Here is a 72,089-nt window from a genome sequence, read left to right on the forward strand (position 1 = left end):
GCACCTAGGCCTGCTACCAACAGAATCCATAAACTTGTCAAGCATAACTGCAGCATCCTCAATCTGCACCAAGGGAAAAGCCCAAACACAATGGGTAGCATGATCAACAAAGGTCACAAAGTACGACACTCCACCAACAAGTGACTGGAAAGGCATAGGTCCATATACTGCACAATCGACAAGATCTAGAGGAGCATGCCTCATACGATCACCATAATCCAAGGGGGCTCTACAAGGACCAAGAGTACAATCAGGGCAAGCATAAAGATCTGTAAGTGACATAGGAGCCAGCAAGTTTGAATGAGACAAGATCTCCAACTCTCTGTGGTGCATATTGGCCTAGGCAATAATGCCATAACAATGCATGTGGTATCCGGATAACTGCAACCATAGAATCTCCCACGTGAGAGACATGCACTGGGTAATGAGAACCAACTCGAGAACCTCTGGCCAAAACCAAGCAACCATGACAGATCTTTCATGGCCTATCCTGAAGAGAAACAAAGTAACCTACATCATGCAACTGACTGACAGAAATTAGGCTCTTATTGAGCATGGGAACATGTAGAACATCCTTGAGCATAAGAAAAGTTCCATTAGGCAAAGCTAGGTGTATGTTCCCTGTACTAACAATAGCATAAGTTTGCTCAAGGCCCAGATCAATACATCCATCAACCTCCCTATAAGAAGAGAACCATGCTCTATGAGGGGTAACATGACAAGATGCCATAGAGTCCAAAAGCCAATCAAAGGCATGGGCCTAATCATTGAGCAAGTAAGTTGTAGGGAAACTAGATGACAAGAGGACATGCTCAACTGCATCATCATGGGTAATTGCATGTACCTCACCACTAGAAAGAGTGGTAATACCTGCTGCATCACTAACTCTCTGCTCATGTCGAGTCCATCTATCTCTGCTGCTCTCTAATCCGTCTAAAGCATCTTTTTTAAACATGCCCAAGCTTCCCACAATGGAAGCAAACAACATCTGAAGTAGAAGAACCTGTAGAAGATGACAAGGAATCCAAGTCATCATGAATAGGGCTATCCATAGCATCCACGGAGCTCAAGCAGTCGAGGGTTGTCGCAACATAGGGAACCTGCTCATAAAGACAATCATTTGCTAGTACATCAGTGGTAGAAGCATGCTGCAAATGCTCATGAAACCTCAACGGATGGGAGGACATAAAGGTGTCAATCAAGGATGCAAAAGCTCCCACATGAAGAAGAGTTGTAGCCAACTACATGACATAACCAACCACAGTACAGTAAATCATAAGATATCTGTCATAAGAGCATATGATATTCAGCCATGAAATCAGCCCATAACCATATGCATACGCATAGCTCTGTAGTACATCGTGCCACCAAGGAACATCCAAGTCAAGTAAAAACCGACAAGTGGAAAAGCATCCTGCAAGAGTCAAGCTCTAGGTGAAGCCCAAACATCTATACAACAACATCCAAATAAGTGGCTCTGTAAGGTATACAATAGTAGACCATGTGCATAGACAGGTAAGCATACATAGCATCTGCTCTCTAACATGGACGGGCAACAGGAGCCCAACTAGCATAGAAGTTAGACAACAGAGGAGCAAGAAAGCCATAACTGTAAATCCCAAGCACTATCCAAGTCCACTGATCAATAAGTATCCCACATATCAAATGCAAACGAGCAATCACAGCTCAATAGGCAACTGCCAAAACAAGGGAGCAGTTCATTGCTCAATACCTGTAAGTGCATCCAAGTAATAGCCAAGATCCATAATCGGAGCATCAAATCCCATATAGCATCCAAGGTCGTAACGGAAAAAGCCAAGTTGTAACAGAAAAAGCCAATTCAATGTCCAACTGCTCAAGGGAATACTCAAATGAATGTCGAGACGAGCTGAAACAACTGCCATCCACAGCCAAAGCATAAAGCATTCACCAAGACATCATAACCCGTATTGGGTAGCCTAGGCATAAACCATATCATAGATGAAATGCTAGCTGCAAAGAAGTGACATTCAAACCCAAATCGAGCTCTAATCTCAGCTCAAAAGCATTCCGGAGCATAAACAAGACATGTGGCATAGTCCAAATACATCATGACATCATACCGAGTAGTCGAGAGCACCCCATGACCAATAGACATAACCCAACTGCAGCATAAATAGCTTCAGCCCTGAAGTTTCCAGCAGCATATAACCTCTGTAAATTGAGCAAATCAGTGCTCAATCCAAGCTCAAATCCATAGGCAAACTATAGGCATACATTCCCGTACACCAACCGAGCATAATCGTGCATCAAATGCCAAGACTTGTAAGCATAACATTGAAGTAACAGGTGGCTGCCCTGTTTTGGACACATCTAGGATTATTCAAAATAGTCAATGGCTGAGCTAAATCAGCTCCAAATGCGTCTCACATAAGAGGCATAACATCCACAAGTGATTCAGTATCAATAGACATCAGTAGAAGCATCACATAAGCCATATGCTTACAAATACATGTTGTCTCAGACCTGAAATCTATTGCAGAATATTCTATCATCAAAATTTGGCAAATTTGACATCACCATCACGTGTAAAGCATGCCAAAACCCCAACTTAGACTCTTACCTTGCCTGAATCGGGTTCCGAATGCTCGAGATATGACAAAAAGAGTGATTTTTGGGCCAGATTTTGAAACATGCGCAAAAAAAACATGAGCTAGCTGGGGGGTCTGCTATCCCACGTGTCAACAATGGGGCCCAAATGGGGCACAAATGGGGGCCAAAGAAGGCCTGCACCAAGCCTCAGCAAGCCTTGATAGGCTGGAAGCAAGATCTAGGTGAAGGAAGCTCCAAGAGGTGTGAGCTATGGCTGCCCACAACCTGTGAAAACCTTGTTGAGCTAAAAACTAAGTGAGAATGAAGATCTCATACGTCGTGTGGAAGGCCGGGATGAGCTCTTGAAGACCTTCTCTGATACCAATTGAAGGGGATGCAATGGCAGTGGAGAAGGAGAAGAGGAAGATGCGGGAGAGAAGAGCACACACAATGTAGGTGCTGTCCAACTGAACTAACAACCTTATTGCACTATCATATTATATATGAATAAAGAATGGGCGGTCACAGTATACACGGGTAGGCCCAGAGGCCTTTTACCCCAACAATAATAAGCCTTCAAGTCGGTAAATGGAGAACCATTGAAGCACATAGCCATGGCAAGTATGCAACCATCGAAGCTAAAATCCAAAGCCTAGAAATCAACATAAGCATATATGGGCATAATAATGAATATCAAGCATCAATGCATCAATGCATCAATGTAACATCCCTAAAGCATCTATAAGCATTCAAAACATAAGCCTTCACAGTGAATGCTTACTGCCCACAAGGTATAACAAGAAAGAACCCTTCAAATATAGAGCTAAACAAGCTCTTATTGGTCCAAAAGCCTTTCTTGAGTATCAATAAATCATTCATGCATAACAACGGACCCCATAAGCATCAATAGAGCATAAATCAAGTGATGCCAAGCAAATAACCAATGTTGGAATAAGTTTGGAGCTAGAGGAAGCTGGAACTAATGGAGGAGAACTGAGTGTGGACAACTGAGATAGCTGGTCCAAATCACGTAGTTGTCCTAGATTCTTCTCCTATTGCCCTAACCTCAATGGTTGCTTGTTGGAGCTCAAATCAATATTGGAAGGCCTTGAGCAATGTTAAAAAGGGTGGAAGGTATCAAGGAAGCAACGAGACTAATGCATACCTCATTGAGTGGCTGCCATGGAAGCTATGAGTGAAGCTCTCTTCTTGGGCTAAAGTGAATGTTGGTGAAGCTCCTCGAATGCTCACTCTAATACTAGTTGAAAGATGGAGCAAGAGGTGAGGGCATAAATCGATATGGAGGTTCAAGCAAGAGAGAGAATAAGACGGTATGTGGGAACTCTAATATTCACAATGAGTGACCTACCTTTTTTTATTCTATTGCCATAGAAAGAATAAAAAATAAAGTAATAGTGATAGGCAGCCGCCACATACATTGTATAGTTGTGCGGGCAATAAGTACAAGTAAATGTAGGCGGCTAGGCACGTGTGGCCTTTAACCCCCAACAGAAATAATACTTTGACTATATTATATTGTAATCTAGTAGTTAATGATAGAATAACATTTAGAATGAATGATCCAAAAAGTATGAAATTAATAAATTTTATGTTAGTTAATAAACCTTTTGTAAGGTGACATTTTGTTACAAAGTACATTATGATATGTACTTTTAGAATTAAAAAGTAGAATGTATTAGAAATTTAGTAATAATAAAAATAATTATGTATGTATATATATATAAATATATAAATATATATAAAATTAAAATCTATAAAGTAATGTTTATCATATATAATAAATTATATACTATATATCTTAATATAGTATTGATACATACTATACACAATACATATTATTATATTATTAACACATTTTATCATATAATACATTTATACATATATTAGCCATATATTAATAAAATAGTTTTATTTTAGTGTATATCAAAATATTAATGTAATAATTTTATAATGTCTACACATCATATATAATATATAACATGTATTATATGATATATTAATGTTTTATTATATATTATAGGTAATGTATTGAAAATATGAATAAGAATACATTTGTGTGTGTGTGTGTGTGTGTGTGTGTGTGTGAATGATATAATACATATAGTATTATTATTATTATATAAAATCATATATATTATAAAATACTCTTATGTTATTATATATGTTCTATGTTCTTTTATATGTGTATTATCCACAACCATTGTAGGCCACATACGCACACACGCACGCACGTGCGCGCAACACAACTAGTCACAATCTGATAAAAAACAACACAATTTTTGACAGAGAGACACAAGTAGAAAGAGAGAGAGAGATTTGTAATATAGTTTGAAGGAAATAGAGGACAAAACTCACATATTTCTCATTTGGCATATAGCTTATGTTGCCGCAGCTTCTCAAAAACTAAGCGTAAGTGATGTTTGTGTTCTTCTAGGGCTTTGCTAAAGACTAGGAGATCATCAATGTAGATAATGACAAAGACATCCATCTCAAGTCTAAAGACTCCATCCATGAGGCCACAAAATGTGCTTGGCCCATTGCTTAGTCTGAATCCTAAGGCTAACCATTCAAAACTACCATATTGGGTAAGGAAAGCCGTTTTGGGGATATCTTCTTCTATTATGCGAATCTGGTGGTATCTTGACCTAATGTCTATGTAGCTAAAGTAATTGGCTCTGTGTAGCCTATCTAAGAGGTCCTCCACTAGGGGCATGGGATATTTGTTTTTGATGGTGATTTTATTAAGGGCCCTATAATCTACACATAGTCTAAGCCCCCCATCCTTCTTCTTAACAAACAACTTTGGGGCACCAAAGGGGGATTTGTTGGGGCATATGAAACCTTGTTATTCTATTTCATGCAAATACTTCTTCAATTCCATGATTTTTGTGTGATTCATATGATAAGGGGCTCTAGCTGGTCGGGCAGATCCTGGAATGAGTTCGATTTTGTGGCATTACATCTTTGAACTCCGCAAGTATTTCTGCCACTTCTATGCTGCTGGTTTGGGGTTTGGGCTTCTTGGTGACCTCATGCTTGATGGAACGAATCATACATAGGTAAACCATGTCTCCTTGCTTTACTGATTTCTCCACTTACTTGGGAATGCACGTCATGATGCATGGCCTAATAAGATTCACTTGACACGATGTTTTGGGTTGGTACTCTTGGTTGGTTTGGGCTTGACTTCACTATTTGGCATGAAACTCCAAGCTTGTTCTCCTTCATTTGCACTTTGATTGGTCTCCTGCCTAGCAACTGCATTCTTTCACAGGGTACTTTGACGCCTTCTCCTTGCATATCCAACATCATCTCATTAACTCCCTTTCCAAACATTGCAATGACATATTTATCATAGAAGCCTAAGATAACTTCAAAATCATCCATGGGAATTACTAAGAAGTTGAGTTTTGCTTTCCATTTCCTGGCTTCTACTTGTACTGCAAAGACCTATTTCACTTCCTTGGCCTCTCCTTGTGCGAATGTTACTATTAATCCTTCTAGGGCCTTAGAAAATTTCAATCCATGTTTGGCTGCGCACTCTAGTGTGATAAAGTTGTGGGTGGCCCCTGTGTCCACCATAATAGCTTGATTCCCTTCGCTCACTCTACCTTTGATGTATAGGTGGTGGAATGTTGCTACCTGGGCAGCCATGCATTGGGGTTACGCATTGACTGTCCCCACTCTTGGGTGGTCCATACTTTCATCACTTCCACTTGGGATTTCTTAGATGTGCAGGGGTTGCAGTTTCTCTCCTCCATAGGCACTAGTGGCGGTCACCCTCGACCTGCTCGATGAGGTTGTGTCTTCCATGAAGTATCTGTTTTGATAGTGTGGTCCCCCGCATTTGAAATATCTGATCCCCATGGTTGGGCCTGGGGGTCTCCACCATGATATGTTTGATCCCGTGGGACCATATGACGTGCTTGGAGTCGACATGTAGTGGTTGTTCCCCCATCTTCCAATTGCTCCTTTTGGTACTAATGTAGATTGTGGCACAACTGGTGTTATGTTGGAGGTTTGGCTCCGCATCTCCATGAATGGGCCTCTAGGAGCATTAGGTCTCGGGGTCAATGAATTGTTATTGAGGTTGGTGTTGAATCTGTTCTGGTTCCCCTGGGGTGTCCTCCTGCTGCCTTCCAGATCCACTAGTCTTTCAGTCATTCTCATGGCCTCGGCTAAGCTTGTTGGCTCCTACCTCTCTATGTCTCTTCTAGTCCATTCTTGCATTCCAAACAAGAATCCATGCAGTTTGGTGTCAATATCCATGTTGGATAGTTGCTACATGAGTTGCCTGTATTTGCTAATGTACTGTTTCATCTTCCCTTGCATTTGCTTGAGGTTTCTCCATTCATCTTTGACTTTGAATTTTTCCATCTTTGAAATGAAGTAATCTCTGAGTTCCTCTTGGAGTTCTTCCCATGAAAAGATGGTGTGCCCCTACTCCTGTTCTAGCAAGTACTAGCAATGTCCTCCTCCAAGTAGATGGCTGTCACCTGTGCATTCCTATCTTCAGTGGATCGTGGCATATTTCAAGTATCTGTCCACTTCTGCAATCCACTTCTTCAGAACAACAAACCCTTCTCTCTCTCCTTTCTACTTGGTGGGTTGGGGCATCTTGAACTTGTCGTAGTCATCTTCTGAGCTGTCACTATCCTACTCTTCTCTATGGTTGTGTTTCTTGTCCTTCTTCTTACTTTCGGCTTCTACTACCTTCTCCTTGTCTTTTCTTGTATCTTGCGCCCTCCTAAAAGTCTCCTCTCTCCCTAATCTATCCATCTCCTCTTGCATTTTCTTCCTTTTATCATGTTCTTCTTCTTGTAACACCCATTCTCTATAGCCCTGCTCCACTTCTAATTTTCTTCTCCTTTCCTCTTCCTCTTCCTTCATCCTGCATATTCCTCCAAATTGACTCCAACATGCCTAACATGCCCTCCAACTGCCTCTCCAATCCAACTACCTTCTCCTATTGGGCTACTCTCCATTCTTGCCCTTTACTCTTCTTCCTCTCTTCCATTGTTGGGATGGGTACATTCTCTCTATCATCCTCCATGTGGTCAGGAGGGGGGGGGGGGGGGGGGGGGGGTTGTCGACGCGGGGAAGCCATGTTTCACCTTTGGGTAGTGGTTGTGCCGTGGGAAATCCGCATCACGTCTTCAAATGGTGGGTGGTGTCAGGGTCTCCATGTTAGGGGTGTTACACTGGGGTCGTCGCGATGTGAGGCGACACGATGTGAGTCGTTTTGGCACGTTCTCTTTGGGGCACTGGATCTTCTCTCCTGCTTTCGTGAGTACTCCATCACTCCGAGTAAGAGTTGCTTTGATACCAAGTGTGATGCACTTGTACTCGTTACTCACTCAACATGGCATAGAAAGGTAACATGATATGTGAGAGCAAGGTATACTCTTGTATTATTCAATCAAAGAAATGGCACAACATAGGCACATCCTAGGACCACACCCTCGAATGCTGCACATAAGAGGGTTCACCACTGGGTATAATAGGGAATCACATGTAAAATGAAAACCAAGCAAGCTCAGAGTCACTACTACTCCCTATATAGGTATTTCCGGTGATAACGCCATGGTATAGCTACAAAGTCCTTTGCACCCCCCCCCCCCCCCCCCCCCAAACAACCACCATGTCCTTGCCATGTTGGTTGTGCATGATCCCTATCCCTTTGAAAAAGGGCCCCTTGCACCCATCCATCACGTGTTATATAATTATATATTATGTAGTATATATACCTACATATATGTAGTATATTGTATTTTATGGTATACTTATAGTACACTAATTATTAATAATTATGTAAAATATATAATATATATTTTATCTATTATATAATATATATATTATATTTACATAATTCTATATTATATAATATCTATGATATACTTATTATATGCTATAATTATATATATTATACAATATAATGTATGACATATAATATATAATAAATATGATATCTATTTCATAATAAAATACCCACACAATTAACAAACATTAGCATAATACATGGTGCACAAATGTGTAAGTTTTAGTTATATAAGGCTTGCATGTAATGTGTTTAAAAAAAGTAAGAGAAAATTATTGAGGGAGTCAAATTTGTTAGAAAACAGTGAAGATTTTGGTTTAGTGAGTTAGACAAAGTATTTTGGACTAACCAATATGAGTCATATTGGTCCAAAATCAAGGGAGTCAAATTTGTTAGAAATTTTGAAGATTTTGGATTAGTGAGTTAGATAAAGTATTTTGGACTAATCAATATGAGTCATATTGGTCCAAAATACCTAGTCTTGATCTTGTTGACATGGTCTTTTGCTCCCTCTACATTAGTGTGAGTGCCACATCCCCATATATTGTGTTATCATGCATTCAACATTATATTAGTTTAAGTTGCCAAAGCTTTCAAAGTTTGGATTATGTTCATTATATGAAGCACCTACAAACCCTCCTACTACATGAAATGTCCTTTCAAACCTTGATACAAAGCCCACTATCAAACACACACACACACACACTCTCTCTCTCTCTCTCACTTTATGGGAGAGAGAGAGAGAGAGAGGTATATATATTTATATACATATATAACACATATATTATATTGTGTATCAATAAAGTATTAATGATTAATAAATATTCTTATCAATAATTATAATATATAACTTATAAAACGTAATATACATGAATATGTTAATTAATTAATAATTTATTGATTATTAATATTATATATATATAACTATTATATTTATTTTATTAATAAAATATCAATTATTAATACTATATATTACGTTAAACTAATATATATACACAATATAATAATACATCATATACAAAACATATACTATATTCATATATACTATGGACATGTATGATATATATATATTGTGTGTGTGTGGGTGCGCGCACACACACACGTACATGAAAAATGGACAATATATATAATATGTGTGTATGTGTGTTTCTATATATACACACAATATATAGGATATATACTTACATTGATATAATAATAGAATTTTAGCAATAGTATTACATACATTGATAATTACATAACATTATTAAGGTTAATATGATATACATGATATATAAAAAATATAATTTGAAGAGATAATTCAATTTTTACAAGTACAGCTATGTGATGTTTTGTAATTATCTTTTTTGTTATATTTTTTGGGGTTAAAGAAAGAAAATATAAGTGTACACCCAAAATTGAAGAAAAGATTTTAAAGAAAAGCTTAAACGTTTGAAAGCTTTTAGGATTTTTAAGTTTGTAGACTACAAAAGCTTAAAGGAAAGCTTTGAACATTGGGAAGCCTTAAGCCTATATAAAGCGTGCTGCGGCGAGGGGAGGGGGGTGGGGGGGGAAGACAGGAATTTGTCTCTTATTTGAGGAGACAGGAAGGTCATACACAAGTGTGTGGAGACGCATACGTTAGTTTCTCGATCATCGCATTTGCAAGCTAAAAGATTAGATTCAAATCTTCGTCATTCATTCTTTTTAGGATTAGTTTAAACAATTTTATCCTTTGTCTTTTTAGTTTATTAAGATTAGATTCAAATCTTTGCTATTCATTTTTTTAAGGATTGATAAATAGTAGTGAAATGAAAATGAAAGAAAATGGTCTTTTGAACGTATGGTGAAAACGAAAGCGTAACAAACTTTTAAACATACTAAAAAAAACAAAAACATAAAACTTCAACAAATCGGATATTTTAAATGAACGAAAAAATGACACATTCTCCCATAATTATTTAATTACGAAGAGATTTGTGCCAACTCTTCGCCATGCTATATAGCATGCTTTTTTATTTCATGTCCTTCATCTTTTTAGTTTATTAAGGTTAGATTCAAATCTTTGTCATTCGTTCTTTTTAGGATTAGTAAATAGTAGTGAAACAAAAATGAAAGAAAATGGTCTTTTGAATGTATGGCAAAAACGAAAGCATAACAAACTTTTGAACGTATTGAAAAAAACAAAAATATAAAACTTCCACTATAAGATATAGGCCTTATACCGACGTTAAAAGCGACGAAAATACAAATAATAAAATTTGCCCCCGTCGTCGCAAAAAGCGTCGTTATTGGCAACACCATAGAACAGTTGATATCAGCATCACATTTGACGCTGATAGCGACGGTTTGCGATGAAAATAACGACGCAAGCAGTAAAATTTGCGACGCTAATAGCGACGATAACAGGGGGAAAAAAATTGTGGGCAGGGCAGCTGTGTGCTTTATTAGAGCTATACAAAATAGTTTATGCACTATGTACAATGCGCTTGCAAACAAAAACAAAGTATACTGAAATCATAACACTGATACATAAAATAAATACATGATCCATAATAAGCGATTGGTACAATCATGACAAGATATCACTAATACATAGAAAATGTCTACATAGATCAGGCGACCCAAAAATAAAGGTGTGTGAGCTCCAGGGATCCAAGGGCGAGCTACATATCCTCGCCCTTCGAAAGCTCGTCCCGCCGCCGCAAAGGAGCATCGAACGGACTCTGCAAAAAAAGAAACAACACATCAATCCACCATACAATAATGCATTCTAATTAAACATGGTAACTACGGACAAGAAAGATGAGTGACTTACAGAGCTGCCGTGTCTATACAATCGGTCGATCAATGAAGTGAGACCGTGCCTCTCTGCATATCGAGTCTCAAGGCCGGTCGGATCGCGATTTGTAATGGAGTACTGCAAAGAAAACAAAATGCTAACTGTTAAAAACATGATTGTCAGTACAAAGGATATTACAAAAAAATAAACAAGCAAAACAAAAGAAAAACTTACAAAGTCCTCCAAATATGTCTTGTGGCCGCCACTCCCAAGATGATGGACCACTCCCGCCTCGAGTCGTGCCCTCGCCGCCTCACGCTGCTGACTCCAACGTCCTGGAGAATTTGTAGCCTCCTCCCTCAGTCGGCGCCAGTCGTCTGCATCTAACCACTCGGGCTTTGCAGCCCCACTCTTGATTGCCTTGCGTGCGTTGGATCGTCTGTGTGACATATATGCACGCATGCAATCCATCATCCAGCCCATAGAAAATCTATCTACTGAGGTTGGAACCAGAAACTCCTCATGCAAGGATGCTACTATGTAGTCCTTGCTCCCCTCCGGTATGTTCTTCCAATGATCTAAGACATAGTGCCGAAAAACTTATTGGCACAACTCTCTCATGCGAGCCATTACCCTCCTCCCCTCATCATTCATGATGATGGCTCCTGGCCTATCATCGACTAGATATCCATATCCCCCTAGAGTCTGCCTAAGATGCGTCCTCTCCCATCTGCATCCGCGCTCCTGGGCATATCCAAGAGACCCCTATGCATCCGGTGTACCGACCGGGGTAATATCTCTCGGAGTGGCACCCATAGGGGTGCCACCTGACGGTTGAGCAAAAGCTGAAGTAACTGAAGTAGACGTCCCCACAGGTGTGACAAATCCCTGAGGTGACGCAACTCCAGCTAAACGACGAGACGGAGATACCGCGTTTGTGCCTCCACAACATCCACTTGAGCCTGAGCCACGCTCCCTGGAAGGGCCATGAGAGCAAGGAGTCGCACATGTATCCCATGTCGACCGCGGGCTCATTGCATCCGTATCTCTGCAGTATCCCCCTGACCCTGAAACACTCCCTTCCTTTGGCCCAAGTCTGGAGCGTCAAGCTCGTCTGCTCGAAGCTGAAGCATCCGATCACATTGAAGTAGATCTAGCAGAGCGCCCTGACGAAGACCGAGACAGCTCCTGGTCTGCCATATCTTTGAATCTCGCGATCTGGTCTCGAGACATGCGTGTGAAGATATCATGTAACTCCTCATCGCTCATCCCTCGACTCATCTTGAAAATGTCACCTGCATAGACAAAAAATGATGTTAGAATAATCAATTTAAATCATACAAAACACAGTAATATAAATCCTAAAAAAAAGATCTCACTTAAAATTAATATCGTATGTACCCTTATAAGCGATTGGTCAACAAATTGAGTAAGTGGATACTCCAAGTATGAAGTATTCTATGGTCCCATGTCAATCTCCTGACACAACTCCGCATACACTGGAAGGTCGATAGACATGTCACCACAAAAGGATGAGCCCACCTCGTTCTCAAAGAATTCTTGGACTCCTGTATTTCCATTATTGTTAGCGGATGCTGGCTCTAAGCTTTCGGTGGCCTCCACCCCTTGCAATATCGACCCCTCTATTTGCATATTATCTTCATCTATGCTCGAAACATAGCTTTGATCATATACTCTCGCACTTCGGGGAGTTGAAGGTATAGCATACCACCATCGAGGTTGTCGGGGGTTTGGATAGAAGATTACGTGTTCACAAACATGTACAAGAGAGTTCAAACCATTGTGACATAAACCATATCGTAATACAATTAGCAAACAAATGAGTCCATGCACCTGTTCACAATGGGCCGGCAACACAAAGGTGTCGCACAAATCCGTCCATTTTTTTTCGGAATCTATTTCGAGAAATCCAAATGGATCTCCTCGAACTGTTGCTCCAGCTCCTCCAAGTACCACTTTGAACCACTGCACATCGAATAGTATCATAGAGAAGCTACAGTAATCCACCGTAACAATAATTTGCAAGTTTCCAAAATACTCCATCTCATCCACAATCGTGTTTGGATCCGTTGCTCATTGCCGGCTCTCTTGCTCGAACCTTGCTATGATACCATAGTCCATTGTGGAGCGCATTTTGTCAATACGCTCCATATTTTATACTGTACATTGAAACACTCAAATTAGATGTCACACATAAAATTTAGATACGACAAATCCTAAACCCCTCATCACCTTTGGACTACATCTCCTTGAGAATTCCCACTCCTCCATTGAGACCTCTATCCCTTCGTGAGACACTACAGTCAAAGCTCCATGCAACCATCACGTTGACATGAACCACGGCATCTCCTCCTCCATGCACTCGGGATATCGAATCGGTCGATGATGCGTACTACGTCGGAACGCTTCCTCTCGATCTTGCCTAGAGATCTGGTACTTGGCAAGCCACGTCTTGATAGAGACATGGTGCAACATACAAAAGTGATTCACCTTCTCCTCCATTGAGGCATCTATTCTTTTTTCTACCCCATTTTCAACCACCGTATCTCCAGTCAGTCTATCATCGTCCTTCAGCAACCATAGCATTTCGTTGTCTGGATCCACCGTTGGTAGCCATTGTGAAATATGCACTAGCACCTCAGACACCAACCAACCTTCAGCCATGCTACCTTCTGGCCGAGCTCGTTGTCGCACAAAGCCTTTCAAGGTTTTCATGAAGCACTCCAAGAAGAACATCCATCGCGTATGGACAGGTCCAGCAATCTCCACTTCATCTAAAGATGCACAAGAAGGTGGATTTGTATCATGAGCATGCTGATGGGCAGGTATTTCTCAAAGAGACAGACTATCTCCACTGCTCCCCGCCTCGCGGATTCAATAGAGGACATCTTAATCTCCTTCTGTGAGATCCATTGCACGAAAGTTGACAACCTGTAAATGGCCCCATGTATTTCTGGAGTAAGACATCCTGCGATCGCGATCGGTAGTACAAATTGCCACAAATGAGAAAGCATTATGAATAATGGCTACACTCCAAATAGCAAAATGCGCACGCCAATTACAATCCATTCGTAGTACAAACCTGACATATCTTATGCCAAGTCATGGGATTTTAGCCCTGATAATTGGTTGTCTTTAGAAAATGTAGACTTGAGAGAACGCATCATACCCATCGGAGTGTAGATAGACTTGACTACTTGTTTCACAATGCGCTCTTCTTTAGTGGACAAAACCCAAGGAGCGCGAGGAAGCTGCACAAGACTATCAGCACTCGACTGCGGCCAAAGTGCCTCCATCTTACCTACCTCCTTCAAATCCATTCGTGCCCCTATAGTATCTCTCTTTCCTGTGATGTGGTCCCATAGCAAGCTGCCCACATTCTTGAAAATATGCATGGGATCTAACAAGTGGTTGACCTGTAAGTGGGTCCAATATGGCAACTTGTAGAAAATTGAGAACCGCCGCATTCCATTTGGATGTGATTCCGCGTGGACCATTTTCAGCTCGTACCAGCTTGCAACGTTCATACGTGTTGGAGATCATTCAAGGAAACCTTCCCTGAGTTCATGATCCTCTGGCAAGAAAGCAACGTGTCCTTGATATACCATCTTCTTCATGGTTCGTGACCTTCGGGAGTCTAACTGTGGCCCACACAATGGACATGCATGATAACCCGAGGTAACCAGACCTGTTCCAACACCGCGACCTAGTGAATACTTGCTTGAACGAGATAAAATATAGATATTACCAACGAGAACGGAGGCTTGTTTACCTGAGCACTCTCCGAATCCCAGAAAGTCATGTATCGTCCATATGAGAATGGCTCAAATATTGGTTGACCGCTGACCATCGCGCCTGCTCATATCTTGCACGGTGACCCCCTCCTCCCACAAAATCTTAAGCTCATCGACTAATGGACAAAGATACACGTCCATATTTTTGACTTTGTAGCGGTTGAGGATGAGTAAGCTAAGGATGAGATGTATTAGGGTTCAATGATACTATGTATTAGGTTAGTAGATTTAGGGTTCTATGATACTATGTATTAGGTACTAGGTGCTAAATAATAGGGTACTATGATAGTATGTAATAGGTACAAGGTAGTACATACTAGGGTACTACGATACTATATAATAGATAGTAAATACTTGGCTAGCATGATATTATGCAATAGATAGTAAATACTTCGCTAGCATGATAATATTGAATAGATAGTAAATATTAGGATACCATCATGTTATGTAATAGGTAGAAGTTACTAGATATTGTACCCACAATTGTTGTTGTACCCACAAAAAGAGTACACTATGTGGGTACAATAGCACCTATGGGTACGGTATATGGGTACAAGAGAAATTGTAGGTATAATATGTGGGTACCCACATATTATACCTACAATTTGCTAGATAGATAAATAATATCTATCTATCTATCTATGTAACTATATTTCTATGTCTCTATCTATCTCTTTATCTATTTATCCATCTATCTATTAATCTATCTATCTATCTATTTTTCTATCTATCTATCTACCTTCATAATACTTGGATACAATAGCAAATATGGGTAGTAAAGAAGAAGAGAAGTTGTAACACTAACTATTATACCCACATATTGTTACATTTGTCTATTTGGCTTCTCTTCTGTCTGTTTTTATTTGTACCCTTTGTACGTAGATGCATACACAAATATAGGGAGGGGGAGGGTGAAATATAATGGTACCCTTGTGCTAATACAAGTGGAAGCTTGTATAATGTAGTTTCTAGGATAATGTATTTGTACCCTTTGTACCTAGATGCATATACAAATATAGAGAGCAGGAGGGTAAAATACGATGGTACCCTTATGCTGACACAAGTGGAAGCTTGATTCTAGGATACTATGAGGCTATGGGGATGATGCTAAGAGGGTACTATGATGGTATGTGCTAGGTATATGGACTCATTCTTAGTACACACTATCATAGTACCCTAAGCTTATTGTAAGGTCCTAAATACTTTTCTCTCTTTCTCTCCCCCTTTCATTTTCTCTCCCTCCCTCACCCTGACCCTCTCTTTCTCTCTTTCCCTATTAGGTTTAATGATTTTTCTCTCTCCTCTCTCTTTCTCTCTCATATTTTTTTCTCTCTCCTCTCCATCTCTCATTTCCCTTTCTCTCTTTCTCCCTCTCTCACCCTCACCCTCTCTTTCTCTATTAGGTTTAATGATTTTTTTTCTATTTTTCTCTCTCCTCTCCCTCTCTCATTTTTTCTCTCTCCTCTCCCTCTCTCATTTCCCTTTCTCTCTTTCTCCCTCTCTCTCATTTCCTCTCCCTCCCTCACCCTAATCCTCTCTTTCTCTCTTTCCCTATTAAGCTTAATGATTTTTTTCTCTCTCCTCTCCCTCTCTCATTTTCCTTTCTCTCTTTCTCTCCCTCTCTCATTTCCTCTCCCTCCCTCACCCTGACCCTCTCTTTCTCTCTTTCCCTATTAGGCTTAATGATTTTTCTCTTTTTCTCTCTCCTCTCTCTCATTTCTTTTTCTCTCTCCTCTCCCTCTCTCATTTCCCTTTCTCTCTTTCTCTCCCTCTCTCATTTTCTCTCCCTCCCTCACCCTGACCCTCTCTTTCTCTCTTTCCCTATTAGGTTTAATGATTTTTCTCTCTTTTTCTCTCTCCTCTCTCTCTCTCATTTTTTCTCTCTCTCCTCTCCCTCTCTCATTTACCTTTCTCTCTTTCTCTCCCTCTCTCATTTTCTCTCCCTCCCTCGCCCTGACCCTCTCTTTCTTATTAGGTTTAATGATTTTTCTCTCTTTTTCTCTCTCATTTTTTCTCTCTCCTCTCCCTCTCTCATTTACCTTTCTCTCTTTCTCTCCCTCTCTCATTTCCTCTCCCTCCCTTGCCCTCACCCTCTCTTTCTCTCTTTCTCTATTAGATTTAATGATTTTTTTCTCTTTTTCTCTCTCCTCTTCCTCTCTCATTTCCTCTCCCTCCCTCACCCTAACCCTCTCTTTCTCTCTTTTCCCATTAGGTTTAATGATTTTTCTATCTTTTTCTCTCTCTTCTCTCTCTCTCTCTCTCATTTCCTTTTCTCTCTTCCTCTCCCTCTCTCATTTCCTTTCCCTCTCTTTCTCTCCTTCTCTCATTTCTTCTCCCTCCCTCTCCCTCTCTCATTTCCCTATTTTGTTTTCGTCTCCCCCCCTCTCCCTCTCCCTCTCCCTCTCCCCCTCTCATTTTCCTATTATGTTTAATGTCTCCCTCCCTCTCTCTCTCCCTCTCCCTCTCCCTCTCCCTCTCCCTTTCCCATTTCCTCCCCCTCCCCCTCTCTTTTTCTCTCTCTCCCTCTCTCATTTCCCCCCTCTCCCTCTCTCTCTCCCTCTCTCATTTCCTCCCCCTCCCTCTCCCATTTCCTCCCTCTCCCTCTTTTTAATTTTCCTCTCTTTCTATCTCTCCCTCTCCCTCTCCTTCTCTCTCATTTCCTCTCCCTTTCTCATTATACACAAATTATACAAAATTTAAATAAAAAAGAGAGAGAATACACTATTTCTCCCTCTCGTTCTCTCATTTCATCCCCCTCCCTCTTCCATTTCCTCCCTCTCCCTCTCCCTCTCCCTCTCCCCCTCTCTCTCTCTTTCTCTCTCTCTTCCTCCCTCCCCCTCTCTCTCCCATTTCCTCCCTCTCCCTTTCTTTCTCTCTCATTTCCTCTCCCTCTCTCAATATATATACACAAATTATATAAAAAAAAGTAAAAGAGAGAGAGAATGCACTCTCCCTCCCTCTCCCTCTCTCATTTCCTCCCCCTCCCTCTCCCTCTCCCTCTCCCTCTCCCTCTCCCTCTCCCTCTCTCTTTCTCTCCCTTCCTCTCCCTCTCCCTCTCTTTCTCTCTCATTTCCTCTCCTTCTCTCAATATACACAAATTAAACCCTAAACAAGCAAAAGAGAGAGAGAATGGACTCACCTCACCGTAAAGATTTGGCGAGGGTTTGGTGGCTTCTCTTCGCGACGGCGGCGGCAAGCCTTCTTCCTCTCCCTCTCTCACCCTCTATGCAAAACGGTTGCTCTCTCTTTCACTCTCCCTCTTGAAATGTCTCACGAATGTGCAAAATGAAATGCGCTCGGGTTTTGGCCCTCTTTTTTTCCCCTGTGGGGCGTCGCTATTTGCGTCCCTATTAACGTCGTTAATAGGGACGCAGATAGTGATTTGCGATGCTAATAGCGACGCAAATAGCGACGCCGCTATTTCTGCGTCGCTACCCGCCGTTGCTATACATGCGTTTCCTTGTAGTGTTCAACAAATTGGATATTTTGAATGGATGGGAGAATGGCACCTTCTCCCATAATTATTTAATTTAGGAAAAAAATTCTGTGACTCTTCGACATGTTATATAGCATGTTTTCTCATTTAATTTAGTTTTTTTTCAATTTTTAAAGTACTGTTATTGTTTATTAATTTTATTCATTAATTTTATTAGAATTAATATTAAGAAGAAAAAAATCATCATCCTTGCACGTCGAAAAAATAAATTATCTTTTAATTTTTTTAAACGAAGTATATCATGTTTTTTCGTGAACAAGTGTACTGCAGTTTTATGATAAAAATATATTGTTCTCATTAGTATCAATGGATGCTATAAAGAAACAAAGTCATAAGGCATCCTTCAAGACTTTTAGAAAAAGAAAAGCCATGGCTTCTAGAAAAACATCACTAGAACCGTTTGCTACAACTTGGTATAACATAGAAAAATTCGAATTATCTTGGGCGACAAAATGTGAAAGCATCATTGGAAGATTAACAATGTGCGCATCTTGTGGTATAGTCACAATGCAACATCATGCTGTCAACTCACAAAAGAACAATCCATTTACAGAAGAAATACAAGTGACAATGGCTTTGTCAAGCACTATTCTCATCCTTGCATGCCAACAACATGGAGTCAACATGATGATAACTAAATGCCGACCATGTCTTGCAAAGAAAGAGAGAAACAAATACATGATGTCACCCTTACCAAACTATACAAAATGAATTTTCAATGCAAAGTTGTTACAACTTCAACTATTGAGCATCATTGATATATCCATCTTGGTCTGCAAAACAACAAGAGCGATTGCAACGGAACCTTGGACTGTTGATCTATTCTTGATAACCCTCTAGTCTCTTGGAATGATGGATTGCTTTCGCAGCCATCTACTAGAATTGACTTGACTATATCTAGTATTGCACATGTGTTTGCTTTCAACATGCTACATAATCCACCGATCCAGAAGTACATGGCTATAGTAGAACATCCTCATCTAAGGATAGGGCTTTGCATCCTCAACAGGAAATCCATCGAAAGGATTATAGAGCTCCATTGTGAAAGCTCTCCATTTGACCCAATACTCCAAGTAGATCACGAGAATGAAAGATGCTATTGTGTCCTTGAAAATGTAGTTGAGCCAAGCCGCCGATAGGCATTCCAAAAAGCCGATCAACATGAGTTCGCATATGTATCATATTATAGAATAATAACCATCTTGTTGAAAAAACGATGACGTTTAGGACGGACAGCTTGCCTACAAGAACCTCACCTTGCCTAGATATCACCTTGGAAAATATAATGTTTTCGTTCTTATTCCCACTTGGCCATGATGCCTACGATTAAAAGAAATGCGAATGTTCAAAATCACGATCGGTGACTCGAACTACATATGCATATATATTCTCCTTTCGACATTCTCCATGTATTTAAACAATGCAAAAACTTATCTACAAATGTACTTCTCTTCGAAATATGACACATGTCTAAACACCATAAGTAAAATGATTACATAACAAATATGCAAGAACTACATATAGAACTTCAAACTCCTTTACTAAGCTGCACATGTCAACCTAGTTTTGGAAAAGATGATAAAAAATATTGAAAAGAGGAGAGGAGAGAGGAAAGAAATACATGAGAGAGAGAGAGAGAGAGAGAGAGAGAGAGAGAGAGAGAGAGAGAGAGAGAGAGAGAGAGAGAGAGAGAGAGAGAGAGAGAGAGAGATTTTTGGAAAGAGAGGAGGGAGAGCAATCCAAATGTGTATTCTCTCTCTCTCTCTCTCTCTCTCTCAAAGCCTATCTATGGGTGGATATGGATTCCCAATCATGCATGTAATGTCCCCCATACTAGGATTGGTCATTTACACCATCTCTTCCAATGGGGGGAAATTGATGTGATCATATTATCATCAAAGATTGAGAGAACTAAAGCTCTTAAAAAAAGTTTGTGGATGATGAGACATGTGATAAGGACTAGATTTCTTGCCAAAAGATAAGGGGATGATCCTATGAGTTGACAAGGGCTCCTTGTAGCATGAGTGTGGGGTGGGTTGGCAATCAATCCATCAATCATAGTAGCGAAGTGGTTCAAAGCATTGGCCTAAAATCAGTGTGAAGTATTGACCTCACACTTGTGCAAAGCACTAGGAAAATAGAAATAAATCCTCAACTCACAAAAAAGCTTTGGGTTCTCTTGCAATTGTTTTTTTGTGACTCAAGCTCCCATAAACTCTCTTGCTATTTAAAACATGCATTTGAATCTTAATACAAAGCATCAATGAATATTAGTGCTTTGAGATTACTGATTCGAAACACCCAAAAAATACCCAAAAAATACGGACGCGAAGCGTCAAATAAATCTAGGTGTGGAATGCCTAGTAATTTCTCAAAATAAATCTAGGTGTGGAATGCCTCGTAATTTCTCAGTAGGACCAATCAGGGAGATGAGCTAGGCCATCTAGGCATCATCGAGAAATTTTCTTCGTAATGGTTGTGAGAGAGGGGCATCCTTCCACAAAAGTAGGTGGAGTTAGGCGAATACACACTTTTTTGTCCGATCCATTCATGTTCGTGTGCTTGCATGCACACAGACACTCGAGATCGAGAGAGAGAGAGAGAGCGAGCATGTGCGTCTCTCTCTCCGTTCAGGTACTAAACAAAATCTAGTCATTGGCCTCATCGCCTCCTGGCCTGCTCTTTTTGACATTGTATATCTCGCTCCCCCCTCCAAGCCTACCACAAGCCAATTCTTAGGGAGCTCTTCAGGGTGTGTCCTATTTGAAATTCAAAGAGGGGAGAGGTGCAGAGAGAGCTGATCTCTCATCTACTTGCAACACAGCTAGCTGCTAAACCCAAGAAAGGATCAGCAATTAAGAATCTCTATCAGAGCCAGCAGGAGAGAGGAAGCAAGCACCCCTGCTTCCCATGGATACCTCTGTCCGTACCTCCCCCTTGCCCTGCGCCCCAGAGCTCCTCCCGCACCCTCACCTGAGAACCGGCTCACCCCGCCTTGCTGCCCCGATCCCCCGTGGGCTCGCCTTCTGTGGCCTGCACCGCCACTCCCTTGCTATCAATGGTTCCTCCTCCTCCGGTATGATTCACAGCCTCGGCTTGGTAGCCCGGAAGCTCGGGTCTCCATCCCTCGCTGGTGGACACCGGGTGCTGATGATGTCTGCAGATAATGGTAGCCCCCAAGCATTTGACTATGATGTCATCATCATTGGAGCTGGTGTTGGTGGACATGGAGCAGCCTTGCATGCAGTTGAAAAGGTAATTGGGTTGTATTTCATCCGAGAATTATTTAATTCGCAAATGTGGGTTACATCATGCAATGAGTTTGAAGCACTACACATAAACTTATATTTTCATGGAAAGAGCGAAGAATAGGGCAATTGAAACTTCACGGTTGTCATTTATCCACTGAGCTGTGCATTGTACCATGAATTTCATAGTAAGCTTTATTCATGTGAAAACTGATAATGTTATGCAATGTGGTATCTAAATCGTTCAAATCCACACATAATCTGTCTCCACTCGCTTGCTGGATAAACAGATCAAGTGTCAAATGGTTTTCTGTCAGTGCCGAAAAAAAGTGTGTAAATTACCAGGCATTGAGCTTTTATTGTTACACAAATAATCTATATGGTTAGCTGCTGCAAGGAATTCATTTTTATGAAGAAATGAAAGGTCAGGATGAAGTTATGAACATTCATTGAAATCAGTAATTGAAGATATAAACAGTAATTGAAATCGGAAAACTGATTTGACAGACGAAGGTATGAATATTACTTGAAATTGGGAGAATTGATTATTTGACTAGTTTTCTGGTCTTACACGTTATCCACTTCTATGCACCACTGCTATGCATGAAGTGTTGTAGTCTAACATGTGATCTGCAACTCTGCCTATGTACAGGGTCTTAAAACTGCTATAATTGAGGGTGATGTTGTTGGAGGCACCTGTGTTAATAGAGGATGTGTGCCATCAAAAGCTTTGTTGGCTGTCAGTGGACGCATGAGGGAACTTCAGGATGAACATCATCTCAAGGCTTTGGGTATCAAGGTAAAAAGATTATTTGAATTTTCTGTTCAAAATCAGTGTCTTCGCTCTGGTACTTGAAATCTTGACATAGATGCTTCACCAAATTTTCACATAAGGTAGCAGATTCCAACCTTCTAAATAAGGTACCTCAAAAGTTCTTAGCAAGTGGAATCTCAAGTTGATCTGCTAATTCTGTGGAAAAGTAAAACTGCCTGAATTCAGTCGTAAGCCTTAAGATTTGCTTGGTGGCAAAGATAGGTTTCGTGCACTTTGCTTGTACTAATTTGGTTGCAACTTCATGTACATGCACTGCAGACCAAAGGACATATATTGCGATCTGGTTGTGAAGTTGTAGATAGTCTGCCTACATGAAAATTGTCCTGATGATCATGGTTAATCATAGGCTTTTGGTCTTTTTACATGCACACACAGACTACTTGATAGATATGAACATGTTAAACTGTGAATGGCTGTGGTTGTTTATCATGATCTTCTAACATTGTATAGCATTTTGTAAGAATATTATGCCATCACTTTTTTGTCAATTCCAGGTTGGGGGAGCTGGATATGAGAGGCAAGCAGTTGCAGATCATGCAAACAACCTTGCAACACGCATAAGGGGGAATCTGACGAATTCAATGAAGGCTTTGGGTGTGGATATACTGACTGGTGTAGGCACTATTCTGGTGAGTTTGTTTTCCACTTAACTGAGCAGTGATGCCGTTTGATGTGTGTACATTCTAACAGTCCATGTAACTCATTTGTAGAATTTATTAGCAGTTCTGCTATACGCATATGAGCAATATGATGAGCACCTAAGAGTTTTGGCTATTTTCACTCAGACTCTCATGATAGATGGGCCTCCATGATATGCTTGATGTGGATTTTATAGCACAAATGCTTCTATATAGAACTGTTTTCCCATTTTGGTTACAGCATTCTCTCATGCACTGGAAATTTTGACTAGACTTGCTTAGCTTTCTTCTTTTACTTTGCAGGGTCCTCAGAAGGTCAAATATGGAAAGATTGGTTACCCAGATAAAACAGTAACTGCTAAGAATATTATTATTGCAACAGGATCAGTCCCCTTTGTGCCACCTGGGATTGAGATTGATGGTATGGGAGCAAGTCAGGTTTCTGCCTGCGAATACAACTTTGCAATCAGTTATGAAATAAAGGGAGATATAACTGATGTATTAACATCCACCTAGTGTGTGGTCTCCAGGAAAAACGGTCTTCACCAGTGATCATGCACTGAAGTTGGAGTGGGTACCAGACTGGATTGCTATCATAGGCAGTGGCTACATTGGACTGGAGTTTAGTGATGTTTATACTGCTCTTGGAAGTGAGGTTGGTTGGTTTGTTTTTGTTATGGAGTTTCACATTATGCATGACTTTCTGACAGTTTGTGATCGTGCTAAAGATAGGCCAATAGTGAACTGCTGCTTTGGTCATGCTTGCAGGTAACTTTTATTGAAGCTCTTGATACCCTTATGCCTGGTTTTGATCCTGAGATAACAAAACTTGCACAAAGGGTTTTGATCAACCCACGGAAAATTGATTATCATACTGGTGTCCTTGCAAAAAAGGTGAAATTGCTAGGATGGCCTTCTTTGTGGAATAAGATGTTCGCACAGGTCTAGTCATTTAACCCTCAGTTAATTTGCAGATCACGCCAGCAAAGGATGGAAAGCCAGTTGTGATTGAACTTGTTGATACAAAAACGAAAGAGCCCAAGGACACTTTGGAGGTACATGTGCTAAGTGAAGAACAATTTCTAACATGGGCATTGCTTTAAAACAAATTAGATCCAAGGAGTGTTTTTTGTTTCCATGCTGCATACCATGCTTGGTTACCATAGTGCTAAGACACAGTTTCTGACAGGAGCATCTTTCTGCAACAGCTGTGTATTAGTGTTTTCTTGTTCACTGGCTCATATGCTATTTTGGATTACAAGTTGGTTATAACATTGTTCCAGGTCGTTCATTTGCTCACTTCACTATTGCTGGCCTGTTTGTGTTTTACTTTACAGGTTGATGCAGCTCTCATAGCCACAGGGCGTGCGCCTTTTACAAAGGGCTTGGGACTAGAAAATGTACAAGCCTCAACTTTTAAGGATGGTTACCTATGGGAGATAGTGCATGTCCTGCTTTTCTCCTTGCTGATAATTCCATGTTGAACAGGTGAATGTTGTGACTCAACGTGGTTTTGTTCCTGTGGATGAGCGCATGCAAGTGCTTGATGCCAATGGTGAAGTGGTAGGAAAATCCAGAAATCTACCGGGCAACCTGTTCACACCTTTTGGATGTTGTTTGATTCACCTTAGCCTTCGTGTTTACACATGCAACTTCTGGGTTGTGTACAGGTTCCAAACTTGTTTTGTATAGGAGATGCCAATGGGAAGATGATGCTTGCTCATGCTGCAAGTGCACAAGGGATATCAGGTAAAATGCACCCACTTTTACAGTGTGCCCAAGCTCATTGGTGTGATACAATGTGCTCAAAATCAAAGGGGGAGAGAGAGAGGGGAGGGGGGGGGGTAGGGATGGAGGGACTTGAAGCTTCAAAGCTTGTATCTCTTAAATTAACCATGGAATCTCTGAGGGAGGGAGGGAGTGGACTCCAAGCCCCAAAGCTTTGCATTCTCTAAATGAACAATGAATTCTCTCTAACTGATTACAATGCACACCCACTCTTTTATACTTGAGGGTTAGGGTTGGGGTTTCCACATAGGGCCTTCTCACACACAACTTTATTTTCTAACATTCCCTGTCAAGCTTGTAGAGCTTGCACACAGAATGCTTATCTGCTCCTTAATCCAGACTTATTAGCTATAGGATTGATCAATGGCTTCATTGGCAGCTACCAGGATCCTTTTGGGTAGTAGACTTTTACATCATATTGCACATGTAATCTTCTAGAAGCATTGGAATTTCCTGTACATTCTTTTGATCCTCTTTGTTTTCCTCCATTTTATAACTCATAAGTTTTTCTCTCCTTCAATAAGGAGTTAATTCAATTTATTGATTGCATGTTCTCTTGCAATGTACTCGGTTTGGAGCATGAGAAGCATATCTACTCTACATGCATATGCATAGTGACTATATTCCCCACACCTGTAGCAACTGAATTTGTAACACTAATCAGTTATGTCTGTTTCTTTTGCAATAGCCGCATCTAATGAACTTCAATTCTGCATTCCAAGCATGCCATTGATGATAGTGTCTGTATACACATGAATTCCAATTAGCATATGGCATTTTGCATTGACAACATCCAACATGTGATCTTTTGTGCAAGTCTTTTTCAGCTACATGATCATGACTCTGGTGTCTTACCATTCTTTGTCACGAATTCTATCTTTTCTTCAGCGCAATTGCTGTTTTGATTAAGGTTTCAGTTTCCCCAACTTTAAGAGATTTTTCCTTTTCAAGAAGTATTTGCTCTTTATCATCTAGCGATTTTTCTTTGATCATTAACTGCTCTTCTTTTGCCTGCATTTTAATTTCTTTTTCCTGTAGCACTTTGTCACGAGCATTAAGTGCATCCTCTTTTTCTTTGAGATCGAATGTTTCTTGACTCTTGATTGACTTGTGCCCAGGCTTTTACTTCATTCCTACCAATTTTGCAGTTTTATTTTTTCCATTCTGGTACCCTTTAATCCATAGCATCATCATTGTTTGCAGACCTATCAGGCATAACTTTTGTCTCACAGTTATACTCCTGTAATGCATTGTGTACGCCCAAGTCAGTAATACACACATTTTATCTTTCAAGCTTCAAGCATCTATCCTTGATTTTCTTCTTTCCCATGGTTATGAATACTTGCAACCAAGCAATGGTCAATCTTTTCCATGGTTCTGAATATTTGCAACCAAGCAATTGTCAGCTAGTGAGCTGAAAATATGTTTAAAAACTGGTCATTAAAACATACTGGAGATACATACTAGAAAACCACTTCCATGGCACCATGGCTTGCTGCATATGAACAGGGGCTTCCTTGCCAAATATCTAGTTCATTGTGGCAATGGTGCAAAAATGTTTGCCATGAGACCTGCTTCCTTGATTTTGTTTTATGTTTTCTGCAAATAACCTTTTACTTTTCATTTATAATATTCCTCTGCACAATCAGCATCTTGTAAGACAGACCACTTTGCCACCTCAGTTACTACCTAGCGCTCCTAACTGCCACAGTCATCGCCCTTGCTGCATTGTTTCTAGAGATGTGTATTGCCAGATCTGGCTGCACTGAGTGCTGCTATGCACTGCCTTGGGGTGGAAACACTGCTGTGAATTTGTGCGCGATCAGCTGCTGTAATGATCAGTTCAATGCCAGTTGTGATGCCAGCTTCAGTTTGCAAGCGCAATGTTGTCTGAAGCGTCACCTTTGGTTTCAAATGGAGATGCTACCTTCATGCTGCATATGCTGCTAGATATACCTCTGCTGGCTAGCCTTTGAGCTATGAAGGTTGCCGCCTTGTAACGGCCACCTTTCATGCAGGAGCACAAGGGTGCCACTTATACTGGAGTTGTCGCTTGTCGTCCAGCACCACCTTGAGAGTGAGATTTGCTGCAGCCTGCCCTGATGCTCAGCTGCTGTGACCCCTCGCTGCTTCAAGTCACTGCCTTGCTCAAACACTGCTGGCACATGAGCTTGATATAAATGTGATACTCTGCTAGCTGCCTGTCTACATTTACTTCAGTTACTTAATGCTTGTTCAATGCTCTCTCTCTTGCGCAGACTTTGATGGAAGTTGGTTACTGTTGTGTCACAGTAGTTAATGCAGCTGTTTAAGGAACACTACCAAACATCCAATGACAGTCCACGATTGTATACAATGCTTCTTTTAATCCTGAAGAATGTTCGCTTTCTGATTGCCACCTGCTCAACTGCAGTCTCGCACAACATACCTAAGGGTGAAGCTGAGCTCATGACACATTCAAGTCTTCTTGCAATAGAGAATCAAGCTGCTGCTACACACTGTTCTATATTGTTGCAGGTTGAAGATGTTGCCTTAAGTATAACTTATCTAAGTTTTAGCTATAGCAACCCAACAACTTGCAAGCTGCTATGCTTCGAAATATGTTTAATACTGCTTGTAGATGACTGTAATATATGTTCAATAACTTAGTGTAATATCAGTCATTACAAATGTTCTAATCTGAACTATACCTGCAGTCCTTCAATGGTTGCCAAAATTGATTTTGAGCCTCTTGATGGTGCCTCAGATCTGAGCTCAACAGTGGTTCAATCCGGTGTCCTTTATGGGATCGAGCCTCAATAAAAGCCCTCTGAACTTGTAATAATGGACTTTAAAAATAGGCATTGAGATACCTCTCGAAACCTTGATGAAAAGCTGGACTTTCACAGTCCAGATCTGCTCTGTCACTGACATCATGGCAAGAATCAACAGTGCTTTGTGCGTGGAGATAAGTCGGCCTCAAGGATGAGGCTCTGATGCCATGTTGAGAGAGAGAGAGAGAGAGAGAGAGAGAGAGAGAGAGAGCACAGCTTGTATTCTTTAAACTGAACATTGAGCTTTCTAACTGATTACAATGCACACCTATGCACATGGCAATGGTTTCCACATAGGTGACTCACACACATGTTTATTTTCTAACACTGGTGTTTTATATTTGCTGCTTTGTTTTCCTTCTGAACTTATGATCACTCTTCAGATTATTGCTGTAAAAGCTTAGTTTCTCTTAGGAAAGAAGCTTTTTGTGCTTGAGCATGCATCTAACCTTAAATTCTGGATTTTAAACGCAGTTATTGAGCAGATTTCTGGAAGAGAAAATGTGTTGAACCACTTAAGTGTACCAGCTGCTTGTTTCACACATCCTGAGATCAGTATGGTGGGACTGACTGAGGTATACATTGATCCTTTCATCTTTAAAATATGTAGAATTTGAAGCTCTCTGACCTGTCTGAAATTTTTACTGCTAGCTTGAAAGCACTTGTCTTTTGTTTTGGGGGGGAGGGTGTGCAGTGTGCCTAGCCCTCTGAATAATGCAATAAAGGTGAGGCATGTGAGGGTCTAAGTGAGCTGCCTTAGGATGGGACATGGCCGTCCTTGATAGTTAATGGTTGTGACCTGAAGTGTATGTACCAGATGTTGGGGGAGGGTGTGCAGTGTGCCTAGCCCTCTGAATAATGCAATAAATGTGAGGCTTGTGAGGGTCTAAGTGAGCTGCCTTAGGATGGGACATGGCCGTCCTTGATAGTTAATGGTTGTGACCTGAAGTGTATGTACCAGATGTTGAATTGATGTGAACATAGACACTGATAGATAAACGTGGCGGTAACCTGTATCATGTATTAAATATCAAAGCATCAACTGTTTTGTGGTGACTTGATATCGACCTGAATAGAGCAGATACCACACCTAAGCAAAAAAGCTTGCCAAATAGGAAGAGATATGACACTCTTAAGCAAAAAGGCTGAAATGCCAAGAGGATGAGATGGACTATGCTTTGTGCATCAGGGTTGTAAGTCTCGAGAACAGATACTACATTTGATCTCATCAAAAGACTCAAAAAGTGCTAATAAGTTTCTGAAAAGATTTAAATGCTTGCCTTTTAGTTGCTGTTACCAGTTTCATGTATAGAACAGATACTACATTTGATCTCATCAAAAGACTCAAGTCATGTGATACGTTTCTGAAAATCTTTAAATGCTTGCCCTTTTACCGCTGTCACCAGTTTCATGTAAACTTGGTGCTGTTGGTTGCAATTTGTAAAATTTATTGCATCACGTTTTTGCCTGCTTTTCACTGTTTATCTGCTCTCAGCCTCAAGCACGGAAGAAGGGTGAAGAAGAAGGTTTCAAAGTCAGTGTTGCCAAGACAAGCTTCAAAGCTAACACCAAAGCGCTAGCTGAAAATGAAGGTGAAGGACTTGCCAAGGTGTGTACCACAACTGGTTGTGCTTTGCACTTACTTTTTTTTGTTCATGCATATTATGTTGTCTTCTGACATCACATTTTCTTATTCAAAGCTCTCTTTGTTTTCATGCAAACAAATTGCATAACTGCAAGCATTTTGTGCACATTGTATGTGCATTCTTGGAAGTTATTGCATCCACAGTGCAATCAGATGTTAAGACTGTTGTAAATCTGTGGCTTACTCTGGAGCAACCTTTTGCAGTTGATTTATAGACCTGACTCTGGGGAGGTCCTGGGAGTTCACATTTTTGGGCTTCATGCAGCTGATTTGATTCATGAAGCTTCAAATGCAATCGCTATGGGAACAAAGATTCAAGTATGTGTATTCTGCCATTGGCCATTGAGTTTTTGGACTCGATCAATAAAGTTTTTTATAGTTGAAAAATCTGTAACTTAGATCTAAGTACTCTTGTTTTTAAAGTTAGGAAAAAGGCAGCAGGCTAATAAGCAGTGGTATGTGTACAGGATATCAAATTCGCAGTGCATGCACACCCCACTTTATCAGAAGTCCTGGATGAGCTGTTCAAGTCCGCAAAGGTGAGGGTAAACTTATTTGCACCTGCATAGTAAGTGCCATTGTGGACCTTTCATAACACAGTCTGGCTTTTTCAGGTAGGGGAACACGCAGATGCTGTCAAAGCAGAACCTGTTCCTGTGTAGAATCGTTCTGTGAGTGACCTGAGCAGTAATTGAAAAATGCACTAAGGCATATTGCTGTTTCCAGTATCTAGATTCTGAGGAGGTGTCGGAGTGCTCAAATTCTTCAAAGATTCTTTGCTGATCACTTGGCTTTGTCACTTTAGCCCTCTGTCTAGGCAAGCTACGGCAACAATTTTGATAGGAATAATTACATACCATTTGGATGGGATCTTGACCACCATGTCCTTGATTGTATTTGTAGCTCAGGCTTTTTCAATTATGTCATGGGGTTTGAGAAGCTGCAACAAGCTTCAGCCCGTAATGCGAGTTTCTAGAAAAGAGTAAATGTTGTTGGAACATGGTTGAAACTAGCTACACCATGCAAAGGTGTAATTTGATGCCTCAGGTGTGTATAAGATAAGCGAGAAAATGGATGGTTCTTACAATGAAACGAAAGAAATCTGTTTGCTGTTTCTGTTCAGGCTTGGATTTGTCTTATGGCTAAGTTTTTTAGATTTATCCTGACAGATGAGTATCTTGAACACCTAAGTCTATTTTGAGTTTCCAACTTTAAGGAAACTGAGTCATTTGAAATTGCTACTGGGAATGTGTTTTCACAAACACCCCTATGGTACAGTTGCAAGAGAGATTGTAGATGAGTATATTGTATACCTAAGTCTATTTCGAATTTCCAACTTTTAAGGAAACTGAAGCATTTGAAATTCCTACTCCGATACAGTTGCAAGAGAGATTGTTAGAGAATGTTGTTTACTTGTTAATGGCTGGGCAGAGTTTTCATTATGAGAGTGAGGATCGGATTTATAGTCTGCTGTGTTTCAAGGACCATGTCAAAATTTTTCCGTATTGGCTGGATAGAGTTTCATCAAGAGCAAACTTTTACTGTGTTTGACTGTCAAGTATAGCAGTCACATTTTAAATTTCTTTGGTGCTTAGAGTTTTCCCGACCTTTTGATATGCCTTTTTGAAGATTGCTTGTAACCATTATGCTATTTCCATTAGATCAACATCTTCCTTCATTTCCAGAGTCTTCTTTCTGCCACTTTGTCAGCCTATATACTTGTTAGAGACCAAGAAAAAGCCTAGTAAAAATGTAAGCATCTACAAAAAAACCCCAAGTTCACACAAGGGAGGCCTCTAATGGCTCCTAATGTTGTTATACTAAACACCATGTATGGAGGATATCCACGAGTACTCTTGGCATAGTTGGTATGGAAGCATGAAGTTCCAAGGTGAAGTTGGGGAGCTAAGGCAATGTTTGGTTTTGTGGAGTAGCATTCTTGCTCTTTCATACAAGTCAGCAGAAGGATATGGCTAGTGTGTCCAGTTTTCACAGCCCAAAGTACAGGCACTGCATGGAAGATGTCAACCAAGAACTTTTGATTTTGCTTTGCCCACTTCGGATGGGGCCTGAGGTTTCAAGCTGAAGTTGGAAATGATCGGCAGGCTTGGGCTTATGGAGTAGCAACTTTTGTGTGTGTAATGCTGTTGCTGTGCAGGACATGGGCAATGTATGGTGGATATTAATGGGTACTTTCAGTTGTGCTTTGCTAGCGTGCCAGCCTCAAGGTGAAGTTTGTAAGGACAAGATGAGCTTAGGTATTTGGGTTGATCTTTTTTCCTTGAATTCAAAAAGTTGTCAGAAGCATATGACCATTAGGGCAGTTTGATAGACACCTTTACTATCAGACAGGCACCATGTTTTTAGAACGCAGGCAGTGTATGGATTACATTAACAAGCACTTTTGATTGTGCTTTTCCTAGCTAGCGTGGTGGCTTGACATCTCAAGGTGAGTTGTGTAGGTGCCTCCTCTCCACTCTCCTCATTCATTGTACATTTACATCCATTGGAGAGAGGGAGACTGGAGTCTTTCTGGTGGTCGCTATAGCCCGTGTGGCTTGTACATGTCATGCTTTGGTATGTGGATTGGATGGCCCGTTTCATCATTCACTACGTTCATGTGTTCTTGCTTTCTTATTCATCTCTTTCAGTGTTCAGCAGGTGTTTCTTTGCTTTTGCGTTGTTTCCCTTTCTCGCATGGCATTAGATGAATAAGAACTTGGTCTTAGGGCGTGTGCTTGTAGTGTTCATGGTGTGATGGGCCTGTACTTAAGTGTATTGCTAGCCGTTCTTCCTCGGCTGACTGGGTGCACACCTATGGCTGCTGGGCGGCTCGGTTTCCTCTGTAGTGTGCTGTTGACAGCCGCGTTCAATTCGTCCCAACAGTCGTCTTGGTCTTCTGTGCCTCCGTTTTGGCCTTTGCCATTGCCTTAGCCTTTAGGCAGTCGTCTCCTTCAACAACAGCGTACTCGTCAACCTTGCGTTTGCCATTCCAGCCGTTGCCTTGATCATCACAACAAATCGACATTTGTTTCACGGGCTTTTGTAGCCCTCCACAATGTCACATCACCATACCGTTGACATTGTGATTTTTCAATTTGCCGTCGCCTGCTTGTCATCGTTTTCCCCCTCTAGGTTGGTGGTATAACAATTTATGTTATTTTTCTCCTGTCCTTAAGAGAGGGTTCACACGGCGGTCGTTGTCCTTTGCACCTCACACTCCACGTGTGTCCCTATCTCTAACGCTTAAATGAATTGTGTTGCTTGAACAGCTGAACATTTGATTTTTGGGCAAACTGACCATCAGCTCCCCAAGTACTTTCATATTCATCTCTTTGCTTCTATCTTCATTTCATAATTCTATGGCTTCTCTATGTTCTTCTATTGATGACATGCTCAAAGGCCCTACTATGAGAATGGTCATGAAAGCTTGGTTTGGTTTGTGCAAAAGCTACAGTGGTACCTTGTTTCAAGATTGATTTCTTATCCTCCATGACAATCTCCTCTTCCATCTAGTTGAAACGAAGACAATTTCGGAGTAGTCCTTGATTGGCATATTGATGTTGCCATTCAGTACTTATTTGATGTGTTTGGAGAAAAGTGCTATTGGTGGCCAATACTTGTCTAACAACTTTTGAAATGTGGGGGAAGCTAAAACTTATGTATGAGACTCCATCAACCATGCGGGATGTCACTATTTATGGGTAGCTTTAGACCATTTGAGTGGGGGATGTCCTCTACAAGTTGTCTTTCAAGTATGATGGTGTGGTGAATGCCTTCCAAGCCCAGACGTCATCAAGTGCAATCAATTTCCAACACATGACCTCTGTGTTATTGGAGCATGAGCACTCAAGTAACTTGGGAGGTTTCCATGTCCATCTAGTAGTGTTTTTGATTGACCATTCATTGCTTTAGAGGGCGGGAGGTAGGGTGACATGGAGAAGGAGGAAAGTTGCTATTGTGCTAAGAAGAGCCATCTCGAGGAGCGGTGCAAGAAGCTAATGGTAGTGCAGTTGCAGAGGGAGATGAAGGACAAGGCTTCCATGGATTCTCGAGTCATCCTCAAAGTTTTGATTCAAAGTTTGGGTCTCTTGATGGGGGAACCAGAAAATCAATATTCTAGCCCATCCCTCATGAATCTCTAGTGTCCTAGAGGGAGTGTGAGCAGTGTGTTGGAGGTGGGCCATTGTGGCCTCATCCATATTTAGTGTGGTAGACCTTGAGCATGGCTTTTTGTATGATTGATGTAGTTTGGAAGTGCAAATCTTGGAGGTGATATTTTAGGTTTCATGATGGGAGATTAGACAGAGCGGTGTTTGCCCCTAGTCGATTTCGGCACGAGGGACCCCTTTGGCGGTGCGGCCAAAGTTGGGGAATCCATAGTTGTGATGTGCTTTTGATAGAGCTAGTTTGTGACAAGCATCGAGATTCGACTTTTGCTACTTTGTTTTCATGGCTTGGTATGATTGACATTCTATCAATGTCTTTCTGAGGCACCTTAGCAGTGGCTTGATCATCCATTGTTGAAGTATCCATGGTCCTCTCTACTTGTCATTGTTGTATGTACTATGGTGGTATAGGATTGATGTTGTGGTATGGAACATGTTGATACTTCCTAGGGGCTACTTGTTCCCCTATCATTGTATATGATATGAGGGAGGGTGTTAGCTTTAGTACACTTCATGGCTTTTATTGGTTGTATTTGGGTGGCCATTTATGTTTGGCTAAGTTGTCTTAGGTCTCATCTCGTAGTCTGGTTATAGGTGCCTCCCCTCATTTTGAGAGAGAGAGAGAGAGAGGGGGGGGGGGGGGGGGAGGCACTTTGGTGGTCACCATAGCTCATGTTGCTTGTAGGCATCCTCTCATGCTTTGGTCTATGCATTCCATGGCTTGTTCTATCATTCACCGAGTTCACAATGTTCAATAATTTTTTCTTCGTTTCCACATTGTACCTCTTTCTTACAAACTGGTAGTCACAACACATTGATATCTTTTTGGCAAACCCCTAACCTTCTTGCTCTTTGCAAATGTAAGATACCTTTGAGGATTAGCTGTTGTACATTGAAGGGTTGTCCAAAGGATAATAATTGAACAAGGGTTGTATGCAAGGTGATCAACAATGGATACAAAGTAATGGGTATGAAAGGGGTTCTGATAGTTGCATGCGATGTAGGGGTCCTAGTTTTTTGGGAACCCTTGTTATTAGGAAAGTTTTGGACTTCGGCAATGGACATGATGTATGTTTGCTTCTAGGATCTCCTAGCACATGTAATATCATCATCTTTCTTAGAGGGTTAGTTCACAATAATTTTGGCTTGAGTGTATAGTTTAGGGCAACTATGTTGGATGGGCAAAAGCAGATACAAGTGATTTGTCAAAATTTTATGAAGATTTCTCAATGACCATCCATTGATACATGAAGTTATGGAGGTTTTAATGCCAATGGCTAGAGTCTCAAGTTAAGGAGTTAGATAGGGCATTTGAATCTACTTATGTGTAACTTATGGAAGGCAAATGTAGTCCAAATGAAATTTTTTTACTTGGTCTAATATATGGTTTGCCAATAATATATGGGAAGGTTTCATGGCTTAGCATAAGATTGAACTTGCCTATACTTGATGCATCTCTTTTCCTCGTAAGATATGGGTTTGCCTATAGCTCATATAGCTCATTTATTGTGGGCATTGTATTAATTGCATTAACAAGAAAAAAATCATTTATTGGATAATGGCATTGGATAATTGACACTCGTATTTAGTGCTTCGACATTTTGAGTTAGGCATGCCTTGCTGAACTATTGCTTCTTTTGATCATAACCATGTTTAACTCCATCAATGGGCATATCCTTGTTGAGGCTGCATACAAAATCCAAAAAGGAGACCAAACAAGAGGAAGTTATGCCAAAGCTTACATGCTTAACACTTCATTTGCTAGCCTGTAAGTACTTTGTGCTTGGATATTCATGCCTCTCCATAAATTTCTTGAGCTCAATGCACTTGTTTGTTGCAAAATTGAGATGGGAGTAAGAAACAATGATGAAGATAACCATCAATGTAGATTCAAAGGAGAACAATTAAACCGATTACATAGTCTATGATCTCTTGGGAGAAGAGGCACAATTAGACCACAACTTGGGGTTGCTATATGGACATTGCCTTGGCCTCAAAGGATTACATGAATCTCTTTTGTTATCACAAGAAGAGAAGTCAAGGATTATCATGAGTACCCTTTCTTATAGCTTTGAAGGGGGCCATCATAACCATGAGGTGAGAGAGGGGTGGAGGATATAGTTATAGCCCTCTCATGAGCACGTGAGAGATCATGAATGCAAAGCATGTAACCCTGAGAGAAATAGATCTAATAGTCGACTATAACATGCTTATTGTCAACTTCTTTTTGATGTTATTATAGCCATGCTTAAGCCTTTGTAAAGGATATGGAGGGGTGTTTAGTATGTACCTATTATGGAGAGTTATGAGAAATATGTTAGGACTACCAGGCTTGCATATTTTAGTGTGGATAGGTGTGCCCATAATCATGAAAAGAAAATGACCATGTGTAATTGGGGGGGGGGGGGGGGGGGGGATGGTTGAATAAAAAAAGCACCTAAATTGTTATATTGTCATTTGATGAACACTTATAGGGTTATGATCTCATTGCCCATAATCATAAGAAGGGAATGATAATTTGTTGTACTAGGAAGTAGTCAATAAAAGAAGCACTCTATAGGGTCATTGTTATTTTGATAACATAGCCCAAGGTTATGACCTTAATCCACTCGGGAGCATTTTCATGTGGAGAAGAAGTTGTGCCATAGAGATCAAATACTTGCAAACATGAGGCCACAATATAGTCTTTAAAGAACTTGAAATCTAATATCAACAAGAACCTCAATTTGTTGAAGAAAGAGATTAATTTTGATAACATATCCCAATAATATGACCTTAATTCATTCGAGAGCATTTTCATGTGGAGAAGTAGTTGTGCTATAGAGATCAAATTCTTGCAAACATGAGGCCACAAGATAGACTTTAAAGAACTCGAAATCTAATATCAACAAGAACCTCAATTTGTTGAAGATAAGAGATGTTGCTATCATGTTTTGAAACTTGGAGCTTTCTTTTTCTAATTTGTGACAAGTTTTGAGTGTTTCATACCCTTGTGACCCACATGACATTGTGTGAAAGAATTGAATCTCTATGCATAGTTATGTGTGTAAAAACCACATAGAGTTGTCTTAGCTTAAACATAACTTGGATTAGTTATGGGCTGTTGCTTGATGTTTCAACATGTGCATCCTCTCCAAATTGAGCTTTTTATGCACGGATGAATTTGTAAGTTCTAGTTGTTGAGAGTTGACATTAAAAAGTTTGTGTAGTATCAAACATATTTTGAACATGAATGATCCAAAAGTCACAACTACAAATGGAGTTGACGATACACAAATAACACAAATGAAGCATATAGATAAAATAATCTTAAAAATATGAGAATATGCTAAAAAATCCATAAGAAGAATCCAAATAACACCAAGGCAAGTTGCCTCGATAGGCTTTGAGTGTCTCGTGTGTGTGTGTTTTATCACATTGCACCACATTCACATTGCACATATTTATGCTATGGGAGAGTGCACATTGTTGTAATACTTTTAGGAGGGGGATACACATTAAGAGAAGAAGATCTATCTTCTTAAATGATAGTGATTATAATTAATGAGGATAGTTTTCTAAAGATAGAGATGGGCTTGGGTAAAACCATGGTTGGTTGTGTTATTAATACTATTGAAGTGGTCTTTTGAGGTAAAGTTTGAGAGACTTTTGGAGAAGATTTGACATATTATTCTTTTTTATTAGCACCCTTGTGTACATGTTCTCATGTACAAAGCCATTGCTTGCATTGTATCGATCTCTTTCTCTCTCACCACCTTTGTGGCATTGTCACACACACACACACACACACACACACACACACACACACACACACACACACACACACACACACACACACACACACACACACACACACACACACACATACACACACACACACGCGCGCGCGCGCGCGCGCGTGTGCGCGCGCGCGCGATCTCCCACACACGTGCCCATGCGCCCACGCGCACGTGCACATGCACACGCACATGCACACACACACGCACTCACACTCACACACACATGCTCGCGCGCACACACACACACGCACGCATGCACGCACAAAAGATGAACTCACACGCAGATGCACATGCGCACACATGCACGCGTGCGTGCGCACACACACGCACACACGCACACACACACAATATGAACTTACACTGGGACAACTCAAAGCATGACCAAGTGAAATTGCCAAGATGAAGGCACATGGAAAGCTCATGTTAATGACCACAAACAACACATTAAATATCCTATGTGCCTTGGCGATGATAGACCCTGCACACTATCACACTATAAAGGATTCACCCCATTGTGACACATTGCACCATGTACCCACCCAAAACACCCCCCCCTCCCCCCCCCCCACACACACACACACACACACACACACACACACACACACACACACACACACACACACACACACACACACACACACACACACACACACACACACACACACACACACACACACACACACACACACACACACACACACACACACACACACACACACACACACACACACACACACACACACACACACACACACACACACACACACACACACACACACACACACACACACACACACACACACACACACACACACACACACACACACACACACACACACACACACACACACACACACACACACACACACACACACACACACACACACACACACACACACACACACACACACACACACACACACACACACACACACACACACACACACACACACACACACACACACACACACACACACACACACACACACACACACACACACACACACACACACAATTGCTTTACAATACATTGTGTACATATAAAAGCACGTAGGCACCCATGTGCATCTCAAAACCCTTCTCCTTTTGCACAAACCAACATCCAACCTACTAGAAGGAAGGATCGTAAGGGAGTGAAGCAAGAAGAGGGTACCCAGTGTGGCATCTATGTGACACACCCTACAGGATCACTGCATTGCACATTCACCCATTGTGTGCATCTACTTGCACAAAAGTGCATCCATCCACTAATACATAGTCTGCACATGCATTAACCATCCACATTGCATCACAATACACCTAAGGTACACCCTACTAGTAACCATGCATGCATATGTGTATATTTGTGGGTACTTGTGCACACTTATGAATATTGTTGCATATAGCCAACACCCACTCCAACACTTAACAGTTCTCACTTTGCACATAAAGACATCACAATGCATACATAAGTATGATTTCATCATTCATTATGGACCCAACGAATACTGTGCATTCACCTTGTAGTGCTAAAGGCTTAGTGCATACAATTATACTTAGGGCAGTTCACCGAGCACCTTGCACACATATGAGCATTTTGGTGCATTCATAGGCACAAGTGAATGTGAGTGAGAATTAGTGTACATGTGTGGTTACACATGTGCATTCATGTATCCTTGTGAGCATCTGTGCATATGTGAGTGTGCCTATAGGTATCCATGTGCATCCACAAATAGTCATTGTAAACTTATTGCATCTTAGACACATTGCGTTACCTTATGACCTTGCACACTAGGTACACACATAGCACCGCACTAGGCCACAATCACTCATTGCACAATGCATACATGCTTACATGTTGCACATCCCATAGTTTTTTAAAAAAAATTGCAACTTATTTCAACAAAAAATCCGAAAAATGTAAAAGAAGCACAAAACCAACAAAGAAAACAAAAGAGAATAACAAAACAAACCAAGACACAAATAGAGAACTCACACATTTTGACACATATGATCAAAGTGATAGCCATTGCACATTCTTAACCGATGGACTAGGATTTGTGCAAGAGTTGCATGTGCTTAAGAAATGGTCACGAGCTCCATAATCTGCCTATCAGTATGGATCCAAGCCCTAGTCGCACACTTGACCTAGAAAACACACCTATGAGCACAATATTAGTGAGTTTGGGAATCTCCCAATTCCCATTTTTTGAATACTAAAAAGGTGGCTCCCGGATAGCATGCCCATAAGTTTCTCAAAACCATATGATGTGACCTATCATTGGAAAGCACTTGAAAAATGGAATCTATTGAGCTATAGAGCACTCAATTTGGAGTTATAGTGTTTAAGATATGACAAATCCAAAGATTTGACCACATGTCCCAAACTTATGGGAAATTCCATACTTCACATCATCAGCCTAGTCAGCTTAGAGACCATGGGGACCACAACCAACACTATGGATAAGTCCATAGGTAACTTTGATGATTTCCAAGGCACAGTCGATAATTTCCAGCAAGCTGCGAAATTTGATGTTTCAAACATGACCCCCCAAAGTATTGCAACAGAAGCTAATAGAGCTAAAAGGATAAGGAATGCTTGCCCTCAACTACTTGATTGATCTCAACAATGACGCCAAGCTCCATTTGGCCCCCATGCAACAAAAAATGGATAGTGTCCATAGGATGTTGTTCAATGTAGGAGCAACTAGCTCATCACAAAAGTCCCCCTTCGATCTTGTACAGAGAAGACTATTCGACCCATTAGACGCGCTCCAAGTGAGAATGCACATTGCATAAACCATTCTAATTGGGATAGGAAACATGCCAACCCATAGAGATCAAGCAAGGATCCCTTTAGTGGCTAAAAAACTAGACAAATATCGAGCTAGTGATGACTTATAGTTTCATAAAACAAATTGAATAAGTCTATGAGACATGTGATGCAAAGCAAGCTCAAGCATTTGGGCTTTGCCTATATAAACAAGGGTACACTTGGTTCATAGGTCTAAATTCCATGGAGAAGGCCTCCTTTATATTGCTAAAATATTTCTTCATTAAGAGTTTTGCTAAATTAGGCTATGGGGATAGCCTCATTTTTCGATTGATGAATGTTGAATAGCAGTAAGGGGAGAGAATGAGAGAATACGTCTATAAGGTCATGAGCCTATTTAAATGCATACCCCCTTGCAAATAGACCCACACCCAAGGCGGTCACAAAAGCCTTCATCAAGGGCATCTACGATGAAAGGATTTATGAGACCTTAATTGAAAATTTGGAGCTAAATTACTCCATCATAAAAAATGACATCCTTGATGAGGCTATCCATGTGGACGACCTTCACAAAGAGTGTAGTAGGGATAAATGAGCAATGGGACCCATCTAGAAAACTGTGCATGAAAACCATGTACAAAGAGTAAAGAGACAAACACTGGACTTAATTGTTGATGTCAAGAAGAAACATCAAGAGTTGCTCAAGGTGGTAGATTTTGTACAAATCTCAAAGCTATATCACCAAAACATGTAGTGGTTGCACTGTAGTGGAGACCATCTCCCTTCAAAGTGCTCTAGACAACCAAGGATATGCACAAATGGTAGACCTTTTGGTCACAAAGTTGCTTATCATAGAACCCCCTCGAAGGCTCCCTAGTCCTAAATTTACCTCGCATCACTATAATTGGGACGCCAACTGTCCTAGACAACCTCCCAACAAACAATTGGCATTACCGGCCATGCTAGAATATCGAGAGGCCATGCAAAGAGAGAGGAAATAAATCTTTTGGGAATACCCAAATTCCCCATCATCACACATCCATCTAGTGATGCCCCTATTTACTACATAGATGAACTACTTTAAGATGATGAATACACGAACCCTTTTGTATACTACGATGAAGAAGGACACCCAATCCTTATGGATTATAGACATGTTCCGATCATGATGTTAGTACAATGCCATGGGCAAGGAGCCCGCAAGAAGTTCCTTTCTCTAGAGACCCTATTGCTTGTTGGACTTGTGGGTAGCTAGGACACATATCCTCAAGATGCCCAAATAAGTTAGAGCAAGGTAAGGGAAATGAAATGGATAAGTGCTACCTAGAATATGGAATCACACAAATGCATTTTGATTGTCCACAGTGTAAGGCAAGGAGTAGCAAGGCCACGTGTGCCTTTAGTACCCTTAAGCCTTTTTGTAGTGGAGTCAATATTTGATAGTATTCCCATTCAAGTACATGCTATCAATTGTGCACAATCTTCGCAGGAGGATTGTTCTCTTTTTGGACAAGTGGTTCCTTCTTCTTGGCACGTGTAATAGCGGCAACTTCCAACTCCACCAGATTAGAGGCAAGCTCATCTGCCTTTTGCTAGTTATCAATGGCATTGGCCTTGATAGGGGCTGGACTGGGATAGTCCTTTATAGTGTGGCCTTCTCCTTTACATATGCTATAGAGAGGTTTATAGTCTACCATTGGGTCTAAGGCAAAAAATAAGTTTTCTATTAAAACTATAAGTTCCTAGTTTCAATGCCCTTGTCATTCCATAGTTTGTATACTAAGCTTATCCCTACTTATATTTATAGATACTTTGTTATTATACGTAAAATATTTTTTTGTTGTTTTAATCATTTTGTAAAAACTAAAAATATTTTGCTAAATAATATTATTGTGATACAAACCTATTTACATGGGCACACACATAGTTGCCATCTACTTCCTTCTTGGTGTACAAGCAGTGATCCACTTGACTCCTATTTGAGCCTTGAGACTTCATGAATGTATCAAACTTGTGATACCAATCTCGATGTGCCTGTTTCAGCCCATAAAACTCCGTTTTAGTTTACACACAGTTTCTCTTTCCCCTTTGCCACAAAACCCTCTGGTTTTTTCATATAGATGTTCTTATGTAGATCATCACCATGTAAGAACACAGTCTTTACATTTATCTGCATGAGTTCCATAACGTAGTCATTTTGACTACTAGAGAAAACATTTCATCAAAATCAACTCTATATTTTTGCTTATACCCCTTTGCAAACAAGCCATGCTTTGTACTTTTGGTAAGGAACTAGAAGCAACTTTCATCTTATAAACCCATTTTGCATGGTATCATCTTTTGCCCTTTAGGAAAATGCACCAAGTCCCAAGTACCATTCTTTTCAAGAGATTACATCTCTGATAGCATAGCCTTATGTCATTTCTTGTTGTCCTTCTTGTCCATTGCTTCCTTGAAGCATGACAATTCACCACAGTTAGTCAACATGACATAATGTGCATCATACAGAGCACCAAGAAGAAACCTATGTGATTGCCTTGAAGGTTGGGGTCAACCTATGGAGCAAAGGTTCTACATTTGCTGGTTGGGCCTGCAAATCTACATTTACAGCTTGTTATCCTGAAATTTTAGTATACCGTCCTGCCAATTTTGACTATCCTAACTACGTGTTATCTTGTTGAGGTTGTGGGACATCATGGGCAACTGCTTTGCGGATCATTTTTAGCATTATTTCCTATATTTTTAGGGCACATTGGAATGTCGAATTTGGAATTGTATTACCAAGAGCTTTCATTGCCTTTGTGATCTCCCTATTAAGACATCTCACAGCCTATGAAAATATCCTTTTATGTTTTTTTGGTGGCTTGGATGGCTTGGAGGATTGATGGATCTTCTCAGCAATCTTCCTAGGATTAATCTTTTGCTTCCTTGTAGTAGCTTTAGTTCTAACCATAGGTTGACAAACCAACTACAAGAAAAATATAGGAAATTACAATTACTAAATACCATTTTCTACAACCCCTTTAATATCCTCTACCTTTTGGGGTTGTTTGTGCAAGTGATCTTCTCGAACGATAACATCATTGCTGCGTACTACTTTTGTTTTCTTGGGATCCCATAATCGATACCTCATTTCACCCTCGTCACTGTATCCTAGTAAAATGCATTTACAAGACTTTGGCTCAAGTTTGCTATGTTCTTCCTTATAGATATGCACAAATACCTCACAACCAAACACTCTCAGATGAGCATAAGAAGATGGCTTGCCTATGGGAGTTCTTACTCAACCACCACAGACCACTTATTGCTTCAAGTGTTTCAAGCCCACTGCAATGGCTACCTCTCACATAGCCATATGTGCCCTCACACCTACGAGTGTAGTGAGCTTACCTTCATGCTCAATCAAGTTGCCTCCTCCCACAAGCTCTCCGCTAGCTACATGATCCAAGGTGCAAGCTCAAGCAAGCTTGATCCTCATGCTCCCAGCTCTATTCTCCATTGCCACTCATGTGAGACAAGAGAAGAGAAGAGAAAAGACAAGAAAAGAGGAGAAGATGGAGAGCTTCTCCACCATGGTCCCTCACCCTCACCCTCACACACTCACTCCCTCTCTGAAGCACAAGATCAAGAAAGCAAGAACAAGAAGAAGAGAGCTAGTTTTGGCCACACACAAGAATGATCCTCTTCATTCACTTTTTTCCCTTTTATACATGCCCTCCTCTTTGGATGCCCATCCCTTTTTACATGACCGAATGTTTTGGCATGAGCTCTATTTCATTATTCCTTTCTATTTTTATGGTTTCTTCACCCATGCCCATCTACATTTACAAATTGCATAGGAGGGAGCAGGGCACTCTTTTACAAAATGAATTACAATGTGCCTAGCGCTTTCCTTGCTAGAATATTCGACGCACTTGTTATTGTGTGCTTCCTTTTATATGGAGACTTTTCTTGCAATTTTCTAAGCTTGCCTTTCTCTTCCAATTTTTTCTCATTTTGGGCCGTCTTCCATTTTCACTTTTTGGGGTATTTCTATTTGTCTTTCATTTCTGCCTTTTTTGGAGGTTTTTTTTTCTATATTGGACTTCCAAAGGTGTAACATTACCTTGCTTCTACTGAGTACCAGTCCCATGGCACTTGTTGGTAAAGGCTTAGGTGGTTAAAGGTTTGCATGTGGGTCGATGATGGGGTTTTTGGGAGGTTGGCAATGGAGAATAACACACCAAAATGGATGAGAGGTTGTGGAGGCGGAGGATGGATTGAGTGGATGATGGGCCCTGCGATATCAGTGGTTGATTGCGGATTGCTGAATGTACTTGAAAGGAAAAGGAAGTGCACTACTTGGGGGTGTGCCTACCTCACTGTGCAATGCATGGTGTCTATGCCAGTGGAACTGGGAGTTGGGTCGAGAACCTTAGGCACAAGCCCATGGTGTTGTCCCACACTTGAGGACCCAGTTCATGTACTAAGGGATATTGTGGGTGTGACTTAGGGAGATATGTCTAGGCAAGTGAGAGCTCCCTAGGTGTGTCCTGCCCTTAAGGTGCCCTAAGTATGTGAAGTGGGGAAAGGGCTAGGGCGTTTCAAGATTGTGGGAGAGAAGGAAGGAGTCTCACTTGTAGCTTTCTTGCTTGCACAATGGGGGAATACACACAAGGGTGGAGGCTAAAAACAGTTTTCCTCTTCTTAGTTGTGTAAGCCAAAAAGAACTCTCATACAAAGAAATAGAAGAACCCTATATATGGGTCTCAAACCAAACTCAACTAACTAAGGTGGCATACTAACTGAGCCACGAACTAGATTAGATAAGGATAGCTGTCATGTAGCTATTATTCATGGGTGGTGTACCAACCGCATCTGCAACTGACACGTCGGTGACATAAATGCACAACGGTCACCCTGGCATATCACGAGTGGAGCTCGATATCTCAACACTCCCCCTCGAGCTCAATCCCAATTCCTACACACCAAGCAGGTCTCTAAACTTACGCAGCTTCTCTGCGCCCAATGCCTTCGTGAATATGTCAGCTACCTGATCCTCTGTGCTGACATAAACTAGATCAATAAGACCTAGTAAAACCCTCTCCCGCACATAGTGATAATGCACCTCAATGTGCTTTGTTCTAGCATGATAGATTGGGTTATTTGCCAAGTGTATACTACTCATGTTGTCACAATAAATGACAACTGGCCCATCTGTAGGCTGATGCATATTTTTAAGTAGCTTATGCAACCAAGCTACCTCACATGCAGCCATCGCTGCGCCCTTCTACTCAGCCTCTGTGCTCGACAAGGCAACTGTAGGTTGTTTCTTGCTGCTCCAAGTGACTGCAGCACTCCCAAAAGAGAACACATATCCACTGGTAGATCGTCTATCAGAAATACTACCAGCCCAATCAGCATCAATGTATCCATGTAACTGTATCTGAACCCCAGTCTCATAAAGTAGTCCATACTGCAATGTGGACTTCACATACCTGAGTATGCATCTAGCCACATCCAAATGCGGTTTCCTTGGAGCCTGCATAAACTGACTTACCAGTCCAACAACATAGCTCAAATCTGGCATGGTAATAGTCATATAAATCAAGCTTCCTACTATGCGTATATACATAGCAGGGTCTTCCAGAAGCTCACCTGCATCTGCGCTCAGCTTCACATTCTGCTCCAAAGGAGCTGAAATCGGCTTACAGCCTGTCATCCCATATTTGGATAGCATGTCCAATCCATACTGCCTCTGTAAGAGCCATATCCCACTTGGTGATCTAATCACCTCAATGCCCAAGAAATAACGCAGCTCTCCCAAATCCTTCATCTCAAATTTCTGCTTTAATAGCGTTTTCACATGAAGGATATCTTCATCACTGTCACATGTCATAATCAAATCATCAACATAAATGACAAGTAGCATAATACATTTCTCTGTTTTTCTCACATAAAGTGAGAAATCTGCCTTGGAAATCTGAAAGCCAATAGTGACAAGATACTGTCTTATCTTGTCAGACCATGCTCTAGGTGCTTGCTTCAAGCCATACAATGCTTTCTTCAACCTGCAAACAAACTCAGGATGAACAACATGCACATAACCTGGTGGCTGCTCCATATATACCTCTTTTTGCAAATCACCATGCAAGAAGGCATTCTTTACATCCATCTGATGTAAAGACCATTCCTTTGATGCAGCCATAGCAATGACTACTCTTACAGTTGCCATCCTTGCAACCGGACTGAATATTTCTTCATAATCAATGCCATATGTTTGTGCATACCCCTTGACTACTAATCTTGCCTTGTATCTATTCACAGAACCATCTGCATTGTGCTTCACCTTATAAACCCACTTACAACCAATTGCATTCTTACCTTTAGGCAAAGGTACCAATTCCCATGTAGCATTTGCTTCCAAGGCATCCATTTCTTCATCCATGGCTTTCTCCCATTTTTCTTTTCCCATGGCTTGCTCAAAAGAAGTGGGTTCTGGTTCCTGTATCACTTTGACCATATATGCATAGTGAATGGCTGTAAATCCATCATATTTCAGCCTATCCACAGGATACCTAGCTCTGGTAGACCTGCGCAAAGTAGGCTCACTCCCAGGTGCTCTCAAAACATCCCTGGTCTTCCTTACTTCAGGTGTAACAATAGAAGGAATATCCAACTCATCATCAATGCTCTGTTCTGAGCCACTGGATTCACCATCCACAGAAGAGTGACCTGCATTCACATCAAACATGGGCTGATCTACCTTCTCTTTTCCTTTTCGTGATACTTGCATACCACTATCTGCATTGCATTGAGAAGATTCTCCTGATCTCAATCTGCCTGTCCATGGCGAAGAATGTGAACCACTGCTAGAGGATGCTCCAGGTCCACTAATATCTTGTGACTGCTGCTGTGAATTTTGTGCAGCATTACCATTTTGTGCATCTACATTATCAATCACATTTACTGGTTTATACTAGCTACTCATCTCATCAAAAACAACATCTCTACTCACTGTAAACTTACGAGTAGAAGGGTTATAGCATCTATACCCTTTCTGCTCTGCAGAGAGTAACCAATAAAGATGCACTTCTCAGCTTTTGGATCCAACTTGGATCTCAACTCATCTGGCACATGAACATAGGCAATGCAACAAAAAATTTTCAAATGAGAAATATTTGGTTTCCTACCAGTATACCTCTCCTCTGGAGTCATTCCATGTATTGCTGCAGTGGTAGTCCTGTTCATTATGTAGAGTGCTGTAGCAACTGCTTCAGCCCAATAAAAATCTGGCAGGTCTTTTTCATTGAGCATGGCACGAGATACCTCTCTAATATGCATGTTTTTCCTTTCTACAATTCCATTTTGTTGTGGGGTATGAGTGCATGAATATTGCTGCTTTATGCCATGCTCCTGTAGGAACCTTGCAAACTCATTCGAGAGGTACTCTCCCCCTCCATCTGACCTTAGGCATTTTATTTGCAGGCCTGTTTCTTTTTCAACCATAGCTTTAAGAGTTTTGAAATGCCCAAAAACTTCACTTTTCTTTTTCATAAAATACACCCAAACTTTTCTGCTATAGTCATCAATAAAAGTGACAAAATAATGACAGCCTCCAAGAGATGCAGCTTTAGTAGTCCACACATCAGAGTGGATTAATTCCAATGGCTTCTTACTCTCTTGAACATGTCTAGGAAATGGTTTCCTTTCCTGTTTTCCAAACTGACAGGCTTCACATACCTTATGCATTTCTGCAACCTTGAATTTTGGCAATCCTGCAACAATATTTTGGGCCTGCATTGATTTAAGTCGCTGTACATTAACATGACCAATGTGTTTATGCCAGATATCAATATCTTCAACTACACCGGTCCCATGTGCAAACATTGCTGCACTCAATTCAGGCATGTCTGCATCTAATGTAAACATTCTGCCCTTCTTCTTTCCTTTTGCTATCAAGCGACCTTTATTTTTCATATCCTCAACAAAGCATCCATGGGAATTAAATCTGACCTGCAAGCCCTGCTCAACCATTTGACCAACAGAAACCAGGTTCTTGGTGATATTTGGAACATGAAATACATCCGACAGGTGTTTCTTTTTCCCATCCTGCATAGACAAATGAATATTTCCAATCTGCACAATAGGATGTGCAGTATCATCACCAGTCTCCACAAATCCTGGTTTTTCCATTTTCCTTGCATCCTGCATCCATTCTGCATGACCTGTCATGTGGTTTTATGCACCTGAGTCAACATACCACACATTGTTACTTTCTTCTACACTTGTCACAGAATTGGTCATGTGCTGCACCATAAACAAATGCTCATTTCTTTCATCACCCTGTCTACTAGAAGATGCATAATTCCCTTGTTGCAGTTTTCCATTCATGATGTCATTCTGCTTTTTATAGCAGTCTTTAGCCATATGACCCATTTTACCACAGTAGTAGCATTCAACATTACTGTTTGCATTTTGGCCTCTTTGCCATCCACCATGACCTCTTTGTCTCCCCCTGCCTCTAGAGTTACCACGTCCTCCTCTATAGGATTGGTTTTCTTGAGTTTGCTGTATATTTTGATTTCTACCACGGCCTCGAGATCGGCCTCCTCTACCTCTGCCTCTACCTCTTCCAGCATTTGAGTAGAAGACAGCTTCTTTTGAAGTTCCTCCTGAAGAAGATGCACCACCATTTCTCTGCTCCTAAAAAATTAGAAGAGCAATCAACTCCTCAAAATCAGGAAATCTTTCACAGACGGAAATGGATGTTCGAAACTGTATAATCCTTTCCTAGACCATTCAAGGTCATGGAAACTAAATCATCATCTTCTACTGGCGACCCACGGAAGCAAGTGCATCCGCAATCTTCTTCACCTTCATGTGGTAGTCCTTGATGCTCATATTTTCTCTTTGCACATTATGCAACTCTTGCTTGAGCTGCATTTTCCTGGCTTGCGTATTTGTGCTATACATTTTTGACAAAGTATCCCATGCCTCCTTTGGCGTACTTGCATCCTGAATATGCACAATCATAGAGTCTGAAATACTGATAGACAGCCAGTACATAACTTTCCTAGCTCTCTCATGCCATGCTTTAAATGCCTGCATTTGTTGTTGATTGGGAACATAAGGAAGAATTGGTTCTTCTTCATTTCGTGCAACGAATTCCCAATATCCTTTTCCCATAAGGAAATTTGTCATTCTAAACTTCCATGCTTGGAAGTTGTTATTGTCAAGCTTTTTAGTGACAATCTGTGAAAGAGAATCAGACGCCATTACAGAACACTGCAAAAAATTCTGTCACTGCAAAGAATACAACTTCAGCCTCACAAGGGCTAATCTGCAAAACTGACGAAAGTGGTATTTGACCACACAGTCACTTCCTAGCGACGATTTTGCATCAACATGCAACAGGGATGATTCTGTAACTCCCAATGTCTGTGCGCACAGGCATACGATGCAATTTCTATAGTAACTTTTCACCAACCTGTAGAATAGTGGTTGCACAGCATAAAACTGGGCCTTTTCCTAAGTGCGTGCAGAAAACTTCCGCCTCCAAAACAGTCCCCGAAATGGCCTCAAATCAAAAAAACAGGGTCACCAAGGGCTAAAGCCTTCTCCCACAGCATATACTACCCTCTTGCTTCACCGCGAAGGGTGTCTCAACCTGAGACAATGCACTCTTGCAATTTCTGGCTGTGCTATCCGTAGAGATCTGCTCCCAAAAACAGAAAATGAAAGCAACACTGCTCCTCTTACCATAACACCGCAAACTTGGTTTGCTTTCTTGAGCTCCTTACCACGAATAAGGCTCTGATACCATGTCAAGATTGTGGGAGAGAAGGAAGGAGTCTCACTTGTAGCTTTCTTGCTTGCACAATGGGGGAATACACACAAGGGTGGAGGCTGAAAACAGTTTTCCTCTTCTTAGTTGTGTAAGCCAAAAAGAACTTTCATACAAAGAAATAGAAGAACCCTATATATGGGTCTCAAACCAAACTCAACTAACTAAGGTTGCATACTAACTGAGCCACGAACTAGAGTAGATAAGGATAGCTGTCATGTAGCTATTATTCATGGGCGGTGTACCAACCGCATCTGCAATTGACACGTCGGTGACATAAATGCATAACGGTCACCCTGGCATATCACGAGTGGAGCTCGATATCTCAACAGGGCGGTCCCTAGGTGCAGTGCTTGTGACACTCGTAGAGTATAGATGGGCTAATTTCCTTACTATGCTTCTTTTCTTTCTACTTGTTTCCTTCTTGTCCTTGTCATTTTTCTCATCTTTTCTTTTCTCTTTGTATTTTCATTTTCTTTTCCTTTTTCTATTTTTTTGAATGAATAAATTTAATAAGGGAGCATTCTAAGAGGCATCCCATTGGTGAGTAGGGGCCAGATTACATGGTGTCATGAGGGATTATTGAGGAATGACATGCTCTGTAGATACCCCTTTAAGTTTGTTCTTATATTGAGTGGGGTAGATGACAAAAACAGGTGGTTATACACCTTGTGAATCTATTGTCACCCATATCTTCTAAGAGATTCATGCAAAATGCTGGCAAGAGAGTGGCTCTCAACCATGAGGCACACCATCACACAACTATCTATCCCAACAGTAAGATAAAAAAGAGGGGTGAAAATTTCTCTTCCTCTGCAGCAGTAGGTTTTTCTTTTAGTGATACTCACAGTAGGCAGTGGTTGTTATATGTGGTGATGAAAGCGGGGTCGGCGAATAAGGAGCAATTATTGAGGAAACCTACTATAGATGGGCGAAGGTCCCTTTCAGTGAAAGTTAAGCTCACTTCAAGGATGGAGGCATTTACATTGTAGATCAGAGGGAAGTCGTATCTACCATGCATCTCTTGGTTAAAATCTACTCCAAACCTTCTTGGGTAGGGTATGTAGATAGGATCATCCTGCTCATGGGGTAAAGTGCTGTAGAAAGCGATTCAGGCCTCTAAAATAGAGTCCCAGATGTTCTTGCACCACTTAGGCTTTGCCTCATATCCTTCTACCCTCTTGGGTACCTCCACCACCTTATCTTTCCAATAGTCTGTAGGTTCCTGTTGCCACCTTGTGGGGTGCCTTCTTTGTTCCTCTAGCCTCCGTCTTCCTAGTCTTGTTGAAAGCTTGATGATATCATCCACTACCCTAGGAGATAATACTCTGTCCAAAGTGCGAGGATCACACTCCTCACTAAGGGATGGCCACTTGTGGAACTTGTAGTGTCTTAGCTTACAACTTCTTGTAGGCATGTTCCACCTACTTTCTGCACCTCTGCCTCATCTCCACCATTTGTTTAGGTGGCCATGCTTCCTCCCCTTGCTCTTCCAGTTTCACTTGTGGCTGTATAGGAGGGCTTGGTTCCTACACTTGTTCTTCTTCTTGATAGACTGGATTGAAATTAGGCCCTTCTTCCCTGATCGGCTCTAGCATCTCCTGCTGAGGTGGTTGCACTTATTGCTCTAGCTCCCCAAGCCCTAGCAAGGTGAGTTCTTGTGTGTTTAAACCAATTGTGAGTAGGTGAGTGCATTGCTCCTCTACTCCCAAGCTAGTTCTAGTCTTGGGTGCCTTGTCACGAAGTCCATGTTGTAGGGCCCTCCTTGTTAGTTCCAGTTTGCTTCTTAGTTTCTCCAATGTTTCTTCCTCTCCTGGCTACATGACATTCAATATTGTGCTTAACAACATGTGTTGTTGCTCTAGCATTCCTATCTCGATAGCTGCATTTTTACTTTTTGCCAAGAGGTGCTCACTCTCAGAATGGCGGGCTAGATTGTAGGCTATGTTTTTGATCCACTTTTTGTTCTTGGCTGCCCATTCTTCCACTTTTTTCTTCATTTGCCACAATGTATGCATTTGCTCTTGCTCTTGGTTTTTTCATTCCACCTAGTTTTTTAGTAAGTTTTGTTCATGGAGAGCTGATTATAGCTAGTTGTGCAGCTCCATTAGCTTCTTTGTATTCTCCTCATCCCTTTGGTTCCTTGCCTTTTGTAGCTCTTTCCTAGTTGGCACACATATTTTCCAAGGAGATGTGGGTCTCCCTCTCTTTAACATACAACTCTTTTAGACCCTCTTCTACCTCTCTTGCCTACAGGTCCTCTTTTAATGTGATCACCTTTTGATTTATGATGGTTATTATTCTTGCTTGCTCCATCCTGTAGTATGCAAAGGAAGCCTTTTCTTTTTCAAGCTCTACAAGAGCGGCCTTTTTATATTCTGTTGCCTTGTGGAGTTGGCTTTGAAACTCCTTTATCATTTCATCCTTATCTTCATTGTGGTGCATGGATGAAGGCACCAAAGTGGTTGATACTTCTAAGTGGGGTACCTTTGGCCCTTGGCGGGACTCTGTGTCGGCTATTGTGCTGTTTGACTCTTTGTTCCTGCAAAGGTGGGACTCCTTTGTTGGGTGCAGGTGTAATTTTTTGTACTCTACTAATAACGAGATATTGCACCCAAGCCATGCTATTGCTTTCATTGACCGCCCCTTCCACAGTACCTTATGTTGGAGAGATTGTTGTTGGTGGGACTAGGACTGGTGGGATTGGTTGGAGTGGGGCTTTACCCTTACCTTTCGCCACGGCCTTGGTCGTGCTTCTTTAGCTGTTGCACTAATGCTTCACACATACTCTCTTTCTGGGCTCATCATTTGCCAATTTCTTAGATCTAGAGGGTTGCACCAGTGCAATCTCCTCTTCCTTCTGTTGCGTTAGCCATTCTTCCTCCTCTTCTTGCCTCTTTCTACGCTCTTCTTCTAGCCTCTTTGACTCCTTCTCTACCCTTTGCAACTCTCTATTTTTCTCAGTGGAGGAGTGAGTTTTTCGTATGGGGATTTTGAGAGTGATCTTTTTTATCCCCCCTTGGCTTGAAAACTTTGAGCCCTGCTGCTCCGCTGACTATCCTCTTGCTCGAGGTTTCTTATGATCAAGATGGTTGGACATTCTCCTCTTCATTAATGATTCTTTCCACATTGTCTTGTTGCTCTTTATAGGTTTCTTCTTCTCCCTATTCTCCTACTGAAAGAGAGATGGTTGGGCTTATTGGCGTAGGAGAGTGATGCTCCTCGTGGATTGGTGAGAGCTCCAGGTTCTCCTCTACGACTTCTCTTTCTACCTCCTCTAGAACTTCCTTGATAATAGCCATTAGCACTCCTCCAAAGACTATGGTTGAAGCCTTGGAGGCATGTTTTTTTCTCACAGACTTTGTAGTAGTGGTAGCTGGGGATTCTCCTCCTTTGCCACCCTTGGTGTTGTGGCTAGTACCTTTGCTGAGGCTTGTAAAGTTTTCCAAATGTAGTCATTCCAATTCAACTCGTCTCGGGCATTGTTGACTGCAAGGCTTTTCAGCACACTGATTCTATTCAGAAGGGCATTGTATCTCTGGCTTGAAAAAAAGTGTATGGACCATTTTAGCCTGCAACCGAATGTTGGGGACTGGAATATTAGCTAGGCTGATTCCATCATTGGTGTGGACCTTTCTTTGTCTAGCGTTCCATACACATCCCTCTTGGACCTCTTCTTCGACTTCTCTGCTAGCCATAGTGCCTTCTCTACGATTTCTAGACTAAGAGCAACTTCCACACTTCTAGAGGTCTCACCTTCCTGATAGTCACTGTGCCACTGTTCCTTTGAACATTGGAAATCCTCAAGAATTTTGTACATTTATTGTGGTCTATGTCTTGTCCCACCTTTTCCAGGTACTTGGTAAGGTTACATCGCTCTATCATATGTGCCACCACCTCTTCGGATGTCACACTCCTAGATTGTGGATACTACGATATTTTAATTGGTTGAATGGCCGAATCTCCATGGCTAATCCATATCTTTTATGTTCCTCCTCCAAGAAGGGGAGCTTGTTGGTTTTATCCAGTTGTCATGTCATTTAGGTTCCTGTTGCCACACAATATCCCATAATTAGTTTTCTTTAAAGGGCATCTCTATGAGTAGAAAGATCAGTGTTCACCACACAATATCCTGCAGTTAGTTTTCTTTAAAGGGCGTTTCTATGACTAGAAAGATCAGAGTTTGAAAATGAGAATTATCATACCAATCAATCCACACATCCATTATTTTCTTTTAGAATTCAATTCCTATTTTGAGTTTTCATCCATTCATCCATTACTCCCTTCCCCCTTGGAAAGGATGAAAATCATTCTTAGGATTGCGGAAATCAAGGTGTATGGGCATTCAGTGCATTTGTGGTGTGCCTTACTTTCTCAAGAACCAATCGTTAAACTTGTGGTTATATTCAAGAGTCACATAATAGTCTAAATCCTATGGGCAAATGCCTACTTGTGTGATGTAGGTCAATACATCAGTCAAGAGGTCACCTGAGTTGAGCCGACTTACAATGTGGAGTTCCTCCTCTGTTAGAATCTTATCCAAGTATGGGTGAAGTATGACATTGTCTTCAAATGGCTGATTCATTGGTATGACCAGCACTCTAAATGAGGTGGGGGTCACATAGGTCTTGGGTTGTAAAAGTCTTGATGGCATGTCGTTGCTCTACATCAGTCATGATTTGGTATCCCTCTTGAGCCCATGAAAGGCACAAATTATACCACTTGCGTAAGAAATTGGACTCAGATTCAACGAGTCGTTGGAGTTTAGAAAGTTCCTATGGTGGCATGGAAATTTCACTTTTTTGATAAGATGCGATCAAGCATTGGCTTACGGCCTTTTTTCACAAGATTTCATTGCCAATCATCTCGTTTGTAATAGTGGAAGTCTTAATAAAGATAAATTTTTATTCTTCCCAAGAACACGGTAAGGAATGTACCTTGTTTGCTATAGGTTTATCAATTAGGCCTAGGTCTAAATGTTCATAACTTCTAGCAAATAGTGTAAAAGTTGAATCCAGTTAGCAGATGCATGTAGCCAAGTCTCGGGGGGTCCACTAGGGTTTATTGTATGGTACCACGTGAGTGTAAGGGAGGGGGTTATTTAAGGGAAGGAAGGTACATTTTATAAGGTAAGGTCCCATAAATAGGGGGTAGATAAGGGGTATTTTCATATATTTCTTGCATGCAGGTGACGTCTCCTTATTACTACTAGTGAATCCCTTATTACTACTAGTGAATCCCCCGTGAGCCAAGTCATCCCTTGTGTCCATGGCCATATTGGATGCCACTTCAAGAATGGATCATTGTGGTTACGGTGGCTTGAGTTTAGTTGAACATGACAAGTTGATGCATGGTGCTTCCACTTGAAGATTCTCAGTGGGTGTGGCAAGCTTGGATTGTGAGGTTTGAAGTTCAATTGATGCTTTCTCGTTGGGTTTTGTGGTGGCAATCATCTTAGAGTCCTCAGATGGGGGCTTGCTAATGAGTGGTTGCTCATGGACTCTTGGTTGAGATTTAAATTGATAGAATATTTGAGCACTCAAGGAATGAGCACCCTCCCTTTTAGTTATTCTCCTCTTTTGTTTTGGTTGACATTGTTGAAGCTTGGTTTTTGGGGCCTAAGATTGAGGATTAGATGTAGCATTTGTGAGTTTATGCAACCACAGTGAGGAGTTACCCTAATAGTATCCTTGGGCTTGCAGTAGGGCTTTTGGAACCCAATGTTGCTCCATCACATGTGCACTGTAGGAGCTCCAACTCCACCATTTAGGTCTAGAGCTTGAGGTATGGAAACTATGCATTCCCAATGCTTGACATTTGTGAAACTATGATTTATGCTTAGGAATCCACTTGAGTGTTTGGACCGTGGTTCCTTGATGTAATTGGGTAGGTACCATGGTAGTACATTGGGATGTACTACTCAATCACGGTCTGATCTTCTTAAGCAATCGATTAGAGGTAGTAAAAGTAGAGATGGATATATGGAAGATTGCACCAATTGACCTAGATGCCATCTCCACCATGCTGAAGGGTGATGCAAAAATTAGAAAACCATATGGGCCACTGACCAAATATATCCCATACCCCAAAGATGAGCAAGATTGGATGCATGTGCTTACCACGATGACAGATTTTCCATTCTCAGATAGCAAGGAGTACAAGCAAGCTGTTAGGACAATTGATAAGCCTAGAAGTGCACCCTCAATGCCAATCTGCATGATGGCCAAAAGCTCAAATGGACGATCCAACCCCGTCAAACTCCATGTCCTAAGTAACAAGTGAGAACTTCTGGAGATACTAAAATATCTGACAAGCAAGCTAGCAGGAAATCTAGCCACTAACCTTAAACCTCTCCAAGATCTCGTGGATGAACCTAAGTGGTGATGGACCAAAGTGCACGACTTAAACTTAATGTACGATTGGGCCTTAGCCAGTGACAAAAAGGAAAGGCCCTATCAAGACCTAGGAGATGATGAGCAGTCAAAGGAGGATGGTTCTATCGAAAAATACGAGGATTGCTGTCCCTTCAGTGACGGAACCGAAGGAGAGGACACAATGGAATATGCCACTGAGGGAAGGATGATAGAGAAAATTCAAGCTGACTCCAACCCACATGGGAAAAATGCCTTTAGAATTGAGAGAGGAGTCATGCACATGGATTGCAATCGAGCCTAGCTGGAGCACATAAAGGCAATCAACTATGAACAAGCAAGCATTGCCCAGTCAAGCACTTCGCCAATGCTTAGGATAGAGTCATGGTCCAAACTACAACCACCAAGAAAGACTCCCTCTTCTAGTGAAGATGGAGAATTTGATTCTGAGTCAAAGGTAAGTTCACATATTGATCATGAGGTGCCATAACTACCTAATACCTAACGCACCAAAGGGGACCTCCCATCCACCTAAGGCACCGACAAAGGATGAAGGAAGTGTAACACAAGCAGCCTAGAGCTACGCAGGCTTAGGAGCAAAGGAAACTGCAAGACTTGCCAAAGAGATTTTCTAAGTTTAAAAAAGGTGACAGGGTAGTGATCTTGCAAGGAGCCAAACGACAAGGACAAGCAAGCAAACCAATAGAAGGACCAGCCAAGGTCAAGGAGGTCGATCTGGCCAAGGAATGGAAGACACCCCAACCTGTCTTTATCGCCGATGACTTGACCAAGAAAGAGGAAGCAAGTCACATTGCTCTCTTGCAAGAGTACATGGACGTCTTTGCTTGGTCCCTCAATGAGCTGAAAGGGGTAGATCCGAGTGTCGTAACTCAATATCCCCATGACCCCTGATGTAACGCGGGTCAAGAAACAACCGTACCCTGTGAATCCCAAGCATGCTCATGCTATCAAGGAAGAAATTGACAAGATACTAAGGGCAGGATTCATTTACAAGATTGAGCACATAGACTCAATCTCGCCCATAATGATTGTACTGAAGAAGAATGGAAAGATTAGAGTATGCGTAAACTACAAGAAGGTAAACACTGCTACCAAGAGGGATAATTATCCATTCCCATACACTAAACACATGCTCGAGATAGTGGCAGGCAAAGAGGCCTATAGTTTTCTAGATAGCTTCTTAGGATACAATCAGGTGCAAGTGCACCCTGATGACAGGCACAAGACTGCCTTTGCCACTGAGTGGGGTGTCTTTGCCTACATAGTCATGCCTTTCGAGTTGACTAATGCACTTGCTACTTTCCAGAGGCTCATGTGCGCAATATTCAAGGACATGCTTAAGAAAGAGTTAGAGGTCTTCATTGACGACTTGTGTGTTCACTCCAACTAGAAGGAACACTTAGACAAACTCCGAGCAGTCTTTGAATGATGCAGACTATATTGTCTCTCATTGAATCCCTTAAAGTGCCAGTTTTGGGTAAAGCACAGATGCATCCTAGGGCACATGGTGTCAAGAATAGGATTTTCACTGACTTCTCAAAAGTTAGGGTTATTGTCAATCTTCCATCCCAAATCGATTACAAAGGAGTTCAATGCTTCCTAGGTCAGACGGGATACTATTGACAGTTTATGCTAAACTATGCATTGATTGTTAGACCCTTGTACAAGCTACTGATAATATTCAAGTGGACCGAGGAATGCTAGCACGCATATGAGGAATTAAAGAAGTCTCTAACCACTAGACCAATCTTAAGAGCCCCAGACTGGAACATAACCTTTCATGTTCATATTGATGCTTCAAAATTCGCAGTATGAGCTGTGTTGTGCCAGCATGGTGATCACAATCTAGACTATCCGGTGAGCTTTGCTAGCACACAACTCACGGATACAAAAATGAATTACTACACAATCGAACGAGAGGGGTTAGTCATGATGTTTGTAGTAGTAAAGAGATTTTAGCATTATCTTCTGGCTATGCCATTTATTTTCTTTGTTGACCATCAAGTCTTATTGTATTTAGTGAACAAACCTTGTGCCATAAGACACATAACTCAATGGCTACTTTTTCTTCTTTAATTTGACTTCTTTATCATCATACGCAAGGAAAAGTAGCACTATATGGCTTATCATATGTCCCGCATACCCACAGGAGAAGCCGCCGCTAGACAGGGCATTGGAGACGAATTACCAGACACACATCTGTTTGTCCTGTCTATCAAAAGAGATCTGTTTAGAGCCAACTTGACACCATATGGCATAGTCCAAGTGCTTGAGCATGGACTACATGACCGACCTATAGAAAAATCCCGATTGAGGTGACTCATTTCCACAATCCAACCCTATCAATTAATAGCAAGCCAACTTTATTGACTAGGGCAAGATGGATTGTTGCGGAGATGCATGTGTGAGCACGAAATGCACAACATACTAGTTGAGGTGCACAGTGGAATTGGAGGACACTTCAGTGGAGATACAACGGCCTACAAGGTGCTGCAGTCTCAACTGTGGTGGCCCATGCTTTTTTGAGATGTGGCACGATTCATCAAACACTATGACGAGAGCCAACGGACCAAGGTACTAGTTCGCAGGGACAAAATGGAGCTCAATCCCATCATTTCAAGACAACCATTTGAGAAATGGGGGATTGACTTTATTAGACCTATCAGTCCCAAAGCTCAATATTCGCAATCCAAGTACATCATCGTGGCCACTGAGACTATCTCATCGTGGCCACTAACACTATCTCACAAAGTGGGTGGAAGCTCAAGCCACCAAAAAGAACGACTCACAAACCACTGCTAAGTTCTTATGGGAGCAAGTAATCTCTCAATTTGGTCATCCCATCAAAGTTGTTAGTGATCAAGGCATGCACTTCAGCAGTGAGGTGATTGTCCATCTCCTATCCACCCCTGATCATCCATCAAAAGTCCTCATCCTACTACCCTTAGGCCAATGGCCAAGAGGAATCAACAAATAAGATTCTGGTAAACATCCCGACCAAGGTAGTTTTTGATTCGTATAGCTATTGGGACAACAAGCTAATGGTGGCAGTCTTATGGGCCTATCGAACAGCCTATAAAACATATGCGGGACAAACCCCCTTCAGGTTGACCTATGGAACTAAGGAAATTCTACTTGTAGAATTCTTCATCCCTAGCTTAAGGATCGCTATTCAAGAAAGAGGAGAGGGAAAGGAAGCCTGGAATAAACATCTAGTTGAGCTAGAACGCTTATCAAAAACTCGGCTTCTAGCTATCCATGCAGATGGCACTGATCTGCAAAAAGGCACGACGCAAGAGGAGCTGGTTTGACAAGCACGTCAAGAAGTGAGATTTCAAACAAGGTGACTTAATACTATTGTACTCGGTCAAGGGACATAAGCAGAAAATGAAGTTTAGGGGGGTAGGACCTTTTAAAATTCGCACCATAAACCAAACTACTAATGCGAAACTCGAAACCCTGGAAGGTGAGGGCATAGGATTCTTTAATGGCAATCACATAAAGAAGTACTACCCCCCCACACATCCACTTCATGAACCCCCGATGCTAGTAGCCCCTATCAATATACAAGTAGCTACTATCATTATGGCGATTGAAGATGAGGATGAGTAAGTTGTAGCTTCGACTTACCTGGGCGTGACCATTATAGCCTAGGAGATACATGCCATTGATGCATTAATTGATGAGGGCAATAAATTTAATATCTTGACTCACGATAATTGGACTCAAATCGGCAAACCACAGTTGCAGCCCACTAACACCAAAATCAGCCCATTTGGGGGCAGATCATATGCACTTCTGGGAAAGTGCAAAGTTGTAGTCTCTATCGAGTCTGAAAGCTTGTCCATGGTATTTTATGTGTTATCAAATACAAAAGATGTAGGCGCGGAATCACTATTAGAAAAAACATTTAAAAAGCAAGCTCACTGTAATGTCAACTACCAGTCACAACAAATTCACCTGGCCATTGGCAATGTATGAATCGTCACAGCCTTCAACAAGGGCTGCACGACTCCATCACAGTCTTCTAAGCCACCGGTAGAGAAACCCACCGTCAAGCCTAAGGAGGGGGGTCGTGATTCATCACACCTTGCCAGGAACACCCAACCATGAACTCGCAAGGCTGGGAACCTCCCTCTGAAACCTAGGAAGCCCAAAATAAACTACAGGCATCAACGAATGGTATGCTGTGATGGGTCCCCAAGACCTTGTTGCAATCGGAAGGCTATTATACGAGGGCAATACCTGGATTTGGATACCTAAAGCCAAGATGACCAATGACACTACTCAAACACTGCCCTCAAACTTGACTACATGAAGCATCTAGAGGACTCAAGCATCAGCATCACTAAAGCCTCTGGCTACATGGCCCATTACCCTTCCCAAACCTAAACCCATCGAGACTCAACAAGTCTATCAACCAAGACCGCAACTTGCTACTTCTACACTGCCTCTACCTTGCACTGCTAGTATCCCCAGTGTCGTCCAAGCATTTAGTAGTGCACTACCTACCACATTGGCCATGCCTAGTGCACCATGGCCACAACCCTAGCTAGAACTGCAACCAAAGTTGCACTCGACACATGTGGAACTATCAAGCCCAAATCAAACCTAAGCCACATGGTGGCCTTAGACCCTCTTACCAGTGGAGATCCATTCTAATCTCGGTTGTAGATTTAGTTGAGAATATAGGTGACGACTCAGTTGCTTGCATCCAGACACTTGGATGCCACGTTTACCATGTTGCTAAAAGTTACGATCAACTAGACTTAGGTCTTTTGGATGAGCCTTTAGCGACGGAAGTGTGCATGCTACCTTGCTCATGGGAGGAATTTGAATTCATATTCATCAAAACTTCCCATCCAGCTGAAGAACTCATTGCCACCGAGCTCTCCATTGAACGAGCATGCAAACAATGCCTGATCGCATCTTATGTCTCAAGAGCAAAGTCCTTGCCACAAGGACCAAGAAATTGAAAAGTTGAAGAACTCGCTACCAATGACTTCTTCTTACACAAATGGTATGCTCTTCGACTTCAATGGGAACTAGAAGGATACCAAGTCATGACAAACATTGGACAAAGATGTGCAATCAAAATCGCAGAGTATGACCCAACATATGTAGCTCTAACTTCCTATAGGGTGTTGACCACCATTCGTAATCGACCCCTTGAGGACCACATCCGAGGGGCATCCCTATTTAGATTGAATTCTCACAGAAGAGGAGCTCCATATTGCTAGTAGAATCGACTCCTTCGAGGATTTCCTTCAAGATGTCCTCACCTATATCACATAAGTAGGTGTCAGACCCTACGACATGGACCACTATGCTCAAATGGAATACAACCCCAATTTTTATCCTTGGCTCATGAAAAAGTAAACACAGTAACCATGTGTGGAACACCCTTAACCCCTTAACCATAATCCTAGGAAGGATTCTTCTTCTTTTAGCAGGGGGAGGGGGTAAGGAGGAAATAATAATAAAACTCAAAAGTAAAGGAAAACAAATCAAAGTCAATTCATGGTTAAGAAAAAGGGTCATAAAATTGGGAATGCATGGACTGCTTGAGGGAGAAGTTTAATTCTATAATCAAGCATTTCAATTCTGCAAGCATGTGATCTTTTTCCTCTGCAAATAATTGTTTTGAAAAACACTAATGATGAACATGGCTCCATGACAGGTGACTAGCATGGCAGGCCAAGAAAAAGCCAGCAAGTTGTCGTTTTCTGAAGAAGAGCAGGCAAAATATGGCCTCTCTATGGAAACAAGGTTCTTTAACCACAAGCATGTCTTGAACCTGGAGGATGTCACCATGGAGAAACAAGTAGTGAAGTAGATTGTCAAACAATGTCATATGCAAAAGTACATGGAGGTAGTTGGCCAAGCTGTCGACTACGAGAAGTGTGTAGAGTTCCTTCGGACCTTTGGTAGAAATTTGTAATAAAGCATAAGTCACTTTTGTCTAAAGGAGGCTAGGGTTAGGTATAAAAGGGGGAGATGAAACTTGTGAGGTATCTTTTTTCCATTTTTCAACAATATATGTTTTGAGGCTCCTTCCTCCCACCAACTAAGAGGGTGCATGCTCTTAGCCACCAAGATATGGGGTGCATAACATGTCCCACCTTGACATGAGGTGAATATTCATGTTGCAGCTTACATATTTGATTCTCAGTCTTCCATGGCAATATTACTTCAAGCTTAGTGACCTTGGCTATGGCTATTTTACAAACATGATGTATTTCTTGTGTTACTTGAAAGAATTGTATATTTCATGAATGTCCAATTAATTGATTTGTTGTGAGAACTGGTTTATTACATTGGTATCAGAGCATGGACTTTGATCCATGGGGAGAGTCATTTTCATGGAGAATTTAGTCACAGGGACAGGAACTAGTTAATTGGAGCTCCAAGATTTGGTCACATGGTTTGGTAGAGTTCAAACTGTGACTATTCAGAGATCTCTGCAACAAATCAAGACTAATTTTGGAGGTTTCTTGAAGATGATCTTGAGGAAGATGGAGGTTCTTGACCGAAACAGCAGGACGTGGTCAAATGGAGGTCCATTTTGAGGGTTCTTAACCCTAACTGGAGTCTAAGTGGGGCTGCATAGGTTAAATTGAGATTCCTTTTTGGGCACAATCTCTCTCTTCTTCCTCTCAAGCTTTTCTCCAAGAATCCACGGATTCAATTGCTGAAATCTTCTTCCAATGGCCATTTCCCACTAAGGAGACATTAAAGCTTGATTATTGGTGCCATAAGCTTCAACTAGACTAGCCTATCACTTGGCATTGGTGAAATGGAGCTCCTAGGACAAGAGGATTAGCTAGCGCAATTTGCACTAAATTTCCAGCCCTACTTCTCCACAATTTTAGTCATGTCTGGCTGAAGCCAAGGCATACCAACCTTCAGCAATCTTTACTGGAGGTCTTCAGCAAGCATACATGGTTTCTTTACACTCCTTAATCATCCTTGATCAAGGTTTCAAAACCCTAGCTATGGCAAATTCAAGACAACAGTGATTTTTTTTTGAAATCTCTTCAAAGATCAAAGGGTTTTTGTTCTAACAAGTATCCTGGAGCTTCTTAACACTCAAGGGACCGACATTGATGCATTTTTGAACTTGAAGCTTCAAAGAATGGTGGCTATGGAGTAAAAATAGGGCAGCCACTGAATTTTCAGAATTCTCAGACTTTGAAGGATGATATCATGGGGCTTTTGGTTCTTAATGCATCCTAAAGCTTCTATGCATGGGATTTTATCAAGAATTCATTGTCTTGCATCAATCTTGCAAGAATAGGGCTTCTTCTTGTCATTGGAAGTGTATGGACAACATATGCAAGCTTCAAAGCTTCAAAGCTTCAATTGAAGAGTTTTTTTATCAGGGATTGAAGTCCTCTACCTTTGTGGATGCTCATCGTTGAATTCTTTCCAAGATTCCAGCCACATTTAGGCTACAAGTGTCACTTATATCAAAATTTTGGATATTGGAACTCTCTTGAAGATAAATTGGAATCTATGAGGTACAATTTCATAATGAGAATTGCAATTTGAATGTATTCTTGGCTACGTCAAGCGGGAGTTCAAGAATTTCAAGTCTCATATGGGTATTGGAGCTTCCATAATCATCCACTTCAACAATACAAGAGGTAATTCTTAATTTTGCTCTTAATCCCTTAAAAATCCAATTGCTTAAGCCATCCATTTGTTGAAAATGGATAAATAAGAGTAATCTCATCTAAGAATTACCATTTGAATTGTATGTAGACCCAACTTAGGGCTAAATGATGTCATGCTGAATTCTTTTCATTCTACCCAATAAAAAATCAGTAATTGTTGTTAATACCTTCCATTTGTTGGGAAAATTGTTCTAATCCAAACTTTGAATGGCTTGTTATGATGGAATGCAATATGACTAAAAATAAGAATCAATCGGTAAGTGGAATTAAAGTGTAAAGCAGTGAGTCATTGCTGTAGGTATTCCTTACCCATATCCATTTCATTTCAGTCCTATTCCATTTTGTTCTTGCATATCATAAAATGGCAAGATCTTGATTCAGCCATGCACATCATTCTTTGATTGATAGAATACTAGATTTGCCATATATATTCTGATTGAGGAAAAATGTTGAAGCCGAACAAGATAGCAAGACAAAAGAGAGGTGACCCTCCCTTGCTATTTAAGACTCCGTAGGGGTATACAACCTGGCCTGGAAGGAACTTTGCACACATTCCGGAGTTTTAGAGCCCATTTAGGTGCTCGTCCTTCCGTTTTATCCTCACCACAGGTGGTGGACCATGGAAGACCACTTGGGAAAGAGTGGATGAAGATTTGAAGACTTGGGGTACCGAACAAGGCAGTTTGTGACATCCTTGGGCAGATTTACAAGTCTTTCCACACAGGTACCTATCAGTTGTTGTAGGTGTTTATTGGATACTCACAGGTGCCTTATAGCCTATCACAAGTCTATTAATTGCTTTGAAGGTCTACAAGTACTACAGGATTCATTTCAGGGTCAAACAGGGTTCCCACAGGGTGTTAACAGGTTGCAAGAATTCTCTGGACAAGTACATAGTTCCTATTACAAAAAATTATATAGTGATCTGAATTGGGATCTTAATAGAATTATTTTAAGAGGGGATGTTAATCTTTCATTTGAATAAAAAATGTTAGTAATCGAACATCGGGAACAAAAGTTATGGTCAATTCATTGATAGGGGGTATAGTGGACTGCACTTAAACAGGCTGTCTTGGATACACTATTTGAGTTCATTCTATCCATATACCCTATTGCAAGTTGAGATATTACTAAATCTAGAATATCCCTAATATATAAGCTTCATTTAGGTCAATAAATCATTAGCATTGGTGCAATACTAAGCAGGTTATTAACAGTTTTCTTCTCCATAGTCATTTTGATAGCAACTATCCTTAATGGCCAAACACAAGAGAAAAGATCAAGTCATGGAGACTATTCAAGAAGATATCAGAGGATATATAACGATCAAAACAATACTAATGAAGCCCTCAATAATGACCAAAAAGATGATGATGTAAGCGTTGGTAATGCCCATAGTGCAGAGTTGGGTAATGATGGAAATCCTTTGACTCGCGATCTTTTTGAAAGCACATGATTTCAAGAGAGATGCATATGTTGAACATTGGGATGCATGATCAATATGAGAAACTTTTCAAATCCTTGGGAAAGATGGAGAATACATTAAACAAAGTGGGTGAAGGACTTCAGCAACTAGTCAAGTTCATGAAAAGTGGATTTGAGGATGTAGTAGCAGCCATCAAGGATTTGAAGACTCAACCCACATCTTCTACACCAAATGAACCCACTATTCATATTGAAAGTACTTCAATTCAGCCATCCAATATGAAAGGAAATGGAATTGATCAGCCTTTTATGTCAACCTTTGAGAAAGGAGAGCGATCTACAATGAGGAGTACTCATTACCGGCCACCGATATCATCAAAGCACCATGATCGTCCTCAATTCAATCCAAGACGTGAAGCTACTTATAAAGAAGAGGAGGATATAAGAAGAGAGGAGAATGAGGAGTTTCATGGATGTGACCCCTTCTACAAATCTTTTCCCTCTCAATCTGCCACCATCAAGCAAAAAGAATTGGAGTTTCATAATAAGAGTGGAAGATTTTATGAAAGAAGGTCATTTCATGATATCACCAACAAAGATAATTCATTTTATGGTTAGTCCACTAATGGACAACATAATTCTTTTGGATTGGGACAACCGAATCATGGTGGTAATAATCCTAGACCAAATTCCTTTGGAAGAGATTCAATGAATAGAGATTTTTTGAGACAATCATCTTTGGGGCAACATTCCAACAACTTTTAGCCAACTTATAATGAAAGGGAGTACAAAGAGAAGATTACCATTTCCAACTTCAAGGGGGATAATGTATCTCCAACGGAGTGGAAAGAATGGGTAAACAAATTGGAGATGTACTTCACACTTTTTCCTCACCATGATGAAGCCAAGATCTATTTTGTAGCACTCCATCTTGAAGTCTACGCACATACATGGTGGAGATATATGCAAAGAGTTGGTCACAATTTTGCTTCTTGGAGGATTTTAAGACGACAATGTTGTAAGTGTTTGTATCTTCAATGGAAAAAGGAAGATTGCAAAGAAGATGGTATGGTCTTCAACAAAGGGGCATGTCCATTCGTGATTACTCTAACATGTTCCTTAATCTTTCTGTGTACATTGAAGGGATTGATGATTTGGCCAAATTAAACAAATATATCTTTGGTTTAGATTTAGCCCTCTCTTCAGAAGTAGGTGCAATGCAACCCAAGACAATTCATGAAGCCATTTTATATGCTGAAAGGTATGGGCAGAAATATAGAAGATATTGAATGGGAGTTCATCCAAAAAGTGCAGGGTATTCATTACCTAATCAGCTTTCAAAGATTGGAGCACATTTCAGCCAGCAAAGGGATGTTTATAGGCAATAAACCAAGGGAACTAGTAACTACAACAATAATTACAACAAGTTGCCTACATATCCAATGGTCTATGGATCAAAACCAAGTGGAGGAAATGGTTATAGACCAATGGTTGAAGCAAAACAGAGCTTTGCAAGGGCTGAAAATGTACAAAAGAGATTTTAAAACAACATTTATAATAAAGTTATTTTAAATGAACAAATTAGAGACATGAGAGCAAAAGGGTTATGCTTCAAGTGTGGAGAAAAGTGGACACAAGACCATAGGATGAAATGCAAATCTAAAAACAACAAGCTCAACTTCGTCATCATTGATGAGACGAATGAGGATGAAAGTGAAGAGGGGAATGTATTTCAGGTAGAAGCAAACCCTATGGTTGAAGAAATGCATGACGAAGAGGAAGGAAATAATGCTGAATTTTATGATATTATGGACAGTTTTTCTTTTGATCCGGGTGGTTCTTTATGTGCAATTTCTCATGATGCTTGGACCTATTGTAAAGGAGAAAATACCCTTAGACTTGAAGGGCTGATCAATAATAGAAAAGTTCATCTTTTGATTGATAGGGGCGGCACTCATAGCTTCATTAACACTAAGTCTTTGCATGGGTTGAGACTACTTCCTTAACAAATGCAAGTGCCATTGAAGATTCAAGTTGCTAATGGAGCTTATGAATCAAGTAATGAAGTATGCCTACACACTCCTATTACCCTATCTCCTTCATGTGTTATGGAAGTGGACTTGATCACCCTATAAATGGGTCCCATAGATATTGTCATTGGCTGTGATTGGCTGAAAACCATTCGAAAGTTTTCTTTGGATTTACAAACATGTTGATGGAATTCCAATGGAATGGACAGCCTATGATATTGAAGGGCATTAGTCAAAAGCAAATGGAACTCATCTCTAAGAAGAAGATGTGTAACGAGATCAATGCATGGTCATGCATATTCACTCTTTTGCTTGCGAAAGTGGATGAAGAGTAGTCATCAAATTAGCCATCATCTTCTTTAAAGAAAAAGAATCCAAGAATGGAAAAGCTATTGGAAGAATACAAAGTTTTATTTCAGCAACCATAATCTTTGCCTCCAAAGAGAGAGGTAGACCGCCCTATTGACTTGCTACCCAACATAAAACCCATCAACAAACCTCCCTATCGCCTACTATCAAAGTTTGAAAGGGAAGAAGTGGAAAGACAAATTAAAGAATTGTGGAAAATGGGTTTAATTTAGCCAAGTCAATCTTCGTTTGCCTCTCTTGTGCTCTTGGTAAAGAAGAAAGATGGATATTTTTGTATGTGCATTGATTATAGGGAGCTTGACAAGTCCACGATGAAGAATAGATACTTGATTCCTCTCATTGATAACCTTTTGGATGAGCTCAAAGATGCAAAGGTTTTCACTAAGATTGATCTTCGTTCAGATTATCATCAAATTCGAATGAAGGAAGGGGATGAATATAAAGCAGCCTTTAGGACTGAAAGAGGGTTATATCACTTGGTTATGCCATTTGGGTTTTCAAATGCACCCGCTACTTTTCAAGCGCTCATGAATAAGATATTACAGCCTTTTTTGTTCAAAGAAGTCCTTGTATTCTTTGATGATATCCTCATCTATAGTAAATCCAAGGTTGATCATTTGATGCATGTTCGAGAGGTCTTTGACACATTAAGAAGACATAAACTCTTTGCCAAAATGTCAAAGTGTTTTTTCATGGAAGATGAACTGGAATACTTGGATTACATTGTTGGAGAGCAAGGCATTCGTGTGGATCGTAACAAGGTGAAATGTGTCAAAGAGTGGTCTACTCCTATGAATTCTACTTCCTTGAGGGGTTTCCTTGGATTATCTTCCTTCTATAGAAGGTTTATAAAAAAATATGCTCATGTGGCAGCACCTTTGACCGATAGGCTGAAGAAAGAAGTTTTCTTTTGGGACTCCATAGCCGAAAGAGTTTCAATGAGCTTAAATCTCTATTAGTTTCAGCACCTATTCTTTTATGCCTGAATTTATCTAAGGAATTCATTATATGTGCAGATGCTAGTGGACAAGGAGTTGGGGCTATTTTGTATCAAGACCATGGAGTTATAGCCTATGAAAGTTGCAAGCTTGATGACAAGGAATGTCAACTACATGTCTATGAACATGAAATGTTAGCAATTTTGCATGCTATCAAAAAGTGGTATCACTATATATATGGCAACCATTTCAAGGTGAAAAACGATCATCGTGTGTTGAAATACTTTCTTTCCCAACCAAATTTATCCCCTAAACAAAGAAGGTGGTTAGCTACTCTTCAAAGCTATGATTTTGGAATATCTTACATGGCTGGAAAAGATAATGTTGTGGCGGATGCTTTATCACGTGTATGGGCATGTTCTTTATCCTCAATTTCAATCATACATAAGGATTGGATTCATGACATCCAAGAAGAATATTTACTTGATGAGCAAGCATCAAAGATGATGAAGGAATTTCAACAAGAAAAAGGCAAAGTGTATCCCAATTTTAATTGGTGCAATGGTCTTTTTATCATGGTATAGTCTACTTGACATCACAATCCTCTTTCAAAGACTGTATTTTGCATGAGATGCATTCTTCACCTCTACTAGGTCATCATGGGCTGTTCAAAATGTTTGACAACATCCATAAGAGCTTCTATTGGAAGGGCATTTGGCGGGATGTAAAGGATTATGTAATGCAATGTCTTCCGTGTCAACAAAATAAAGACTCATCTCTTCTACCTGGCGGCTTACTTCAGCCACTTCCTATTTCTCAAGGCAAGCGGGCTGTGTTTCTATGGATTTCATTGTTGGATTGCCTACAACTAAGCATGGGTGGAATATCATTTATGTAGTAGTTGAAGGGTTGACTAAATCAGCCCATTTCATCCCTACAAAGGCTCAAATTACAGCAAAGCAAGTGGCTCAACAATTTATGGAATGTATTTTCAAGCTTCATGGTTTGCCAATGAAGATTGTGTCCAATCGTGACACTAAGTTTATGGGCAAATTTTGGAAAAGTTTGTTCTCTTCAATTGGGACTCTTTTGACTCCTAGTACTGCATATTACCCGCAAACGGATAGGCAAACTGAAAGAGTTAACAAATGGCTAGAGGTTTATTTGAGGCACTTTTGCCATGAGACACAAAATGCATGGGAGCAATGGCTCCATCTTGCAGATTTTTGTTACAACAATACTTACCATATGAGCATTGGAATGTCTTCTTTTGAAGCTTTATATGGCTACAAAGTACAAGTACCTTCCGCATTGTTTCATGAAGATGTAAATCCACAAGCCCGTGAGGAGTTGGAAAAGATGGAGGCCCTTATGAAGCAATACAAGGACAACATTCATAAAGCTCAAGAGACAATGAAGGTCTATGCGGATGAGAAAAGAAGACACGTGGAGTTTGAGGAAGATGAATAGGCATTTTTTGAAGGTTCCCAAGTCATGTTATGCTTCTCTTAAAGGAGGACACAACAAACTTGCTCATAGGTTTTATGGCCCTTATCATATTATCAAGCGAGTTGGGGATCTTGCTTATCAACTAGACTTACCTTCCAACACAAGAATCCATAATATCTTTCATATGTCGCAACTTAAAAAGTATGTGGAACCTCAAATTAAAATTCTTGAAGAATTACCTCCCTTGGATGATGATGGTATAATCATCTATGAGCCCGATAAGATTATTGGCAAGCGGGAGAAGGTTCTAAGGAACCGTATTCTTGTTGAATATCTTATCAAATGGAAGGGTTTGCCTATCAAAGAGTCTTCATGGCTACAAACATCATATTTGGAAAAATTTCCATGGCTTCAACAAGAGGACAATTCATAAACAGAGTAGCAAACAGCTTGCTGTATGTTGAATGCTAAAATGACTAGATTTTTTAGTTGATTTTTGTTGTTTTTGAGGTCTGAATGGTTGATTTTTTATGGATTTTGAGTAATGTATGGTTGTTTTTGGGAATGTTTGAGAGTTTTTTGGATGATATTGATTATTTTTTGGAAGCTCATAATAATTCTTAGTAGAAATATGAAGCTCTGTGATATTCTAATAGGTTTTGTTGAGGTTCTGATTGGTTTTGATACCTTTTGTTTAGCTTCTATTTTGTTCTGATTTTCTTCTGTATGAAGTATGGATTGATGATTGATAAAGGTTGAGATCTTTTGAAATATTATTGAATAGTTTTTGATATTTTGGAATGGTTTTAGTATGAGTTATGAAGATCTACTGTTCTTTGATGACCTTCTGTAACCCTCTATAGACCTTCTGTAGAGCCTCTATCTTTGCTCTGTTACTGTTCTGTTTTGTTCTATAGATCTTCTATAAGTGTTCTGTAGAATGTATGTGTGACTTTGGAAAAGTTTTCTAATTGTTGGAAAGTATGAATCTAAGTTCAAATGAGCTAAAACAAATGGAAGAAGTAGCTGCTGAAGACTGAAGAGAAGACTGAAGTGACAGTGACATTAGTGAGTTATGAAGAGACACTATAGTGGCTCTGGTGACCTTTCATACCTCCCATACCTCTTGGGAGGTGCATCCACAACCTAAAAAGGATTATTAAGTGCCATTCTTGAGTATTGTAGTGAGGAGATAATGTTCTATTGAGAGAGAGAGAGAGAGAGAGAGAGAGAGAGAGAGAGAGAGAGAGAGAGAGAGAGAGAGAGAGAGAGAGAGAGAGAGAGAGAGAGAGAGAGAGAGAGAGAGAGAGTATCTTTCTATGAGAGATTGAGAGAGAAAATTATGAAGACAATGAAGATGAATACTATGTGATTGAATTCCATTCAAAAGTGGTGTATTATTTTATGTTCCTTGTTCTATTGATGGATTTTACGAAGATGTTAAAGATTATGGTTGATTCTATCAAATCCGTGGGAGATATCTACTATAATGTTGCGTGAAGATTTGTTGTTTTCCTTGTTTTGGTTATCTAAAGAATAAAACAAACGCTCGTTGATGTTACAAGATAGATTTTCTTGCAATAGAATCCCATTTTCCTTGGTGTCTCTTTTGTGGCTAAATGTTTTTGGTGCGCAGTCGGGGAATCTTACCATCAACAAGCATCAAAAGAGGCTAAAACTGAAAGAAATGGCATTTGCTAAGAAGAGGAGAATTTAATGGATCCTTGCAAAGTTCCTTCTTCCATTGAAGACTTGGAGATTCTTATTTCCAAATCCACTTTCTACAAGAAGTTTATCCCACAATGACAGAAACATATTACCATCATGATGCAAGC

General features: G+C 40.8%; 1 protein-coding gene across 1 annotated transcript; it reads left to right on the forward strand.

The window, feature by feature from the left end:
- The first annotated feature begins 20,977 nt into the window (after positions 1 to 20,977).
- LOC148040474 (dihydrolipoyl dehydrogenase 2, chloroplastic-like) lies at positions 20,978 to 30,564 on the forward strand. The gene is made up of 15 exons (XM_087699662.1): positions 20,978 to 21,737; positions 22,383 to 22,529; positions 23,060 to 23,194; positions 23,507 to 23,624; positions 23,734 to 23,858; positions 23,972 to 24,097; positions 24,178 to 24,258; positions 24,541 to 24,603; positions 24,692 to 24,766; positions 24,874 to 24,952; positions 28,279 to 28,379; positions 29,300 to 29,413; positions 29,654 to 29,767; positions 29,917 to 29,988; positions 30,064 to 30,564. Exons 1-15 carry the CDS (start codon positions 21,393 to 21,395, stop codon positions 30,109 to 30,111), a joined length of 1,743 nt encoding a protein of 580 aa, XP_087555788.1. The 5' UTR covers positions 20,978 to 21,392; the 3' UTR covers positions 30,112 to 30,564.
- The last annotated feature ends 41,525 nt before the right edge of the window (positions 30,565 to 72,089 follow it).

This window comes from Lygodium microphyllum, chromosome 2 (assembly GCF_053477565.2).
Source record: "Lygodium microphyllum isolate KBCC chromosome 2, Lygodium_microphyllum_v1.1.10, whole genome shotgun sequence".
Taxonomy (NCBI): domain Eukaryota; kingdom Viridiplantae; phylum Streptophyta; class Polypodiopsida; order Schizaeales; family Lygodiaceae; genus Lygodium; species Lygodium microphyllum.

Bases quoted from the DNA above. Each gene is read 5' to 3' on its own strand.
- LOC148040474 (XM_087699662.1), top strand. From the start codon at position 21,393: ATGGATACCTCTGTCCGTACCTCCCCCTTGCCCTGCGCCCCAGAGCTC. The intron at 24,098-24,177 runs GTGAAATTGCTA...GTTAATTTGCAG, and splicing joins CTGGTGTCCTTGCAAAAAAG to ATCACGCCAGCAAAGGATGG. The intron at 28,380-29,299 runs GTATACATTGAT...ATCTGCTCTCAG, and splicing joins GTATGGTGGGACTGACTGAG to CCTCAAGCACGGAAGAAGGG.